This window comes from Vombatus ursinus, unplaced genomic scaffold (assembly GCF_900497805.2).
Source record: "Vombatus ursinus unplaced genomic scaffold, bare-nosed wombat genome assembly UNPS02014870.1, whole genome shotgun sequence".
NCBI lineage: Eukaryota > Metazoa > Chordata > Mammalia > Diprotodontia > Vombatidae > Vombatus > Vombatus ursinus.
In genome coordinates, this window is record NW_020954648.1 from 307130 (window position 1) to 379218 (window position 72089).

The 72089-nt window shown below is 37.0% G+C and overlaps 1 long non-coding RNA gene across 2 annotated transcripts; it reads right to left on the bottom strand.

Annotated features, from left to right (window-relative positions):
• Positions 1 to 25527: 25527 nt before the first annotated feature.
• On the bottom strand, positions 25528 to 52382 carry LOC114028060. Of its 2 annotated transcripts, none has more exons than XR_003567325.1 (3): positions 52311 to 52382; positions 48559 to 48611; positions 25528 to 25750 (listed from the first exon to the last, which is right to left on the bottom strand). It is a non-coding gene; the product is annotated as an uncharacterized LOC114028060 (long non-coding RNA). The 2 variants fall into 2 exon arrangements; XR_003567324.1 differs by lacking the exon at positions 52311 to 52382 and adding an exon at positions 49623 to 49759.
• Positions 52383 to 72089: the final 19707 nt, after the last annotated feature.

Here is a 72089-nt window from a genome sequence, read left to right on the forward strand (position 1 = left end):
ACGCAACCATGGAGGGGAGTGGGTACGTAAAAGGGATACTTCAGAAGTTTTTGGTTTGTTTGTTTTGTTTGGGTTTATGATTTTATTGTGTGATTGCTGTGAAAGCTCAGTCCACTGATGCAGATCCAGAATTTGTCTGTAATCATGTCTAGGCAGCTAGGTGGTGCAGTGGAGAGAGCGCTGGGCCTGGCATCAGGAAAACCTGAGTTCAAATATGACCTCAGAAACTTACTAGCTCTGTGACTCTGGGCAAGTCACTTAACTCTATTTGCCTCAGCTTACTCATCTGTAAAATAAGATGGAGAAGGAAATGGCAAACCATTCCAGTATCCTTGCCAAGAAAACCCCAAATGGGGTTAAGAAAAGTCAGACACAAATCAAAGAACAGCTGAACAACAACATACGTCTCACTGTAAACCACTCAATCCCCTGTGTGACCCTAAACATCTATGTTTTAAGTCACTTCACCTTTTTTTGGACCTAACCTTCAAAGTCTCTCCTAGCTCCAAAATTTCATCCACACTTTTCCAAATTAGAAGGTAATTGTCAACTTTTAGATAAAGCAAAGCTGCTCTCAGAATATGAACTGTCATGTTAACTTAGTTTCTAAACTGAACTTTTCTTAATTAGGAGAAGGGAAATATTACAATGTGGTGACTTTTTTCTTCCCAAATAATGCACAGGAAATAGATGATCAAATGCTCATTTAGAAAACAGTTCCCTTAAATTTTCTGCTACATGTGTTACAGTTTTCAGAGCACATTCAAATACATTTGATCCTCAACCTGGGTGCTGCTGGTTTTTGTACACCTTCGGTAAGGTAGAGAAATTACTTCTGGTGTGTGACTGCTTCACCACAGGCTCTGAACCATCATGGTAACTTAACACATAACTTAACAAACAACTTAACACAAAATTATGTAAGTGTCATGGAAAGAATTTTCTGGCATTAAAATCTACATTTGTAAAAATTAATTTTTATGTAAATTGGTATGACCTAATAACATGGAGGGCTGATTTAGGGGAAGTTCTTCTGACATGTATTTGCTATGGGCAGATAACGTAGCAGGGTGCATGGGAAGAATGCCCAATTTTGAGTCAGAGGCTCTGGGTTCAAATCCTGGCTCTGCTGTTTACTCCCTGTGTAGTCTTGGGCACTTCATTTAACCTCAGTGAGGCCTAAAGGAGTTATACCCGATGGCCATTCCACATCTAATTCTGTGCTTCTAAATTATTTAACCTTTTAGGGCCCTAGGCTACTTTTTAAGACTAGATTTGTTGTTGTTCAGTTGTTTTAGTCATGTATGACTCTTTGTGGACACCCTCCACCATTTGAAGATGAGTCTTCCTGACTTCAGTGCTGGTACTCCATCCACTACGGCATCTAGCCTGGGATAGTTTACACTTCTCTTGCCATAATTTTTTTCTTTTTTGCTTTTAGTTAGTTGAAAGGGGAACATGAGGTATTAAAATGCACTCTCTTCATTCCATTTCCCCTGTCACAAAAAGCTAAATATTTCTATTAGAATAAAAATTTAAGAGTTATAATTCTCTTCAATGACTCCAACTTAGATACACCTAATGTAAAAAATACTGTATTTTCTAATCTTCTTTATCCTTCTGAAATTGTTTTTAGTTTCTATGCTGCTTAATGGTAGCTCTCACTCAAACATGTACAACTTGGCTAAACAAACAGTTGGAAAAAGTATTCTCTCAATAGGTATTTTCACATAGATCACAGGGAACAGATATTGGGCTGTAAGGGATCTTAGAGGCAAATTAGTTTAATCCTCTTATTTTACAGATGAAGAAACTGAGGCTGAAAGAGGAACGTCATTTACCCTAAAGGCTAAAATTACCAGAATTATAACTAAAAATGGCTTTTCCTAACATAAGACTAATTGGCATCATGAATGTTGTGGCAAGAGTCTGGCCATAATCCTAATTAAAACACAGTATGTAAGACATTTGAAAATTTGTGTGTATTAAATTTATAAGCAGAAAAAAATGGCATCTTCCTTTAGCAGTTAAAAAAAAGTTTTGGCTTGAAACAAGACTTTCTGTCTTTGAATCATAAAATCAAATCATTCATAGACTTCCTGTCATAAAACTTGAACCTGGTTGTAATACTAAAATATGCATATATATACATATATATATACACATATATAAAAATATTTAGGAAGTGACTATATTGTTATTTCAACATCCTATTCCTTCAAAAGGTCACTAAGTACACAATCTTAGAAAGGGATACAGACTACTCTTTGAGGAAAAAGCCTGGAGCTTTATCATATTGGGTGATTAATTCTACCTGGGGCAGAGAAAGAAATTTCAGTGCAAAAATGGTCTTCTTTTATCATCAGAATCACAAACTTTCTAGAAGGCTCTCACAGTCCCCAGGTTCACCTTGTGTTCATCTCAAGTGTTTAAAAACCTTGAGAATATCAAGGTCCAAAGGAGGCATATTTTTTTGTGTGTTCATACACATTACCAAAAAGTTATTTTCTCTGGTGTCTGTCAATTAAAAGCCACTGAATTTCTAATTTTCATGTGTACTGGTGGGTGGGTGTAGGTTGGGGAGGGCGAGAGTGAAGTAGAAGAACAAAATGGAATCCATATAGACCCATAATGATAGAAGAAGGAATGTATGAACAGATTTGTTTACAAAACAGGACCTAGTGAAATCTGTCTCTGAGCACGGTTGATCTAGAAAAAAAAATAAACACGCAAACATGGTAGAAAATGCATGCACAAGACCCTAGCTGTTTTTTTAAGCAATGAAGGTGTAGCAATCTGTGGATTACAACATAAAGACTTGAAAAGTACTACTTCTGTGGGGCTTAGCCATGAAGCAGCTTTAGAAACTTCAGCTCACAAGCAATTATTCTGCCTGTTTTTATTACTTCAATAACCATTTTCTGACTCTTAACTCTACATGTGCCTCTAGCCCTGACCTTTTCACCAGCTTTCAGTTTTCTAAATCTACCAGACTGATGCAGAATCCTGCATAGATGCCCAATGCTCTTCTCACACACAGGATCCAAAGGCTGAGAGTTGTAAGAGACCTCCAAGGTTACCTAGTACAACTCATATCTGACCAGTCCAGTACTGCTAACAAGTGGCCATCTAACATACCTGAAAACTCCGAGTGAGAAAGAACCCATTGCCTTATGAAGTTATCACCTTTATGCCACCACTAATTGTTAATTGTTCAAAAGTTAAAATATGTTTCACCAAGTTAAATCATGTTTCTCTGCAACTCTGGGGTCTTTCTGGACACCTGGTCACATTCCTTCTGAGGCCATCACAGCCATTCTCTTAACCTCCAGGACATTCATTTTTTATGAGAGGCCTCATATTTTCTTATATATCTCTTATATATACTTTGTTTTAATATTTCCTGCTTTCTCATAGTCATTAACTTCTGTTTGGTCCAGAGTCATGGCCCTTTGGAGTGCTAAAATGAATCAGTTATCTACAGAACTTGAGGAGACAATTCAGGAAGAAGTCCAAGCTGTGACATATGGCTTGGCAGTCCTAGAGGAAAATGCCAATTTAAAACAGAGATATGGAGACTTTGAAAACAGAGCTAGAGTCCCACATGGTGGAACTACAACAGCTGAGAAAAGCATTGGTACAATGTCATAGTAACCATAAATCATAAATGGGCCACATTTGATGGAGAGAAGAATGCCTGGAAATAGCTTCCAAGGAGACAAAGCTGACAGAAAGAACTGCTTGACATAAACACATGAGATTCCTTGTGACTAATACATCTGCAGAAAATGACTGCTTTTCTTCCATAATCCAGGAGGCTGAGAAAGGTGTGCGTCTCATTTCCCTAGGTGTAAGGATGCCACTCCAAAGCCGTATGGTAGATAACTTGGATAATTCCAATATATTTTTATTGAGAAATCCCATTGCAAAGCACCTTGCTTGCTTAATCAACAACCTTCAGCCACACAGATCATAGCTAGGAAAAGGAAGGAAAGCGCAGAATGGTCTAAGTATAACCAAAACAGATGTCACGGGCCATTCTCTAAAACATATACACTTTATTCAGAAAAGAGGCCTTCATGGAAAATCCAGCAATGGTAATTTTTAAAATTCTAATAATTTTATAATGGCAGATACCGACAGCTGACAAGGTAGAAAAAAGACACAGGAACAACAACAAAAAAGGTCTTTGAATATATTTCTGTAACACAGCTGGGACAACAATTGGTGCTTACAAAGAAAAGGCATCACGGTGTGGGTGAGAGAACAGTGGTCTTAAAGCTGTGTGTGCTCCGCCACTTGCTAGCTATGTGACTCTGGGCAAGTCATTTAAGTTTCTCTACCTCACTTCCCTAATTTGTTAAATAAGGGTAAGAATACTTCTTCACTGAAGTGGCTTGAAGAAAGTTCTTAGAGATTTAGCAAATCTCTGTTTTTATTGTTCTAATAAATCTCTGTATTTATTGTTCTAAAAAAAAAAGTGATCCGGAAAACAGATCAATGAGAAATCTTAAGAATTAGACCACCTGAAAGCCTGAATATCCTATTTCAAAAAATTATGAAAGGAAATGGCCTAGATACATTAGGACAAGAGGACAAAGTGAAACAGAAAGACTCCACTTATCACGTCCTGACAGAAGCCCCAGAATAAAAACTTTCAGAAATATCATTGCCAAAATTCTAAGCTTCCATGTCAAGGAAAAAATACCGAAAAGAAGCCAGAAAGAGAAAGACCAAAGAGAGCACAGGATCACATAAGATTTAGTGGATACCACTATAAATGAGTGGAGAAAGGATGGAATACTATATTCTAAAAGGCAAACATATAAACTTACAACTAAGAATAACTCACTCAAAAAACAGTATAATCTTATAGGGGAAAAGGGGCCTTTAATGAAATAAAGGACTTACAAGAATCCTTAACAAAACAAAAAAAAAAGAGATGAGTATAAACTTTGAAATACAAACACAAGAGTCAAGAAAAACAAAAAGATAAAGACAAGCGAGGAATAAGAAGAGATTTTATAAAGATTAAGTGTTTACATTCTAATGGGAGTGGGGTACAAGTGTCTTCTCAGAACTCAAATGTTATTGAAGTCATGGGCAGTTAACTAAAATACAATAAATAAATATAAAAATAAAATAAAATACCTGAGAGTGGTTTGGAGATATTTTGATTATTTTAAATAAATGAAAAGGGTATAATGGGGAGTAAAATGAAAGGAAGCATAGAGAATTCATTTCACATAACTGAGCTGGGCAAATAGAAATCTATACTAATGAGGAAGGGATAGAGAGAGCGGGCATCACTTGAACCTTACGCTCATGCAAAGTGGTTGAAGGTCTAACACATTCACACACACATACAAAGAATTTGACGTACAAATGCATTCAACTAAACAGGAAAACAGGAGAGAAAGGAAAGAGTAATAAGAGGGAGGAGAGTAGATTATGAAAACAATTTAGTCATAAGCAAAATAAACTCTAAACTCAGAAGGGGAAATCATGAAGAAGGGTCTAAAAGGAAAGAAAGAAAGGGTAAGAACCTGTGACTGAGGTCTGAGTGAGGGAAAGAAAAGAGGAGCAAGGGAGTGAAAACTCACTGAATCAAGCAAGGAGCACAGGTGCTGAGCACCTGCTTCTCCCACAAACCTCTTCTTATTTGTAAAGAGAGAGTAAGGAGCACAGAAAGGGATAAGTATACGAGAAAATTATGGAGGGAAATATGCAAATAATGATTTTAACTGTGAGTGTAACTGTGATGAGCCCAACCCTAAAATGGGACAGCATAGCAGAATGGATTAGAAGGCAGAATCCAACATTATCTTATTTATTAAAAAAAAAATTTTGAAGCATAAAGACTTATACAAAGTTAAAATAGGAGGCTGGAACAAAATCTTTGATGCTTCAGATGAACTAAAAGGAAAAAAAGATAGCAATCAATGTCTCAGACAAGGGAACTGCAAAAATAGGTCTGATTATAAAAGAGATAAATGGGCAAACTATATTTTGCTGTAAGGCATGAAAGACAATTAATTAAAGGCATATAGGCCCAAAATGGCAGGGCATACAAATATTTAAAGAAAAAGCTAAATGAGTTACAGTGAAAAAGAGAGAACAAAAGTGCAGTAGTAGGGGACCTCAATGTACTCCTTTCAGAGCTAGACAAATTTAACCAAAAAGGAACAAAAACAAAATTAAATACCTGAATGAAACTGTAATAAGTTAGAGATGATAGATCTCTGGTGATTATTAAATGATTATAGAAAAGTGTATACATATTTCTTAGCTATGCATGACACCTTAAAAAAACTTATCGATCATGCATTGAGGTATAAAAATCTTAAAGACTAATGAAGAAAACCAGAGATATGTCACCATTTCCTTTACACAATAAAAATTATACTCAGTAAAGGACCACTGAAGAAAGGATTAATAATTGAATTTAGTTAACCCTAAAGAATTGATGGATCAAAGAACAAATCAAAGAAATAATAAATGATTTACTTACAGTTTATGACAACATACTGAAATTTTTAGGATATAATCAAAGTCCCTGCAGGAAAAACTATATCTCAAAATACTTTAATCAACAAAAAAGAAAAAAAAAACATCAATAAAATGGGCATGCAATTAAAAATGAGAAATCCAACAAATTAAGAAACAGCAATGCAACATCAAAATAGATATTCTGAAATTTAAAGAGATTAATGAAGTTGAAAGTAAAAAAAAGTTGAATAAACAAAAGTAATTGTTTTCATAAAGAAAACAATAGATTAAACTAGATTTGATTTAAAAATAAAAAAATTAAATTATCAGTATTGAAAATGAAAAGAGAATTCACAACCAATCAAGAAGAAATAAAAGAGATTATTATAGACGATTCTGCCTAGTTACATGCCAATAAAACTGGTAACTGAAATGAAATGGATGAATATTTCCAAAAATATAAAATATTCAGATTAATAAAACAAGAAATAGGTAATTTAAATAACTTAGTCTTTGAAAAAGAAACAGAACAAGGCAAAAAACGAACTCCCAAAGAAAAATCTTTGGGACCAGGTGATTTATAAAAGAATTATACCAAAATTCAAAGAAAAATTAATTTCAATATACAAAAATCTTTGCAAATCTAGGAAAAAGGGATCCTATCAAATTCCTTCTTTCATTGAAATACGGTCTTGATACTTAAGCCAGGAAGAGTTAAAACAGTAAAAGAAAACTATAGACCAATATCTCTAATGAACATTTCAACATTTAAAATAAAATATTAGCAAAGAGGCTATAACAATATAACAAAAAGATCACACACTCCAATAAGGCTGGATTTATATCAGAAATGCAGGGCTAGCTCCATGTTAGGAAAATCATAAACATATTTGACTACTGATAACAACAACAAAAATCATATGATTTAAAAAAAAATCTTCAGATTATAACAATAGATGCAACAAAAGCTTTGGACAAAACACAACATTTCTTTGTTAAATACACTAGAAAACATGATAAACAAACCTTTTTTTCAATACAGTAAATACTAACATGCAGAACTATACACAATGGGGATACGTGAGAGGCCTTTCCAATAATGATCAGTGAAGTTAAAGCAAGTAAAAGTACACTGTCACCATTACTCCTTGATATAGTATAGTGCTAGAAATGCTAACTGTAGCAAAAAGACAAGAACAATCAACTAAGAGAATTAGCATAGGCAAAGTGGAAACAAAATTACTGCATTTTGAGGTTGATGTGATGCTTTATTGAGAGAACACTAGTAAATCAACCAAAATTAATTTAAGCAGTAATTTCAGAAAATTTGCAGCATATAAAAGAAATCCACATAAATCATCAGTATTTCTGTGGATTACCAACAAAATCCAGCAGGAAGAGATAGAGAAGGAAATTCCATTTCAAGTAATTATTGAATGTCTAAAATAATTGTGTTTGCCTACCAACACCAACAGGAAATATATGAAACCAACTAAAAGGTATTCTTTACAGTAATAAAAACAGAACTAAATAATTGGATAGAGATTAATTAATAGTTCATGCGAATGTCAAGCCAATATAATAAAAATGATAATACTATACTAATTTACTTATTTAGTTCTAAAACAATCAAACTACCCAAGAATTACTTTATAGAGCTAGAAAAATAATGATATTCATCTGGAGAAACAAAAAGCCAAGGAAAATAATGAAAAAAAAATGAGAAGAAAGGGACCTAGTAATATCAGGTCTAAAACTACACTACAATATAGTAATAATTGAAACTATTTTGTATGGGTTAAAAGTAAAAAGTAAAAAGTTCCACTGTGGAACAAATTAGACTTAGAAGCAAATGAACACAATAACACAGTGCTCAATAAATCCAAAGAGCTCAGATATTTGGGTAAGAATTTACTGACTTAAAAAAAAAAACTGCTAGGAAAACTTGGCAGTAGGTTGGCAGAAATGAAGTTTAGACTAATACCTTATACCATATACCAAGATAAAATGCAAACAGATGATTTGGATAAAAATAGTTACCTCATAAGCACATTAGATAAACAAAGAATAAATTACCTTTTTAGACACAGCAAAGAATTCACATGTGAATGAAGAAAAGACAGAAGCACAGAAGATAAATGGGTAATTTTGATTACATAAAATTTTTTTAAATGTTCTGCACAAACTAAAACAATGCAGCTAAGATTAGAAGGGAAACAACTGGAAAAATATCTGTGCAAGTTGTTCTAATAGAGGTTTCATTGGTAAGATATATAAGGAACTGATTCAAACTTATAAGAATAAGTGTCATTCTCCTTTTCATAAATGGTTAAAGAATAATTCTTTCTTTTTTTAAAATTCATTTTTTATTTTGAGTTCTGAATTCTCTCCCTCCTTCAAGACCCTCTCCCAACCAATAAGAAGACAAGTAATATGATACCTATTATACGTGTGAAGTCATGCAAAATATAGTTCTATACTAACCATGTTATAAAAGAAAAACAAAGTGAAAAAAAATTATTCTTCAATCTGCACTCAGAGTTCATCAGAGAGCTCAGGGTTCTCCCTCTGGAGGTAGATAGCATTTTTCATCCTAAGTCCTTCAGAACTGTCTTTGATCACTGTATCAATTGAAATCTTCACAGACCAGAAGTCTTCCACAACTGATCACTGTTACAATGTTGCTTTTACTATGTACAACGTTCTCCCAGTTATGCTCACTTCACTCTGCATCAGTTGATAGGTCTTCCCAGGTTTTTCTGAAACCACCCTCGTCCTTCTTATAGCACGACAGTATTCCATCACAATCATATAACACAACTTGTTTAGTCATTCCCCAACCAATGAGCATCTCCTTAATTTCCAATTCTTTGCCACCACAAAAAGAATATATATGTGTTTTATATATATATATGTGTATATGTGTGTGTGTGTGTGCACGCGCACATGCGTACATGTGTAACTATCACTGATCTAGCCATTCTGGAAAGCAATTTGGAACTCTGCCGCCAGAGTTACTAGCTGAGCACACCCTCTGACCCAGTGATGTCACTATTAGGCCTAAGAATTCAAAGAAATAGGAAAAATACATATATTCCATAAATATATTCCTAACAGCTATTTTTTTGTGATGGCAAAGAATTAGAGACTAAAGAGGTGTACATCAGTTGGAGAATAACTGAACAAGTTATGGTAGATGAATGTAATGGGATACTATTCTGCCATAAGAAATAGATGGTTTCAGAGAAACTGGAGAAGACTTGCATGACTTAATACATATTTCAGTGAACAGAATTAAGAGAACAATTTATATTAGACCAATAATACTATAAAAATAAACAATTTTTAAAGTCTTAAGAACTCTGATTAATGTAAATGATGCAATAAAATGAAATGATCAACTATGATTCCCGTAGACTGCTGGTGAAGAATGCTATCCCCTTTTTGACAAAGGTGATGGATTAAATAAATATGCACAATGAGACACACATCTTTGTCAATATGAGAATTTGTTTTGCTTGCTGATATGTATTTGGTACAAATACTTTGTTTTTGCTTATTCTGAGGTAGAGGTAGGAATGAGAAGAAATAAATTTCTGTTAAGTGATAAAATAAATTTTAATTAAAATAATCCAATTGTACAGATGTATCAGAACCACCCCACAACACGAAAATAAGAGTGTACTAGTTACCTTCTGAAAGAAATCCCAAATTGACAACACTCAGATATCGCATAATCAAAACCAACACCTGCAAGTAGTCACCATATCAAGGAAATCACAGCTGGGATCACCCAAGACAATGTAGCAAATATCTAAAGGAGAGAAAATCTTGGAACCCTATATCCTGAAAGGCAACAGAACAAGACTTCAACCACAAATAACTTACTACGCTGAATAGATAAACATAAAGCACTTATTAAACATTCACTATATACTGCTGAGGGAAAATAGATCTTTAATAGAATAGAGACCTTTCAAGCATGCATTCCTGATGAAAAGAGAACTAGACCTTTGAAATGTAAACAGGGAAGACAAAAGAAGCCTAGAAAGGTAAATTCAAGTGAGCAACTGAAATGGTCCAAATGATAATTAATTTCTTAATTTCAAGAGAAGTAGAAGAGACAAAGGTTATTTCAGCATCCCATTGTTTTCAAGGGTCAGAAAGAGAATAAGGAAAGAGAAACACAAGGTCTGAGAGTAGTTTTGTTCAATCTTATCAGTTTTAAGATAGGAAAGAAAAAGAATACATTAGGGAAGAAATGATGAAAGGGAAGAAACTCCTCATTTCTCAAATTACAGTAAGAAGAATATACATAGAGGAAGGGAGGCAAAGAGTGGGTATCTCATGAAATTCATCCTTACCTGAACCACATAAATGTGTACCAAATATACACATGAAGTTTAGGGTAGAAACAAATCAAATTCAATAAGGACGTAGATGGGAACAGAGAAAAAGGAGACGGAATTTAAAGAGTGTACAGCCAGGGAAGGAATAGACAAAAGCAAAACAAACTTCCATTCTGAAAGCTAAGATTAGCTTTATTTGAATTATGCTATTTGAATATGCATTATTTAAAGTTATAATTATATGCAAAATATGGCATTTGGTTCCAGCCCCATGGAAATACGCAATGGAGTTTTTAAAAATGAGTTTTAATCTGTTTATTAATATAATACAACAGCAAAAGATAAGAAAACAGATTTCAAATTCAAAAGAGTAGTTACAGAAAAAAAAACAATTTTAAATATTAATGAATAAATCTAAAAATAATCCCAAAAATGTAATAAGATGCTATTATTTTCATTTAAAATACTTTATCAGTATATTTTGAACTTTCTTCTCTTTTTAAAATCTTTGTACATACGCTGTTAAGTGCTAAGAATTTTACCTGTATCTCAGCAAATTTGCATGTTCACATTTCTCACACAATAACCCAGTATAATTGGATGACCTGGTGCATTATCTAAAATCAACAACACTTTAAATGAAAACTGCAATATTTTTCAACAGCTGGGCTAAAATAACTTGAAAACCAGTCTTTGAAAATAGCTTTAGTCCCTTCTGCTTTCTTGTCTGACATCTAGAGAGTTGGATGCAATTGATGGCTATTACCTCTCATAGAATAAGGATTTTGAGATTTATAAATGAGCATTGGTTTTAATTTGAAATTCTCTCCTGCATTATCATCCAATAAAAGTGTTAGGCTATCCTTAGATACTTTATTCAAGTTAAGTTTTTTTCTATCTTAGAAATGTTAAGTGCAGCTAGGCAATGCAGGGGATAGAGCACTGGGTCTAAAGCCAGGAAGACCCGAGTTCAAATCTATTCTCAGACACAAGACATTTAGCGGCTGTGCTCTCATGTGCACAAACCACTTCTCCAGTAATTTTAATAGTATGCAAGTGAACTAGATTTTTTAAAGAAACTGAAATCAGTCAATTCTTGCAGTAAAAGTTTCATCACTATATACTTCATTTCCATTTTCTTTCACTGCCCTAAATAGACCCGAAGCCTCTGAATGGTTCTGTTAAGGGGAATGCATTTCTGATCACAATCTTCAACCCACACATTGAAAAGATGCTCCACTTCTACTACTGTAATACTTCTTTTCCTTATAGCTGTTTGCAAAACCCCAAAAGGGAATACAACTTTGCCTCTGGCATTTCCATATATGAAGAACAGAAGAAAATTGGACATGTACAGCTTACAAATATCTGTTATGCACAGCTTCCATTTCTTTTAAAATATAGAATAAATTCAACATTTAACTTTAAAAACTGCTTGTCTGTGATTTTTCCTGACTTTCCTTCTATTTCTTTTTGCAAATTAAAAAAAATTTTAAGCTACTATATTATCCCTAGACTTCCTTTTCTTCCCCCTCCAAATAAAAAACAAGAAAGAAAAACAAAGCATGTATAACAAATTCATAAAATCAAACAAAACAGATTCTAACATTGGCTAATTTTAAAAATATATCTCTCATACTGCATCTTAAGTTCATCACCTCTGTCTTAGGAGATGAGCAGCTTGCTTTATTACCAATCCTCTGGAATTGTGATTGGTCACTGCACTGATCAAAGTTCTTAAATCTTTCAAATCTGTCTTTACAATATATTGTTGTATAAACTGTTCTTCTGGTTCTGATCACTTTACTATGTATCTATTCATACAGGTATTCCCAGGTTTCTTTGAAATCACCACTTTCATAATTTTTATAGCAAAATACTATTCCATTGTATTCATATGCCAAAATTTGTTTTGCCATTCCCTAATAGATGGGCACTCAATTTGTTTCCAGTGAATTGATACTATTAAAAGAGCTGCTATAAATATTTCTGTTCAAATTGGTTATTTTCCTTTTTTCTTTGATCTCTCTGGGGGAGTACCAAAGTAGTATTTTTTTCAGTTGAGTAAAAAGGCATAGGCATAATTTCATGTCTTTGAGGAAATGATTCTAAATTACTTTCCAGATGGCTGAAAAACATTTCAGCTCCATCAAGCACTGATATATCTGTTTTTTTCCCCACAGCCCCTCCAACAATGTTATTTTCTCCTTTTTTATTATCTTCATCAATCTGATGTTTGTGAAGTGTACCCTTAGAGTTGTTTTAATTTGCATTTCTAGACTTATTAGTGATTATGCATTTTTATATGGTTGTTGATAGCCTTGATATTCTCCTTTGAAAATGGCTTGTTTATATCCTTTGACCATTTATTTGTGGCTTCCATTCATTTTTTTTTAAAGAATGCCCAGATTTTACCTCAGGAGATTATTTAACTACAATTCTGCAGAGTTTTCTCTCTTTTTTTAAAATTAGCAATTACTCTAAAAATTATGTGAGTGTAGATGTTAGTTAAACTTTATTTCTCTCTCTAAAACCCAAATGAAAGTTGCAAAAACAAGATGGTAATTCCACTTCTATAGCATTACCAACAGAAATTATTTTAAGATAATGATGATAGTGACATTAAGCAGCAAGAGGTATAGCAGAAACAGCAGCAAGACTTGTAAATTCCTTGCTTGAGAACGATTAAGGTGGAAAGACTGTTTTGGACAGAATCAGGCGAACAGTATTGGGTTTCTTGTATTCAATCAGGTCACCCAGGCATGCAAAGCACAGTTCTGCTGGACACGGAACGTTTTGGAAGTTTGGAAAACAACAGTCTGACTGCTAGATTACTCTACTGATGTGAATAAAAGCAATTGTTCCCTTTCTCTCTTCTGTGAATGGCATCTTTGCTGTCATAATGGCCAGAAGCCATTTTGACGGACCCAAAAACCCCAACCCCAAGGTTTTTCTGATGCAAGAACAGGTTAAATTCAATCTACGTTCAGCATCTACTACAGTTACAGAGGGTTGGTATTGACAGAGGTGAAAGGAGGAAAATGACTGAGTAGCCTCTGAGCTGACAACATTCTCTATTCTGAAGTTATCATAAATCAGTATAAAATACTTTGGTTAAACTTCCTTCAAATGTAACAGAGCAAAATGGAGAAAGCTAAAGAAAATATTATGGATGGCTTAGGCATTCACACTTTATGCATTTACATTCAGAGAAGCAGACATGTTCAGACAAGTGATGTCACATTGCCTACATGTAAGCCACCTCTGAATTGCTGGGAAGCTCATGAAAGCTGGAAAGACCTTCTCTGCTGGAGAGCAGTTTTATTTTCAGGGACAAATGGTACTCTCTTAAAACCTTAAGTCTTTTACTTTGTAACTCATTTATATATGAGCTTTGAGTACCCAGTAGCCAGTGTTTGAATAATGGACAACAATGTTTAGATTCTGGCATGCATAGCTCACCATTACCTGTTTTTCAAATTGAATTATATGAACAAGGTCCTGTGATAGTTTAAAAAGTAAATATACCTAAGTCCTCACCTTCTGACCAAGAGATCCCAAAACTATGTATATACACTACAGAGGTCAAAGATAGAAAGGTCTCATATACACCACTATATTTATAGTAACACTTTCACTTTTATTGTAGCAAACTAGAAACGATGTATATATGTTCATTGATTGAGGAATGGTTAGACTAATTGTGGCACACGAATATAATGGAATATTACCACATTATAACAATGAATATAAAGAATTCTAATACTCATAGAAGAATTACATGAACTGATGCATAATGAAGTTAACAGAACCAGGAAAAGAATAAAATGATGACTTTCATTGCTGTTCAGTAGTTTAAGATTTGCCCAACTCTTTGTGACCCCATTTGGGGTTTTCTTGGCAAAGATACTGGAGTGGTTTACCATTTCCTGCTCCACCTCATTTTCCAGGTGAGGAAACAGACAAACAGAATTAAGTAACTTGCCCAGGGTCACACAGCTAGTAAGTGTCCGAGATTGGATTTGAATTTACAGAGATGAGTCTTCTTGACTCCAGGTCCAGCACTCTATCCATCGTGCCACCTAGCTACCCATATGACAATTAAAGCAATGGAAATGGAAAGACAAAAAAGAGGAGGGGATGACTGAATGTTGTATAATTATAATTATCAAGTTGGTGCCCAAAAGAGATGAGAAAATATATTTTTTCCCTTCATCAGACAGATGGGGTACAATAAACGCAGAATATCATATATACCATTAGAGTTGGCTGATATGTTGATCAATTTTTTTGGAAAGGCTTTTTTTCTTTACTTTTTATTTTTATTTATTATTTTTTTTTACGAGAAATGACTTGTGGGTAGGGAGTGGGGAGAAGGGATATATTTGGAAATGAAGTTGATATGAAAACAAAAAATATCAATAAAAATAAAGTTTAGAAATGTAGAAGACAGGGGCAGCTAGGTGGCACAGTGGATAGAGCACCAGCCCTGGAGTCAGGAGGACCTGAATTCAAATACGGCCTCAGACACATAACACTCACTAGCTGTGTGACTCTGGGCAAGTCACTTAACCCCAATTGCCTCACTAAAAAAAAAAGAAAAGAAAAGAAAAGAAATGAAGAAGACAAAAAATAGCATCCGCGACAACCAAATACCAAAATCAGCACTGCACTTGGCAAGAAAAATATTCTATAATACATTTAATGTGCTGAATCACTATTTCAGTGTGGACAATTTATAGGCAGGTTTTCTTATCAGTACCTGTCACTAATAGAGGATAGTATTATGCTGCCACCACAAATAATCTCCATTATTTTACTATGTTTACTATTAAGCATAACAGCTTATAATAAACTTGATTGTCTACTGAACCTTGCTTGACAGTTGAAATCATGAAATCAAATGTTAAAACTACCTGCGATATGTAAAAGACTTTTCTTTCAGGTAAAGTGGGGTAGAAGGAATGAGTGCAAAACAGAGGAAAATATAACATGGGAAGTCAGTGCTAAGAGAAATGTTACCCTCATGAATCCTTATCATATAAAACATGTAGGGGTTTTCTAACCTGAACTTTCTTACCCATGTTCTCATATCTTTAATTAAATGAAGAGACCTCTAAGGATTCGTTCCCTTTGCTGTCATCATAATAAACAGTGGCAAAAATTTATTCACATTCAAGGATAAAGACAAAAAGAACGCAAAATTCTGGCCCAAACCATTCACTCACAATACCAGTTAAAGAATTCATTTTTCTGTTCTCAGATAAAAATAAAGAAAATATTCTGTGCAGGTATCTGAGTGCTGAATCTAGTTTTTAGACTTACTTGATCTTACTACCTTAGGCAAATAATAAGATGTTATACGCAGTTCCCTATTATTAAAAATAAGTTTGTATCTAACTTCTCTTGGTGATTAAGCAAGAATAAGATAAGCTGAGAATTTAATCATTTTTTGGGAGATGATTTCACTTTAATGGGCTCAAGCTTATCTGTCACCCTAGTTTTGATTTTATAGGAGGGATGCTTTTATGATTGCAAATACTATTTAATTTCTCTTGACTCAGTATTAAACTTGAATTTTCTAAGTAGAGAATGATGAGATTTCTCTGGCTTTTTGTTGCTACCACAAAGAGAATACATTTTTATTATTCTTATTTAACAATGGAAAGGAGATGGATGGAGAAAAGTGAAAGGAAAGAAATTTTTGTTAAGGGCTTAAGGTTTTTCAGTTGGGTATGCCATTAAAAGAGATCAGTCCATTAAAGCAGCGATTTTTGAGAAGCCTATAGTACAAGGTGAAAATCCATAAAACAATTTAATTCAAACCCTACAGTCTTCACTTGACGGCAAATGGTGTAGCCATCTGGTTATTTAGAAGAAGCCAAAAAATATCAGATGAGATCTAGATTTAACACATGTCAAGAAGTATCACATTTAATTTGTTCACATAAGACCTAGAACTTCAGGGCAATGACAGCAGTCATGATGTTGATATGTTAAGTAATTATTTATCCAGCATCAAGGATTCAGCTCATAATATTTGCAACATCATTCACAATGTTCTATCCTCAATCAGAATTATTATAAAGATACCTGTCAGTCTTTTCAGACTTATTTATTCAGACTCAACTTCCACTTGAAGCCTACTCTTTTGGTTAAGGTACTTTATGAATTTTAAAGCTTCCTGAGTTTCCCACTGATTCTCTTTCCAATACTGTTATTCCTTTTGAGTCAAACACTGAGAAGGTTTTTAGGAATCTTTAAAAACTCTCCAGCTTTAATAAATCTTGGTTGCTACTAACTTGAAGGGCTAGAGAAGATGGGAGCAGCACTGAGGGGGCTTTGCAGGGAGTGGAATCTTCTAGCTTTAGGTTTTCATACATTGCTTAGACCCACTCGATCTTTCCCACTTTTCTCAGCAAAAAGCCTCCAGAAGACTACCCTCACCAGAAGCTTATTGGAAAATAACATACAAATAGGCCAAATGACAGAAGAGGACTCTCAATTACCTCCAACAGTCCTAGGAAACAGATGGGATGGGGGGAAAGGAAGAGGGTGGTTTTGAGAAAGGCCCAGGACAGCATCAAGGAAGCAAACCTCTTAGGGCCCTATAAGAGAACTGTTATAGATATGATTAACAGTATCTGTCTGGGGCCTGTCAGCCTTACAGCAATGGATAGAGCCAACTCCAGATCTGGAACTGTGCAAGCAGAGAGAAAAGAACAAAGACCTGAGTCAAAATACCAGAGGACTGAGCCCAAATGCAGGTATTCATGCAGAAGGTGGGGACTAGCCTTGAACTGCAAGGCCAGGACAAAAAGTATGCCCTGCTCTTCCATCTAAAAGTATGGGAGAGCATGCAAGACCAGAGCCCAAAGCTCCAATCCAAAAAATCAAGGTTAACTGCACAACAAGTCCAAGAACAACCTCAGAGAAGAGACTGTCCTGGCACTCCATGAGTACCTGGAACAAATGGAACTAGAATGACAAAATTTAACAGTAAAGGAAAGAACAGTTGTGGGGGAAAAGAATGGCAAGCAGAATTAATAGCTTAGAAATGAAACCCATGAAAATGAAGATGGGGCAAAACAAAAAGAAATAACTTCCTGAAACCACAAGGAATATTAAAACAAAATCAAAGATTTTTTAAAAAAATGTAAGACATGTATTTAAAAAAAACTGAACCAGAAAATGGGTTAAGGAGAGAGAACGCATCACGGATTTGTGACCATGCACAGCAATGGGGGCTTCCAGGAATGAGCAATAGCCATAGCAGGACTGTTTGCAGCTAGGACCTGCCTAGAACAGGAGTCCATGAAATATCCTGCCCATTGAAAAGCTGGCGAAAAGCAACCACACCAGCAAAAGGAGTAAGTGGGGCCTGAGACAAGGGAAACCTGGAGAAAGAGTGAATGGGAATCACAAATCGGCTGCACGTTAGATAAGCGAAGATGGTAGCATGGAAAAATCTAGAGACAGATGGCACTTTTCACTGAGGTCTGCAGCCCAAGGCCCATCCTAGAGTACATGCAGGCTGCACAGACTTTGTTCACTTCTTCCCTTTTAGAGCCATGCGTTCTGGTGGGCTCTGAGTTCCAAACTACTCTAGAGGGAAAGGAAATGGCACCACACTTACGCAGAAATGTGACCAAGATTATTCCCTGTTATTTTTATTATTTATTTGTTTCAATTAAATGTTTTACGGTTTTAATGCTACTCTCTCTCTGGGTCTGTTAGCATGATGAGCACCTACTGTGGGGAGGGCAAAAGCGAGTCATAGAAATAAGATATACAAATGGCATGCCATCTTGAGGAGGAGGAGAAAATTTAAACTCAAAATCTTATAGAAGTGAATGTTGAAAACTAAAAACAAATAAAGAAAGAAAATTAAAAAAGAAAGAAAAGAAAAGGTGTAAGATATTATTGAAAAATGCCACAATTTGAACTCAAGTCCAAGAAGTCAGAGTTGTTAGGACTGTGGGCTATCTCTGCTACATATGTCTATTACAGAACATCAGCATGTTAGGAAATAAGGCTGGAACTTGTCTGAATCAATGAATTTAATAGAACAATGAGATTTCTAACAACCCCATTTAAAAGGACATTCTTCAGACTAAGCACGTTTGGGATGTCAAAACCTCAAACATTTTAAAAACCATGTTTTACGAAGGGACAGATAGTTGGTTTTTCATTCTCTGGTCAATGACAATTTTAGTTTTAGCAAATGAGCCAATCTCTTCTAAGTTAAAACTGTACACATGAATGTCTATTGTGGTTGCTACAAAAACACAACATCCTTGGTCAAAGAACACCTCACAATTAACATAATTTATTGATCAAGATAACAGATGTCATCAAGAGCAAAGTACAACAACAGAACTGACAGCCAGGCAGACTGGCTGCATTGTAGAAACAGATAATACAAGTCCTTCATTGTCTGGATTCATGTAGAAATGAATGTGACTTAGACAGTGGCCTGTATTAAAAATCATATAAAAGGCCCCAAAATGTTACAAAATCAAAGAGCTGTAAAAAACCTTAGAGATCATCTAGTCCAATCACCTCTCATTTTAGGGATGGTGAATCGGAGTCTCATAGAAGGAAAGTGACTTGTTAAAGGTCAGAATGATCTTTAGTGGCAGAATGAGGACTCTATCTCTTGGCCTTTGGCTTCCAACCCAGTGTTCTTTCCACTTGCTTTACTTTTCCAAATTATAAAAATTTAAAAATGCTCCAGAGAGGTAAAATGCGAAGAACAACGGGCTTTTTTAATGGGGAAAAATCTAAACAAATGATCATAGAGAGTATATGGTCTGAGAATGATTATTAACAGGAGAAGAAATGAAACGACTTGAAATGCTGAGCACATTGAATTTCTAAGACTGGTTTAATTTTGCCTGAATTTCTTGGATCTATGTAAGCATTGGGTCAATCTAGGTTCCTATTAGAGCACAGAAGGAATGAAGAATACTCCTATCCTCTGATGCCCTAAAGGCTATGGACCAAACCCAAAGACACTAAAGAGACAAGGCTGGAATGGTCTGAGTTTGGGGTTTGGACCCACGTTTTGCAGTCTGGGTACATGTCTCTGAGAGGAGTGCCAGGATGACTCGTAGACTTGCTGAATCGTGCTGATATCTTTAAAAAGGCACAAAACGAATACTCTGGCATAAAAATTGTAGATTTTCTGGATTGTCTGGGAGCAACTTCTCTCCACCCTAATTCCTGAGCTTTGGCTCTGATGAACATTCGCATGTGGGTGTGCACTTATGGCCTGGAAGAGCACTTGACCAATTTCATGAATGCTCTTAGCCTGCTATAGCCGCGCTATTCAGAGAGAGTTTCTATAGATGTTCCTCAACCAATTAACCAGTTAATATTTGTCAAGTTCTATCTAACATTGTGCTAAGTACCAAATATAGGACATAGTCCCTCTCCACAAAAAATTTACAATCGAGAGTTTTCCAATCTCTTCTTCTAGAGTTCTTCTATTTCACTGATTTACGTCCTTTTAGAAAATTGGGAGATGGTGAGGAGGATTTCCACAACTATGTAAGCACACTGTATTAGCACTGGCCATGTCAGGCAGGCAAATACCATTTCTAATGGCTATGTTAATGTGTCCTGACCTATTGCACCTATACTCCCACCCTGGCTAAGAATTGGATCCACCGCCTTCTAAGGACTAACAATTCATTTCAATCTTCAATGCACAAAGAGCTCCATAACAGTGCTAAAATCTTGCGGTCAGCGACAAAAAGTTGGTATCTTCAGCCCATAAAGATGTACAAGGGAGAGAAGGGCTCAGTAGCTGTGACCCCCGCCAGGATATACTCCCAATTTCACAAAGCCCTCAAGTGAGTCATTTTTCTCTTTTTTGCACTTTGATTTGCTTGCTTATAGAAAAGAATTTTGATCATTGTTGCAGTAAAATTGAGCACATAAAACTGCTGCCAGCTTCCCTGATGAAATATGCTTTATTAACACAAAGCAAATGTGACATTTGGGAGGCAGTGAAAAAATTACTCAAGGAGGGGTCGGGAAATCTGGGTTCTAGTCTCCAATCCACATATGACTTACTGAGTCATTCAATAAATGACTTGAGATAATTTAATCTTGCTATAGAATTGAACAACCACCCTGCCATAGTCAAATAAACACAGTTCCCCTGGCAAGTGATGGGGTGAGTAGATGGGTGGGGAGTGTCCTGTGGGTCTAGAGGGACCATTCTCAGCACTGTATAAAAGGTTCAGTTAAACTAAAAAGTCTTTAGTCTGTGAAGCCTAAAGACAGAGATCCCTCTAAGTTCTTGGCACAGTTCCCCTGAAAAAAGCCCTGGGAGGGTCACCTGGACCCAGCTTCCTCAAAAAATTAACATGACTCAAATGACCCACAGGACTAGAGCTTGGTCATGTCACCCCTGACTTGCTCATGGCAAGTTTCTATTAGGTTGGACTGCCTCATGGAATAGTTGGGTGATATGCTGGAATAACTGGGCATGCAACAAGAAGTGTTTTTTTTCAATCACTTTCAGTACTCACAGCACTCAGATTATTTCCTTGGTAGTGAGAGTACTGGCAACTAGATAGTGCAGTGGATAGAGCACTGGGCTTGCATCTTCCTGAGCTCAAATCCAGCCTCAGACACTTACTAGCTGTGTGACCCTGGGCAAGTCACTTTACCATGTTTATCTCAGTTTCATCATCTGTAAAATGAACTACAGAAGGAAATGGCAAACCACTCCAGTATCTTTGCCAAGAAAACCCTGAATGGGGTCATGGAGATTTGGATATGACGGAACGAACAACAGCAACAACAATAAAGCCACTCTTGCTATCTCTCTAGTATGGCAGAGAGGAGAACTCCATGGCTGGGTGGCTTTCAGTAAGGACTACAAGGTGACCACGAAACCAATACTGGTCCATAAAGGGAGGAATTTTCCTGGCTTTTGTAAATCTAACTTATACTCAAGACTGAAGAGCGTTCCTTGGGATCCTTCCAGATGGAGGGGACTGGGAGAGAATACTCTTCTAGACTTTGAGGGATGTTCTGGGTCAAGAAAAGAGTCTTTGTCACATTCCGCCTGAACACTCTTTCACCCTTGCCTCATAGGCCACACAAGTGTACTGCTTTCTTGGTCTGTTTTCATAGTCCAATGGTTTCCTATAGGTCCTGGTAATGCAACTAAAAGATTCACCTCAGAGCAGTACTATATTTAATAATCATCAGAAATTACAACTACATATATATATATATATATATATATATATAACAACTATATATAATAATATCCATATTCTATCAGGGTGTGCATATATATCTATAGGATATATAGGGTAATATATCACATGATGATATAATCTCCTCATTTTATATAGGAGGACACTGAATCCACGATGTACGGAAGGAGATGCTGTGTAGTTACCATTACCATTTTCCCCCTTATGCTGTTGGAAGGGGTAATGACAGATATTGGAGGACTGAATTCATTGGTTTTCCTTCTTTAATCTTATAACCTACAACTGAGGTTCTCCCTCCTGGCTCCCAAACCCCAGTAGACCTAAAGGTTGTTTGTGTTCATGGTGCTCAGGTTGTGGTAGCTAAAAATGATATTGGCCATGGAAGAGATAAACTAGATGAAATAAGAATCGCTTCACCCAATTTCTAGTGACAGTGATAATAGGGGAGGGCAGAAGAAGACAACTTTAGGGTTGAGGGAATGGAAAATAAACATTTTAAAGCCAATACATTTTTCAGTGAGGATTCCTTCGCACATCCATGAGATAATGTACACAAAACACCATATAAACCTCAGCTACTATCAATATATAATAAAGGGTCATAAATATACCAGCGCTTACCTTTCAAGAGAAGTGTGAGATATTAAATGTGTTAATTCATTTACTAATTTAACAAATGGGCAGCTAGATGGCACAGTAGATAGAGTGCCAGGCCCGGAGTCAGGAAGACTCCTCTTCCCAAGTTCAAATATGACCTCAGACACTTACTAGCTGTGTGACCCTGAGTAAGTCACTTAACCCTGTTTGCCTCAGTTTCCTCATCTGTAAAATGAGCTGCAGAAAGTAATGGCAAACAACTCTAGTATCTCTGCCCAAAAAAAACACCAAATGGGGTCACAAAGGGTCAGACGTGACTGGAAATAACAAGAAGTTCTCTTATGGCTTTAACACGCTATAATTTTATGAAATATGCAGAGAAACAGTAAAATACCCCAAAATATAAAACATATATATGTGTACACACATGCTCACACAGACGTACACGTAGACATGGCCCACAATCATAACTGCAGACTCACTTGGGCTTTGTTTAGTCTTAGAGTTTCAATAAGTAACACTGAGGTTTGTCCTTGTGTCTGGGTTTTCCCTCAGAAGTAGAGATCTTCTCCTGAGGAGGGGGCTACATATGGATGAACAGACGTCTCTTCAGGGAATTCAGTCCATTCTGGCTTGGAGCCTCCACTTACGATGCTCTGTTCCAAATCTCCTCCCTGTATCTGGGTTATGTTCACCGCTTTACTGTTTCTTCTCTAGAAAGGTGTTCTCTCCTCTTTTACTCCCCACCCCCACCCCCACCTCTGTACCTTCTGCCTAGGGGGCACAGGATCTGCTTCTGTCCCTCAGCCTCTTTCACCGGGGAAGACTTCAAGTATTCCTATATATTATATATCATACAGGGACTACTTGCATAAGGTGTCATGTGTGTATGTATACATACATAGATATCTGTGTGTGTGTATATATATATATATATATACACACACACACATACACACACACACACACATATACAATATATACACACAATAATTTTGGAGTACTTGAATAATGTTTTATACATATATACAGATAGATATATGGATGTATGGATATATGTATACACATATATGTATATAGATATCTCTGTATACATATATGTGCAAATACGTACACATATCTAGTATACAACATTTTTCAAGTATTCCACCAAAACTACTGTGAGAGGCAGCACGCAGAGTTGATATAGAGTTGGTCTTAGACTCAGAAGACCTAGGTTCAAGTCCCACTTCTGAATCATACTAGAAGTATAACCCTGGGCTAATCACTTCCAAAAAAGTTTTTTTTTTTTTTAATGACTGTAAGCTGTATAACAGTGACCCATAGAAGAGAGTATTTCTTCATCTGGAGTGCTGCACAACCAATAAAATCATGGTCCGGGTTGAAAAAAATTTCAATTAAATTACTAGGTGTAAATTGTAACAGATATCATCATTAAACATCATTGAAAGACGTGTGAATATATGTGATTGGGATACCTGGGTTCAAATTTTGACTCCAGATACTTGTGTTGACCTGGACAAGTCATTTGATCCTTTTTTCAGTCTCAATTTCCGTATCTGTAAAATGCATTATCTACTTTACAGAGTTGTGGGAAAAGTTCTTTGTAAGATTTAAAGCACCACCTAAATGTGAGTTATTATCATCTGTGCTTCAAGTAAAATTCACTTTACAGCTTGGTGAGTTTAAGTTACATGGATTTACATACATACTACAGTTTTACATATATGCATATATTGCATGTATATATACATGCATGTGATCTGACATCACATATGTAATTTACACACCCATGTAAGCTGTTTCACTTACATGGCATTTTATTTCATATTTACCTGGTAGGTCAGCCATTGGCCATTAATTCTACTATGATATTTTATGTTTAAATATACTTTTCTGAAGTAAGTTTATCAAATCTTGGTTACAGATCCCTATTCCCCAACTTCCCACAGACTTCATGGTGTTAGTTAAACAATTTTAAGCTATGTGTTCTTTTGCAGGACTGTATATTGTTTACTTCCATGTCTATATTCACTTTAGCAAAGTACTATGGGTTAGTATCATCAACAGAAACATGGAAATAATTTCTAAGATGTTGAGTTATAGACAAGATGGTGATATGCATTGGCAGATCCAGTTTCTACAATGGGAGTTCCTCATAAAATCACAAATATGGACCCAACAAACAATCAACCCCCCTAAATTAGACATTATAACTGCATTCACTGAAATGAAAGTCTATTTGTTTTTATAAAAGAAATGGAAACACCACTCTATAAAAACTAATTTTTTCTTTAAGCAGAAGGTAGCAAACTTCAAAGGGCAGCTAGGTGGCGGAGTGGTTAAAGTGCCAGGAATAGAGTCAGTAAGTCTTAGGTTCAAATTCGGCCTCCAGACACTTAGTAGCTGTGAGGCCCTGCGTCACTTTACCCTGTTTGCCTCGGTTTCCTCACCTGTAAAATGAGCTGGAGAAGGAAATGCAAACCACTCTAGTATCTTTGCCAAGAAAACCCCAAATGGGGTAACAGAGTCGGACATGATTGAAATGACTTAACAAAAACAGCACACTTCAAAAGAATAAAGGAAGAAATGACCTATCTCTTTGAAAATATGAGAGATCTAATTTAGAGTATCAAAGTGAGCTCCAGATGTAGTCACTTAATAAACCAAGGAAAAATTGTCAGTTCAGGCAATTTTCTGCCTCTTCTATTGAGCAGAAAAAACATTCATTTACCTTTTTTCTTCCCCGTTTGCTAAACAATTGGTAAAGATAAAAACAAAACAAGTGAATCAAAACTGTTGAGTATCTACAAGTGGCCACCTCCTCTTGTCCTCATCAGGTCTCAGGATGTGGAGAGTAGGATCAAATCATGAGGTGAGAGAGAGTCAGCCAAAGAAATGTACATTCATGTTAAGAGTGAATGTGTAGGTGTTGCTTATATATCCAAAGTCAAAAACTGTAGAGTTATTTTTTTTGCCTTACCTGTCAATGTGTATTATTCACATCGCTTCTCTTAGTTGATTCTAGCTGGGTTCCAGTGACTGTTTTCTTCTTTCCAGAATTTCTTCCACCACCTGTGAAGTTACAATGTTTAACCTAAATATTAAACCTTTCGGTGCAAGAGGTCTAAATTCAACTCAAAAGTTTGGTAGGAATATCATCTTACCCATTATTCATGTTTCAACACAGACAAGAAACACCCCTTAAAATGATTGTGTATTTTCTGCCTCTTCTATATGAGTGCTGGATTGAAATGAATGGCTAGGAAGTAAATACTAAGACAGTGAGAATCTTGGTCGGTTGACTCAGATTTGGCAAAAGCCGAGGGGAATAGACGGTTTTGCATTTAGTTTGGAATGTTGTGGCAACTTGGAAAGAATTGGGTCTCTAAGGAAGAAGTCGCCACATGTTAGAACAGAAGTCATTGGGTTTGGCAGAGAACGGAATGAGGGGATAACAATAAGCAGCACCACTTTCTGTCATGACTGAGACACGCTGGCCAGCAAACACTGTGTGGGATCTCTTTCTCTTCCAAAATTGATCTAATCAAGAGTTGTGCTTTCAAGTCAGTTTTCAAAATATTCCAAAGAATTCTCCCTGCCCAATGGCTCCTCCTCATCTGCCCACAGAGATCCCTAGCTATTCTCCAAAATTTTAAAAAAGACTTTTTTTTTTACCCTTCTGCCCCAGTGGACTCCCTCCTCCTCTGTCCTACCCTTCACTACTGAACTTCGCGAGCAGTCTTCCTCAGAGGAGGCTTCCTTTTTTCACCACTGCATCGTCTCAAGTCTCTGAAACCGAGACTGCCTCTGCGGCTCTATTGAAGCTTCTCACTCTAAGGCAGGCCTTCTTCACTTGGGCCTGTGAACTTAGAAAAAAAAATCCTAACTATTTCCACCTAACTACTTTCCTTTGTAATCCTAAGGATTTTATTTGATGTATTTTAATTCCTACCATGCCTTCACAAAGCCTAACTCCAATACCATTTCCTCCATGAAGACTTTCCTAATGTGCAGAGAGACCTTTTTCCCCTTGAAACCCAGCAAGCACTTTAAATTTTGCCGCTCTGTTGACTTATGATACATTATTCTACATGAGGGTTGTTTGCTTCATATTCATTCCTCTACCATGAGGTATGGATCATGTGTTACTTACATTTTGTATCTAGTCTTACCAACACCTATTATATTACTCTACATACTGTAGTTACTTAATAGACATTTGTTGAAGTTGCTGACATATAAAGTACTAAAGTTAATTTTCACTTTTAATTCAATTTCAAAACCAAATTTTCTTTCTGTTCTTCCAAAACAAACTAACTTTCTAGATAATTATAGGGGTGGAAAGAGGGGTGGAATTTACCTCAAGCTTCCATTTTGAGTTCATGAAGATCAAGGACAAATCATAGGATTATGATCTGCTGATGGAAAGGACCCCAGAGGCCATCTCACCTAACCCCCTCACTTAAGAAACTGAGGCCCTGAGATATGACTTGCCCAGGGCTAGATCTTGGCTTTGAGACTTATTAGTTACATAAGTCCTGATTTCACTTCTCTCTCAGCCTCAGTTTTCTTGTCTGTAAAACGCAGTAAATACCTCAGAGAAATGATGTCAAGAAATAGATATAACTACAATTGCTAGTGTGAGAAAAAGACCACTAAATGTCTGCGGTGGGATATGAACACAAGTCTTCCTAATTCTGGGCAGCTGGGTGGTACAGTAGATAGAGTACTGAACCTGGAATCAGGAAGACTCATCTTCCTGAGTTCAAATTCAGCCTCAGATCCTTCTAGCTGTGTGACCCTAGGTAAGTCACTTAACCCTGTGTGCCATCAGATTTAGAAATTTCTCAAGATTAGGACAAGACTGAACAACACCACCTTCCTGATTCCAAGTCCAGCATACAATCCACCATACAAAGGCATAGATTTTCAGCTGTTCAAATCACAGCTTTATTTAAAGCTTTTATTACAAACTTAATAACTTAATAAAATAAATAATAAACATATGAAATTAAGATTAAGATCTTAAGAAAACTTCAATAAGTTACAATCTCATCAATCAATAAGCATTCATTATAAGCCACTATGTGCCAGGCACTGTGCTTAGTGCTAAGAATATGGAGACAAAAAAGATGAAACAATCCCTGCTGTGAAGGAACTCACATTCTATAGGGTTAGACAACCTGTACATATGTGTGCATATATACATATATGTGCATACCTATTCAGGCCTAAACATCCTTTTATTTGTCTATATATATAAATCTAGATGAACATAAGATGGTTAAACAGATGGCAGGTAGGGAAGATGGACATTTAGCAGCTGGGCGAGGGGCCGTGTATTTTCCAGTACGACCTAAAGAGCAGAGTCTTAAGTCAGAGGACCTATGTTTGCATCCTCTTGGACACATCCACCTTGTGACTTTGGTCAATTACTAAAGTTCTCAGAACCTCAGTTTTCTCACCAGTAAAATGTAGGGGTTACATTAGATCACTTCAAAGGTCCCTTCCAGCTTAATTCCTATGAGATAACAAGCCAGGAAAGTGTTTTCTTCTGTGCCCTCTCTACGGTTGTCTCTGAAGTTCTGCCTGGCTTACCAGCCTGCCTGCTCACCTACCTGTTCGCCTGCATTCCTGTATCTGTAGTCAGTGCAACATAGTTTTATAATGGGAGCTGGAAGAAGGCAAATACTATGTGTTCTTTTCTAATATATGTTCCCTATGTTGTAATACTATCAAGTAGATATAATTTAAAGGGACTATGATGAAAAAGAGAATTCCTTTCTTCCTTGTCCCCACTTGTTTGATAACCTGAATGGTCGTTCCCAATAATGACCTGTGCTCTACCTGGCTTACTTTCCAAAGCCAACAGGAAGATCTGCTCATTGCCGTGCATTTGGTTAGAATTTAAATTCTCTGACTTGCTTAGAAGGCAGTTATAGAATTGTTAATTACAGAATGAAATCTTTCAAAATCTCTGACATTAAAAAAAAGGTAAAACAAGGGCTGTATTTGACTTTGCAATTTTTATCATACATAGATAATATACTCTTTATATGGTCTATCTAGCTGTCAGCAATCTGCTCTCTGCCCTAGGCCACATAGAGAACATTCACACTGTGTGTTCTTGGTTTGCCAGGAACCATCATCATCCTCCTTGACCAATTAATTACAAGACTGCTTTATTATGCCAGAGACACAATCTAAATGAATTCTGCAAGCTTTTCTACTTTCAGTCTGACTAATCAAAATTTATTATTAAGTACGGATGCTCAATGGACTGCACTCAAAATGGTTACTTAAGAAGTAAAGTGACCGGATTTAATGATGATCTAACAGACAAAAAAGATTTTTGTTTTTGACTATAGGAAACAAAGAAGGTGGTGTGAGAAAATAAATAAAAAATAGATCCAGAACCAGGGGTAACCTAGGGTTTTAATGCCATTTTGATTCAATGGAAGAGGCAAAGAACCTTAGGAAGTCAGAAAGAAGTACAATTTGGTAATTATGTAAGGAGTTAATCGAGACGTTGTTCTCTGATCACCTTGAAGATCCAAACCAAGTGTGAAAGCTTTGTTTAGAACTTTTGATTAGAGGGAATGGATACTTCCCTTGGTGTCAGTCAGCCTTCTGGAGGGTAGGCTTCAGTGACTAAGGCTACTCCCAAGATGAAATAAAGGTTAGGTCAGACTCTTGAGAATACAGACATGTGGAGTATTCCTTTACTCTGGTCTAAAAAGGAATCTTCCTCTGGGACTCAAGGTTCTATCCCATCCCATTTCCTTCTCTCCTGCTATTTTCCATTTGCTTTTCTTCGAGAGAGAGCTCCTGAAAGTAAAGCCAAGTGTGGTGGGGGGATTATTATACCCCAAACAGAAGCCATTTATGTCAGTGTGGGAGGGAGGTGGCAGCAGGAGGCGTAGCTCACTTATTTGACCTAGAGGAGAGCCCTGGGCTCTGGCCCACTAGGCAGAAATAGGGACTTATTCAGAGAGTGTGATCCTGGAATTTCTCCTTCTAGCTAGAGAAGGGTAATTTCCTGAGCAGAATGCCTTTTGGAAAAAGAGGATCTTCACATAGACTCTAGAAGCTACAGAAGCAGCAAGGAATTAAAGACATAATATGGAGGAACACATGACCTAGACTTTGCACTTCTCCATTAGAGTAAGCTATTTGCACAATGCAGGTCTTACAGGAAGGATATTACCTGTCCTGTACCTACAAAGTCTGTTTTCCTTCCAAGAGGAGTTCAAACCACAGCACTACAAGAGGGTGTGGGGGGTGGGGTATGAGCATGTGGAGGAATCTGTGAAAAGACAGGACCCAGTGGAGAGGAAGGAGAACTGTGCTGACTGTCTACAGGTTCCTGTAAAGTCCTTTAGTGTTGCTTCTGCATTTGTTTATGGATTTCTGTGAGTTCTGTGTGTAATCTGCATTTTCTATGGGGTAAAATAAAGACTATCTCGTATTCAATAATTGCATTAATTACCTTAAGCTTGAATGGGAGCTAGGGATCTCTTTGACCCACATTTGTGGAAACCTGGATATAGGTCCTATTGGTAGATTTTATCAGGGCAAACTCTGAGTAGTAGCAATACCACCCCAAAAGAGTTATCTTTTAGGGCCACTCCTAAGATTAGACCTGTTCTGTGTGAGTCTGGATGTTGGCTAAGATTTGGGGAGGGGGACGAGAGGTTACTACTTTAAAAGCCCTGCACTTAACCTCCCCAGTCCATTTGCAGTGAACATTACCTAAAGTGCTCTGTCCAGAAAGCTGCTAATGGCAGGTGTGTACATGATTACACCTGGAGTTTTTTTGCGTTACTGACAGGAGACATGCAATTCAACATGTAAGCTCATGCAGATCCATTCTCATCTCATCAGAAGCAGGAATGCAGGGATACCCTTGTACTATAAAGAAGGATGAAGAAAAAGCCAAGTTGGAGACACATCAGTCGTGGTTTCATTTCGACCTTGTCCTTCTATTCTCTCTTTCTCCTGCCACATAACAACTTGGGAAGGATCCTGGAAAACCGAGGGAGCCGATCCAACGATTTTAGCTGGAGAGGGAAGACGTGAACACAAGGAAGTTGGCTATCCAAATAGCTGTTCCCCCAAATGACAGGGATACATAAAAGCTATAGTTTGACAGAGGAAGCAGTTGCCCAAATCATTGCTTGATCACACTACAGTATTATCTTATACAAATACTGATAATGACTTGCGTCACTGCCGCTGTACAGGAAAGTCAAGTCTCTAAAAATATAACCCAGCAGGTGATCCCACACACTGCTGCTGAAACAGGAATGATTTTTGTTTTTCACAGAGGCAACATGCAAATATAACTGGGTGGGCAGCCTCTCAAAAATCACCTTATTTAAAATAGGTCCCACCAAATTAATTTAAACCAAGTCCTCCAAAGGAACAAGTTCAAGAGTCTCATTCAGAATATCCTTTTAATGCCACCTCCGGCTTCATTACTATCCTTGCCAAGAGCTCTTGGGGACAGTCAAGTCAGGCCGTAACTACATGGTACAACAACACAGTGATATAGAGAGGACAGAGACAGAGACTGAGATTTGGGATCTAATGCTGGCTCTTCAGTTTTCTCCTGTTGTTATTTAGACATTTGTAAAGTAAAATGTCTAAATCTACCATTCCAGTCCCCTAGCCAAGAACGCTCATAAGTGCCTAGGTAGGACAGCTATTCATAGCTGACTACCTTAGTAGAGAGACACTTTCCAGATAATTATCTTCCTAGTTTTCTGAAGGCCATGAGTTATTCACTATTCTTTGGCCAAGGTAGTGTATACTATAGCTTCTCTTCCTGAGATGAAAACTTATACCTAGCAACCAGAAATACAGGTGACAATGACATTATTTTACTGATGAATTCTGAGTTTCTTTAAAAAAAAAAAGGAAATGGAAGCAGTCTGGAAGGTAGTTGAGGCTGATCTTTTTAACATATGGATCCTTAAGTATGGAATGTATACTGCTTCGGTTAACAACACGCTAGAAGGATATGGGGGGAGGGGAATAAGCTTTTGGACTAATGGTGTCACTGGATACTACAAAAAAGTAGTATCAGTTGCACAGTTTCAAGCTATTCAATCACGGTGTATTCCAGGGTCTATTTTTTGTAGCTAACCAGCACAAACTTTGATTCACAAGCAGCATAAAGTGCTGACTAGAATATAATAATTCTATACTTAAAAGCCCTTGCAACCTAGAAAGAACAAAGGGAAACTTGAGGTTTCATTTTTTTTTTTACAAGTACACACACACAGACACACATACAATGAGACTGATTTGTAAACAAACATGGAAGAATGCGTGTGTATGTGCATGTACATGCATACATGCTGTATTCATCTTGGGAGACCATAATTTATTCTAACAATATTGCCATTGCTCAAAACATTTTTGGAACTCTTTGAAATTGCCATTTTTTCTATTTTCTGTCCGAAATGGAATATAGTTGAGTTGCAAATGCATAAGACTAGTTTTCTTATGTGGCTCCAACTGATGAAGTTTTTTGAGGGGGAAAGGGTTTTTCTGATCTAATACATGAATATGTATGAGTCAACAGATAAAAAAAATGAGGCCCAAAGAGGACAATATAAAAATCACATAAAACCCTTTTGAGCTTCCTCAGGCCTAAAATGACTGGATTAGATTAAATGACTGTCCCTTCTAATTCTAAGAGCCAAGTCATTTTGAGGTTATCACCTCCTTATATCCCAAACAGAATATAAATACATGAACAAAGAAGGGAAAGTCATAGAAACAACTTTTTATGCTTCTGGTACCCTCAGAGACAGAAAGTAAAGAAAGGCAGATGATACTCTTAGATGTGATTTGCAACAAGGTTAAATGATGGTTAGGTAAACTTTTTGAGACTCAGTTCCCCAACTGGTAAAATGAGTAAGTTGGGTTAAACGATTTCTAACATCTGTCCAATTTCTGAAATTATGTGATAAGAAAAATTTCATTCATTTATAGTAATTCCGTATTTGCTTCACAGAAAAGAATATCACCCTACTTTCATAATATTTTACTCACTTGACTTAGCCTTGAATGTCTTAACTGTTTCCAAAAATCAAATAAACTTTTTTCAGGGAATTAACTCTGAAGGGAATTCCAAAGGAAGAGCTGAAAGAATGTTTTTATTTTTTAAATGAGTATCTTTCCTCCATGCTTAAAGAAGGCAGCATTCATCTGGATGTCAAGATTCTGGTATGCTTGTTAAAAATTCTGTCATGTTACTTTATGGTCAGATATGGATAAATGCGTCTCACTTTATATATTAAACCTCTAAAAATGAATGCTGCATAACTAAAAAGGACAACTAGCCAGCTACCTAGCTGAATGTCCACCTATGTAACCTGAGAAATAATAAAGTAGCCCAAGGTATATGAATATCTACTACTTTTCACTCTCTAGTAACTAAAGTGGGCTCAGACTGTGTAAGTTGCATAGCAGAGCTCTCCTTCCCAAAATTCATGTACTGTTGGTTTTTTGAGGATCACAACAATTTAAGACCATTTATATCTTAAAGGTGAAATGAACTTGAGAAAACCATAAAAAGTAAAATGCAGTTAGAAATCAACATCACTCCCACATCAGGAGTCGCTCACATGTATGCTCAACTTTAAGCAATGTGGAACTTCTAAGAGATAACAAGCACTCTAAAATTAACCAGTATGCTCTAAAAAAGCAAATCTCCTTGCATAAGGCCTGAAATATATTTATATAAGTACTAGTGGTTTTTCTGATGCCCTTAGAAAATAGGAATTACTATATGTATTCAGAAATTTTTGGTTTAAATTAAGAATATGTAGACCCTTCTTATCTAACCTAATCACCAAAGTTTGGGGGGGGAATTGAAATATTCACACACTACACAAACTCTTTAAATCTTCTAAAACTAGTACTGACCAGACATTTAAAGGGGAAACTGAGGCAAGAAAGTACAAATCAGTACTAAGTTCAAGAACAGTAGCCCATACCCTACATTTCTTAAGAAATTAGGCCATGACCCGAAAGAAGCTAATTGTTCTTGTAACCTGCTTTCATGGGAAAGGAACTGAAAGGCTCATTGTTTAACTAAGAGATGAACAATGTGAATCATTTCAATGATTTGTCCAAGAGGCCTCAGCAAACCACAGAATGACTTGGACACCACCAGCTAAATGCCCTGGTTCACTTTTTTCCCCCTGAGATGCCAAAAATTCATGTTATAATTAACAGGTGTCCTTGTGCTTAATAAGAACAACATTCCTATACATCCCGACTGTGTGGCCACATGCTCCCATCTCATGATTATGCCCCAAAGGAATGTAAAAACATGTATGCAGAAGTGTGTTTTCATGTCTACAGTCCTCCTCAGAGACAAAAGGGGCAGAAACGATGATGGGAACAACTGCTGGAGGGATTACAATCCCCTCAGATAACCATTCATACCTAGTACAAACTGGAAAAATGCTTGCTGTAAATTTTTCCCCCTAGTGCCAGGCAGGCTTGTGTTACCATCCATTTGGAGGGAGACCATCAATAATCTTCTGGGTCAGTGACTAGGGAAAAAGCTGGCTATAAAAAGGAGAGGAAGAAAGAGGGGATGCTTCCTTCCACTCAGAACCCCTGCTGAATGGAATGAAAGGAGGCAGATGGCTGCCACCTTCACCTTTAATTAGAAAGGGTAGCTCAGAGATGGCATTGTTCTAGTTCACAACACTCCACCACAAGGAAGAGTCTGTAAATACTGAATTAAGTCATTCTTGGTTTAAATTGTTCTTTCATCAAAATCTCCATAAATTTAATTGTGGAAAAATTAAAGGACACAACAAAGCGCTACTCAATGAACAGGCGTTTCACCTGATTTGCTAAATGAGCCTAAAACTAGCTTTGATTCACAGATTATTCACGTGGGAGGAGACCAGTCCTTTAATATGTGTGTACACACACACACACACACACACCCCCAACTCTTTAATCAATCTTCATTCTACTATTTTGAGATCAGAAAGTAGACAAATTCTAATATTCCTGTCGTTCAGGCAAGCTAACTGAGGTTCACAATAGTCTCTGCACAGGGTCTAATGGTGAATTTGGATTAGAACTAGAAACAGAAGCAATGACTTCTGTTCTCCAGTCTACCAACTGACGATCTACCACTTCCCTCAAAGTCACAACTTTATTGTTCAAATTCAAATCCGGGGGAAAATCCTCTAGTTCCAACAGCTGACTTTCTATGTGAGGACCCCAAAATTACCTGACTTTTCTATTTGGCTTTGCATTCTCAGAAGTATTTGTCATCATGAATCATACGTCACACAATCTCCATGAAACAGGCACATTGTATAAAAGGAAAAAACAGAATCTGAAGGAAGCAAAGTAATTTGTTCTTTGGTCAAGACAGGCACTTGGTGCCACAAACCAAAGGGTAACCTCAGCCTTTTGTACCCTCAATGGTCTCTTGTATGCTTTCTTATTCTTTCTTTTAATTTTTGCAGTAATCAAACATAGTTTCTCCAAGTCCCTAAGGGTATATAAACTTCAAATGTGAATGAAAAAAAAAACCCTCAATTTTTGGTAGCAAAATGGGTCCTCTCTATATTTGACACCATTACAGATACTCAATCTGACTTTCGTCAGCAGCATAACACAACTTATGCCTTTCGTCCCATCCACTGACCTGTGGCTTTATGACTGCCCACAGCCCGCTGTTCCCGGTTCCTATCTCTTTCCCCCACCTTGTCCCCATAAAGGTTCTCTGCATTCGTACCTGTTTCACACACATGCGCAACTTCAATTTCCAAAGGTAAACACAGGTGGTAAACTAAGTCACTGAGGTTGGATGCTTGCATTTCAACAGTTCAGCAAAATATTTTTTCCTGACGTCAATAACTGAAAAGCTTCTGCCTGTACCACTGGTTGCTTCACAAGGCTGTCAACACTTCCTCCCCACTCCCCCAACCCCCTGGCCAAAAAAAACTTCAAATATTTATTGAAATCTACTGGGTGTTGGAAAGCCAGAGATGGAATGGGCACAAGAAATGACTGGCTTTTTAACAAGGTCCATGCTCCCCAGAAGGGTTTTTATTATCTACTTTCCAATGAAGGAACAAAATTGGTATCTACAGGGGATATTAAATATCTAACTGAGTCAGCAGGGTCAAATAAAAAACATGCAGGAAGAATGGTGAGAGAAGAAGAAAAAAAACTTAGCTGAAAAAAGCCAAACTTACTTGAGGTCTCACGGTACAATGAGTCAGTCTGAAATGAGATGAGGGAAATGCCTTCCTCGAGGGTTCTGTTTTCAGATGAAAATCTATGGAGGGACCATTTTCCTGTCCTCAGTTTGCTGTGTGACTCCCTCAATCAAGTGAGCTCGTAAGGTTGCCAAGCTCCCTCTCCGCCCGGGAAGCTCTTGAGGACCTGTGCTCTACCTCTGAGAACAACATCATGACCTCTGTGGGTGCCACGTGGCACTGCTGCTATTGTTACTACAAACACACTCAACTGAGCGTACCAACTTATTACCTCATACGCACCACACCACGGTTTGTAGGAAATGCGACGACAGCTCAGACTCACGGCCACAAAGCTGGTCTCCGGCATTCTTACAGCCCAGGTTTTTTAAAAAAAGATCATGATGGACTAACTCTAAGTGACAGTGGTAACTTTTGTGAGATGTTTGGACAGATCTGAAGTAAAGGTTCCCTTTCAGGAGGGAGGGAAGGGAACAGGTTCTGGATCTATGACTTTATTGGTCTATGCAGCTTCCGGAATGGAAACTCTTTCCATCCCCAGAGATGGGTAACAACTCTGGAAGTCAAAGTCTTAGAAAGGTGCCTGGAATACTAGGAGACTTACCTAAGGTCCCACAGTTAAAATGCATCAGAGGCTGGCCTTACACCCACATCTTCCTAACTTAAAGAGCAGTGGTCTAGCTACAATGCCACACTGCCTCTCAAGGTTCAAAATCATCAAGAAAATTAAGTGGAGGTGGTACAAAGGATTTGCTTTGGTATATAAGGAGAAGCACTAGTCTTTAAAAATCTGAGTGAGAATTCCAGGGCAGAAGAATTTTCATTTCCCTTGAGGTAACAGTGGAAGGTCAAGTACAGGCAGGAGGGCAACGTTTTAAAAATAACAAGTGGCTAAAAGCAAAACTAAATTCTCCTTAAGAATGATTAGCTTTCCTGGGTTTTATTTGGCTAATCAGCAGCGCATTTTTTTTAAAAGGCACAAATTCAAAGTTTGTTTGCTTTGATAAATTACTTCACTCGTGTACAGGCCCTGCTTCCCAGCTCACAAAACAAACCTCGCGGCACAAAGGGACACTCTGACCTTGTTTACTGCAGGCTTTTGAAACCCCTCTCTCGTAACTCCTGACATCACTGAACGTGCATTTGCACCTCCAATGCTCTTGGCTGCACACGCTGAAACCCTGTCTCCCACAGACAGTTTGGTTGTTGACTAAACACTCCAGAGCACATGGAGAACAAACAACTCTTCCAAACCCAACTGGTGTTAGTGCTAAACCTACCAAATTCACATGACGCTTTCTCGCAGGTTTCACCTTTCCTTGACTCCTCTTACAGGAACATTCAGGACTGTGAAAGCCCTGGCACCCAGAAATAATCCTGCATTACAGTTTGCTTCCCTGGCTTTCTCCAAGAACAGGGCTCCCCTCTGACACCAATAAGCATCTGGGCATTCTACCCGCTTCAGAGTTCTCAGATTCCTCCCCAGTTTTCCTCTTAAGAAACTACCACCACCACAAAACCAAACCAAAACAAACTCCTTCTGCCCTAAGAAAGCACTTATTTGTAAATACTTCAGTGGCTTTTCAAGGGACCCCTTAACATTCCTTAACATCAATGAAGCTTGCTTCATTTTATTTCTCAAGGAAAAATTCTGCTACTCCACACTGGAAACAAGCAAATCACCTTCCTCTTACGCTTAAAAGTTGCTCAGAGTTGGAAAAGTCTCAAGCCAAAATAAAATACATTTTGAGATATTACAGCTGGCGCCATCTCTAACAGGGAAAACCAGGGCTCAGAGTGTCCTGTAAGACTTCCTTCCTAAGAGACAATTTGGGTTAAGTGCCAAAGAAAAGGATGGTATCAGTCAACTATCCCTCCTCCCAAATATAACATCGAAAGAACAAGGTATATGAACAATATTACTAGCACCAGTTTCAGATACTAACCAAACTCCATTTTCCTTCTGGAAAATAAATTCTGACTCTAAATATAATAGAACCAAAGTAATGAGCCCCGAGTATGAAAACCCCCAATGTACCTCTCTAAATTAAATCTAGCAAGTCTTACAGGAGCAATGGATTTTTACAACTGATTAATAAGAACACTGTCACCAAAGTTTACCTATCTGAAATTGCTTGATCATAATCTTTTCCCTACAGTGAAACCACTTATAGAAACCTCAATTCCTTGTACTGAAGTCTCTCAGAAGACAAAAAAAACCAAAAACCAACCAACCAAAAAAAAAAACCCCAAAGAAATATTTGTGCATTGGTTGTCCTCGTTTCTTACAGTGAGTAGAAAAACATCCTATAGAATTCATCAAAGTAAATCTGCTCTAGCTAAAGAACTATAAAGAAAGGGAGAAACCTTCTTATGGTTACCATAACAACTATGTGATCACAGTGGAAAAGTGCAAGAGAATTTAAGACGCAGGAGAAAACAAGTGTCATCCTGTCTGTAGAAAACTTATCATTTCTATCAGGAAGCGACAAAGTGATGGCCATTTATATTTCTGAAACATCAAATCATTAACTTCTGAGAGTCGTTGTACTCTTCAAGCCACTCATGAAAAAGAGTAACAAGGAAGAAAGACCTCTCTGTGATCAGAACCATTTTGATTTCAACCCTGGAACATTACCACCACTCTCACAGTCCATTTGGTACATACTTTTTATAATGAAAGCAAAGTTTTAGTCAATCTAAAGAGGAGGGGACTAAAAAGCCAGAACACTCTTGTAGAAACCAAATAAAAAACATGTTCCTCTCTCTCTTTTTCTCTCTAGTCATGGGAGAAAGGGGGAAGATTAAACAGAAAAGGAATATTTCTCTAAAATTCTCACTCACTAGCATGCATATCAGTTTCATTTTCTGTAGGGTGGACAGCACAATCAAGAAGTGAGAGTATTAAATGAATCTTTAGTGAGGGAAGAATCATGCGATCTGCCACAAGCAAATTATGCAGGGGCCAGAACTAAGGAAAATCAACTTAAGAGAAATCTGAGTCCACTATCTTTGGGTTATACAGTCACAAGTACATCATCTAGTATGAGAAGTGAAGACATGTATGGAATTCTCTGACACAACCTTTCCAATTAAGAAAAAAAAAGTTAAAGGATTAAAGCAATGTGTAGGGAGGAAGGAAAGTTTAATTATTAAAGCAACTGCTTCTCTAAAGGTCACATCTATTCAAGGTTTATTTTAAAGTTTGTTTTTATTATTTAAAGATCAGGCAGGGAGCAAAGTAACCAAACAAAACACCAGCTGCAGCTCCAACTGAATGAGAGAGTTTTCTCTAATCTAATACATACTGTAGTGTGGTTTCTGTAGTGCCTAGAGGAGAAACACTAAAAATCACCAAAAGGTTCCACTGTGTGTTTGCATGTATCCCTGAATTTCATTTTTGCAAAGCTGGAGACGTATGGGAAAATTAATGCAATAGGGTCATGCATTGCTGTTTCCTAAGTCCTTCTATTTCACCATTAAAACCATGTTTAAATATGATTTTATTATAAAGATAATGTGTTAATGTGTTACACAGAAATGCTAGGAATCAAATCAAAGGACAAAGGATGATACAGTATCAATGTATAGTATAATATATTATGAAAGCACAGAACAAGACAGACAAAATGGAATATTTTTCTCAAACAGGAAAGGGGTTCTCGCTAATGCTGATGTAGATTTAAAAAATAACAAGGTTTTGATTGCTTTTTGGTTTTGTAATGTTACTGATTCTCAATGAATTTTTTTTAAGACTTTGAACCTAGGAGAGGGGTATCTAAGTTAACAGAAGAGATTCCCAAGAAAAGGAGGCAATTGGTACAGTGGAAAGAGCACCAGCAAACTCTGGAGCCAGAGGGGCTGTGTTCAAATCCTTCTGTGGCATCCTTGGGCCTAAGCTTCCTCATTTATAAAAGAGGGGCCTGGACTACTGAGGCTTCTTCCATCTCAAGAACTATGATGAGTTGATTGAGATGATTGAGAAATGGTTAGAAGAAGCAAGAAAAAAAGGTGAGGGGTTTGGGGAAGGTGGTGAGGAAGTTGGTGGTTCAGTGGTTAGAGTGCTGGGCCTGGAGTCAGGTAGATCTGAATTCAAGTCCAGCCTCAGGCACTTACTAATTGTGTGACTTGGGCAAGTCTTTTCAACTCTTTTTGCCTCAGTTTCCTTGTCTATAAAATGGGGATAATACTTCCCCATTCCCCTACTTCCCAGGGATGTTGTGAGGATCAAATGAGATAATATCTGTAAAAAGTGCTTAGCATAGTGCCTGGTACATAGTAGCTATAATATAAATATTTACTCTCTTCCCTTCCCTAATAAGAATGGCAACAAATAAGGTACATTTTCTTCTCAAGCATGAAGGTGGAATTATTTTCTTCTGGGCATTTCTGCCTAGACCTTGCTCCCAATGATCTTTTGTTATTGGGTCATTTCAGTTGTGTCTGATTCTTTGCTACCCCATTTGGGGTTTTCTCAGGTTTCTTTGTTTGTTTTTGGTGAGGCAATAGGGGTTAAGTGACTTGCCCAGGGTCACACAGCTAGTAAGTGTCAAGTGTCTGAGATCACATTTGAACTCAGGTCCTCCTGACTCCAGGGCTGGTGCTCTATTCATTGCACCACCTAGCTGCCCTGCATTTGGGGTTTTCTAGGCAAATATAATACTGGCATGGTTTGCTATTTCCTTCTCCAGTTCATTTTACAGATGAGGAACAGGCAAACAGGGTAAGTGACTTGCTGGGGGTCATACAGCTAGTAAGTGTCTGAGGCTGGATTTGAACTCAGGTCCTCCTGACTCTAGGCCCTGGACTCTATCTTTTGCAACACTAGCTGCCTGTACTCTCAGTTACCCAGGCTTATTTACTCTTCCATTTCTTCACCCCCATAACCAATTAGTCACTAAGTCTTATCACTTCTACCCTAGCAACATCACTCATGTATCTGAGATTCCTAATGCCATCACCCTCGTTCAGACCCCCATTCAGGCCCTTGTCTACAGTACTGCAGGATTATAAATGCAAACAACCCTAACAGGATCGAAGCGGCCATGGGAAGAGGGTAAAAGTCAATGAAAGTACGGTACCTGGAGGGAAAGAAAAAAAAATCACCAAGGAACAAGAATAATTATTGAAGGGAATTTTTTGGTTCAACATAGAAGTAAAACAATCAAAACCTAATGGCAAAACCAAAACTGACTTCTTAGCATCAGCCACCGTGCAGGTCAGCACAATAACCTCAGAAGATTAAGAATGAAAATGAAAGTGAAAAAAAAAATGCCCTATTTGAAGAATACACTAGACTTCTGTGATTTTTTTAAAGAGAACTTTTTATTAGAACTTGTTTAAAAAATCCCCAGTGACCCAGGAAAGAACCTATGATTCCATGAAATAAGATACTACTTTCTCATCCATCAGACCAACTTTAGGGACTAGGTCAGAATAATAGTAAATTATGAAAGAAAATTCGAGAGCCCTGGAACTGTAAACTCCATATTCATTTTACATGATCTTTTCCTAGAATCTGCTCCTCTTTCCAACTGTTTTTTTTTTAACTGATGGTATCTTCTTGTTATCCAGCATCAGTCAGGCATCATCTGTGGGGGTTTGGCTGGAATCAAGTCTGGTGGTTTGGGGCCCCCACGTACTATTCCCAAAGCAGCCTGAGAGAATGGGGCACTTTGGCTGGTGATCTGATGTGCCAGGCACATGCTGCCTCCTGTCCCCCCCTGGGGGTGCCCTGGTGCTGCCAGGGTCCTGGACCGAGAGCTGGAACAGGCCACTTGACTCCCCTTTTCGAAACTGTAGTAGCACTTATCCTTTTTTTTAAAGTATGCATATCATATAAAGATTCAAGGTTTCATATTATAATCCTCTTTTTGTGTTTTTCAAGGTAGAAATTTTGTTTTTTCGGTGTTTTAGTTCAAAATAAAATAAAATAATATGGTCACATGATTTTGTATGCATATAAAATTATAAGTGCTATATGCAAAATGAGTATTCATGCACATCTATGATTGTTAAAACAAAAAAAACCCCAAATGACTAAATTTCGGGAGGCCAACCTTATCTGCCTCATTTCCAACTACAGTAATATCTTCCAAATCACTTAAAATAAAACTTGTCAGGTTTCTTCTGATCAGCCCATCATCATCAAAAGTAAAGTTTCTCCAAACATTAGCTTTTTTAAAAACTAAAGTTAACCTAATTTATTCTAAAAGGAGAACATTTTTTAAACAAAGTCAAATCCTGTTTCCACAGAACAGGATGGTTGCATGTCCCTTACTAATAAATACCTTAAATATTAATTGTTTTGAATAGAATTATTTTATTAAGTGTTCATTGCATGCAAAAAACTGTCCTAGGATTTAGGAAAAAAAGAAACGTTTAGGTATGTTCAGGGGAGGGGGTACGCTGGTAAATATTGCTCTCTAGGGGGAAAGTACTATACTACACTTAAGTTTAATCTGCATAATTAATATTTTTCCCTATTACTTTCTGAAGAAGTAGCTCTAGCATATTCCTGGGTATATATGTTTCCTCCCTTCATGGAGCTTACACTAACACCAGTTTTCATTCCATAGATTCTATCCAACCTATTATTACCTGGCATAGTACACATAAAGAGTTGGCCTTCAAGGCAGAAAGACCAGATGGTTCAAGTCCGATACACATTAGCTGTGTTGCTCTAGGCACAAGATATGACATTCTCTCTGTGCTCTAGCCAACTTGTTAAGACTTAAGTTGGCGAACAGGTGTCCTCTGCATCAGTGAAGGGAGTTCCCTGTATCAATGAAATAACAGGTTCACTACCTACCCCAAGGATACCTATACCATCCCTAGAGGGAACAGTAGACACAGCGCTGGACCTGGAGTTAGGAAATCTCATCTTCCTTAGTTCAAATCTGGCCTCAGAAACATACCAGCTGTGTGATCCTGGGCAAGTCACTTAACCCTGTTTGCCTCAGTTTAAAATGAGCTGGAGAAGGAAAAGGCAAACCACGCTAGTATCTTTGCCAAGAAAAGCCCAAATGGGGTCACAAAAGAGTCGGATCTGATGGAACAACATCTACAATACTTATCCCTATTATTAGTTTAACATAAAATAATATTTTAAAAAATCTTACGTATTTGACTTGGATAGATCTCTTAGACTGTGGGGACAATCACTACAATTGAAAGTAATAAAGCTGGAGTTTTCAAAAATTCTATAATTAAGATATCCCTTTAATTCAGACAAGCTATCTATGATAACTATTTAAGTCTGCTGTAATACCTGCTCAGAAATATCGTGAGTCAGTAGTTATATATAGATACATTAACATAGGTTTGTGTTCACCCATTTATGTAACTAGAAGAATGATGGACTCTGAATCAGGAAAGACTTGGGTTAAAATCTCAGTTCTAAAACTTACTAGCTTTAAAACTTAAGCCTCTTTCATAAAAATGAGAATAATACCTATACCACATACTGTTTGTCTTCAGAAAAAAGCATGCTACAAATCTTAAGACAGTGCAAATGTGTTTCTGTGTCTATTTGTGAAAACAGATCAATTTCAGAAGCATAGGGATCTTCAGGGGAGCAGCTTCCTCTACTCATGCAAAAAGTGGCACCTTCTCTGCAGCTTAGAGAACAGCACCCCCTCTGGGCTACTAATCTAAAATGCATTCACACTTGAAGGTTGGGTTCCTGGAGAATTGCTGCTACTCTATGCTCTGTGGGTAAGCCGTGAGTCTGCACTCCTAATTAAAAAAAAGTCGGAACCTCATAAGCCCCTACCAGTGTGCTTCTCATTAATAGTCATGCCAGTAGATACAATTACTTAGCTATTAGCAAAGGCATTTACTAAGATGGTATATGATAAGAACAGAGTTGCTACAAAATATGCCTCCCAGAAACCTGGAGTACACTCTCCCACAAACATATAAAACCACTGTGGAAAGAGTGAGCACACATTTAAATTACAGTGGTAGTGAGGATATATGTGTAACCAAGGCAACTCACAACTAGTATTGCAGTGCCTAGAAATTATTTCTTTCTTTGTATAGTCCTCTCAAAAATTTCCCTTGGGTCTACAGTTACTAGTTGGTGGGATGCTCAGCTGGGCTTCCAGGGTCTGCTGATCTCTTGAGTCTACTGCTGGCCTTCTTCTCTGCTGCCAGAAATCATAATCCTTGAAGCTGTTTCCTCCCTTGGAGAAATTATCTCACTGTATCTTTATCTGTCTGTAATGTGTATGTCTATTCCCTGCAACATGCAGTATCTCTTTACTGGTCTAATTCAAAGCAACATGGACTAAGGAGGGTGCGGTTCAGAGAGAAATTCTCCCTTCTCTGCAATGGTTTCATCCATACATAGGTCTTCCTTGCAATCTCTCCTATTATTTAATTCTGGATGGGATGTCTCCTAGTCTACTACAAGATGCCATGACCCATGGTGGGGGAAGAACACAGAAATTACTTCCGCAGGGTGTTACTCCACAACTGTTCTAATCTCTGTTTGCTCATACTCTTCAGAGCTCACTTTTTAAAAATCCCAGAGGTATGGCCAATTTGTTTCATTAACTAATTGGCTGTTACCTTTTTGACATAATCTATCATAAAATGATCATCTTTAAAGGTATTTCAGCATCTCATTGGTGAGTACATTAAAGGTTTCCTGTGATTACCTGCAACGTAGGTTGAGAACCGTATTATCCATCCAGGAGAGTGAGATTCTTGGGGTCACTTAGAAGTTAAATGACTTGCCTAGAGTCATGACATCAGTCCATGTCAGAGGCAGGGCTTGAACCAAGATCATCCTGACTCTGACATGGGCCAGCTCTCTATCAAATATAGCATGCTAGCTTTTATTGTATTATATGCACACATATACAAACTACCATTATTGCTCTCCAGCTATGAGTGGAGAAATGAGGTCTGTGAGGGCCACTTCTCCCAGAAAAAACAAACCTTTGCTTGTACTTAATTGCCACCAGCTTATACTGCCTGGGGTATTTTAAGACTGCTACAGGAGGTACAGGGAGCTAGGAGCAAAGCAGGGCTGTGTGAAGCTATGGTGGGTGGTGCTTCAAGGTAGTAGCCTTTCATGGATGGAGTGGGAATAAAAAGAGGAAAAAAAAGCTGTGGGCTGCTGCAAGTGGCTCTCCTACAAACCTCCTGTGGGGGTACAAATAATTTCGATAAGTACTCATAAGCACTCTTTATATTAAAAATGTACATATTTTCAAGGAGTTTAAATGTACAGATTTTAAAAAAACCTTTCAATTCTCATGTCTTTGAAGAAGAAAGGGTATTATCACAAAACCTCACTAAATAATTGAAAGACTGAATTAGTGAGAGTTCTTAATTACAGAATTTTTTCAAAAAAGAAATGGAGTTTTATTGCTTTCAAAGACAAACTAATTGTAAATGTTAACAAAGTCTTTCCAAGCACAGGTCTTGCTTTAATGAATAGAAAGGAATGATTTATAATAAGCAGAACTATTTGAATACAATGTATTAAAGTCTCAAAACAGTCTGTTCTGTTAAGTGGGTTAAATATAGACCCTATGATCTTGTTTATACTATTAATTTTCTCTCTAGAGAGTAAAAGTAAACCAGCTTAATGTGCATTTAACCATCACAAATTCTAACTCCATGGAGTCTGAATTAATGAAGTGTCATTTTACAAATGACATTTACATCATGAACTATAGAGATTAAAAGCAGATCTAAGATCTAGGATACCACAACAAGTCAATGACGGCTCAAAACATAGCACGGTGTGGTACAGCGGAAAGGAAGGTGGATTTTGCCTACCGATAACTCGATGTGTGACCTTACCTAAATCACAGTCTATCTGGACCTCAATTTCCTCATTTATCAAATGAATGGGATAGACTAGATGTTCCTCTATAGCCTCTTTGTCCTCTCACATTCTGTGACTCTCTGACCTTTTGTCTTTTGTGCCTATGTTAACAAGAATTCTACTAGAAATGGGGTTTCCTCTGGATTACAAAACTAAAGTGTTTCTGAGCCTTCTAAAAGCACTGCACTTGCCCCTGGGACACAGAATGAAGGATCACTACCACTAGGTATCTCCCTTGGCCAAATACTGAAATCATTAAGATTCAACAGTGCCACTGAATATGAACTAAGGACTTTCCCCAGCCAATTAAGTCTAATTAAGAGAGGTTTCTATGAACTGTCATTTCCTAGACTCAACTATAAGCTACATATAGGAAGTAAGCTTATAGCTTGTAAGTAGAACATACAGCCTATTAAAGGGCAAAGTCGGAGACATTAGACCTCCTTAAACAATCAATTGGTTAAAGAAATATTTCATAATAAACACACACTTGAACAATGATACTGATTGTGTCATGGGTTAGTATGCTTTCATTTTGTTTTAAATGATTCTGGATGTTCAGAGGGGTGAGAAAGAGAGGGAACTTAATAGATAATTGGCATTATTGCTTCTTCAGGGTGTTGGCAATATTTTTGGCTGTGGCTATGCCCCGCTTGTAGGCTACAGTTATATGGCAGAGAAAGTGGGGATGGGTCACAGATTACATTTACACAGGGCTTTAAGCTTTACAGCAATTTACCTCACAATAACGCTTAGGTATTGTCTCCATTTTCTAGAGCAAGAAACTGAGGTTCATTGAGATTTAGTGACTTGTCCAGAATCATAGAAACAGTAAATATTAAAGCAAGGAATTGAACCTTGAATTGAACCTTCTCTTGACTCAGATTATCATAGAATAGGTCTAAAGCTGGAAGAAATGACAGCAATTATCTAGTAGAATCCTAGCTAACCCATGAAACCCATCTGTGGCATTCTTAACAAGTAGTCAAAAAGTCTCCTTAGGAAGAACTTAGTGACAGGGAACTGACTTGTCCCAAAGTGACCCTCTGTTCATGGCTGATTGGATGGTTATGAAGTTTTCCCTTATGCTGAGCTTTATCTAGTTGTAACTACAGCCAAGTCAAACAAGTGTAATTCCTCTTTCATATGATAACCAATCAAGAGTCAGTCAACGAGGACCTCCTCCCAAGAAGGCTGCCTGAATGGGGGTCAAATCGCCCAGCTCCAACATACTGATTCTATCAAAACCATGAAGTTAGAAATAATGATCAAGAAATCCAGTAAGAAACTGGCTTGACTTCTTCTACTCCAGAACCACAAAAGGAATCAGTCAGAAGCCAGTACAACCAAAGGGAATCTTAACAGTCTGCAACAATATGTGTTTGGAAGCAGCAAGAGAGAGGGTTCTCTAGAGAAAGCCCCAAGGGGTACCTTGGAAGTCCTTGGGAGCTGAAACTGGCAATGACCAGCACAGTGCAGACCACAGGTATAGCTGGTTGAGCTGGGGCATTATTTAAAACTAGTAATATTTTAAATATGATGTTGTTGTCCCCATAATATTTAACAGCTGGGCTAAAATAACTTGAAAACCAGCTTTAGTCACCTATGCTTTCTTATTTGACCACCAAAGAACTGAAAGCGATCAATGGCTGTAGTCTCTCAGAACGTGATGATTTTGAGATGCATAAACAAAGCATTGGTTTTAATTTTAATTTCAAAATCTCCTTCTACATTGTTGTTGTTTAGGTGTTTCAGTTGTATCTGACTCTCTGTGACCCCATTTTGGGTCTTCTTGGCAAAGATACTGGAGTGGTTTGCCATTTCCTTCTCCAGCTCATTTTTACAGATGAGGAAACTGAGGCTAACAAGATTAAGTAATTTGCCCAGGACCACAAAGCTAGCAAGCGTCTGAGGCCAGATCTGAACTCAGGTCCTCCTGATTCCAGGGCTGGCACTCTATCACTGCATCACCTAGCTGCCCCATGCATGGCTTAACTTTACAGTAATTTATTTCTCTTTGTTTGTCCTTCACTCCTTCTTATCCCTTACTTACGACATCTTCTTATCCTACTCTTCCTTCCTAGCATCCCTATTGCTCATTGCTGATTCCAAACCCTATGTTTCTCTAATTCTGAGACCAAGAGTTGATTAGAAATGTTGTTCTGCCCTAGCCTGCAAGTTCATGAGTCAATTATGACATTAGAGAAGGAAAGCAAAGATTCATTTCTTTATGTTGGTTTGGTTTTAGATAGATGTCTAGATGTTCAAGAGTTTAATCATAGGATAATTCTACTACCACCATAAAGAGAAAGAAAAAGAGAAAAGATCAAGGGAAAAGGGAAACTATTTTAGGCAAGAAAGTGGTATAGTTTACTGACCTAATTGTAGGCTGGAACAGGAAGAGGAAGGAGGATTTTACACTGCTAACTGAAGTCATGGGACTAAACCTGTATGAGTTGTTTGTTGTCCTTCACCCACTTTTGAAAGGGTGGGGTTTCCCCCAAAAGTTAAGGGGAAAGGCCGTGGTCCTAAAGAATTGTGTGATAGCATCCCTGGTGTAATGGAGATAAGGCTATGGAGCTCATGAATTACACGACAGCACCACTGGCTAATCATAAATGACTATTCTGACAGAAGACAGGAAAAAAACCATGAGGTAGAGCACAAAGAGTCTTGGAGAAAAATGAGTATATTGTTCATGAGACAAAAATCAGTCGATGCTTTTCAAGAGGGTCCCACAAAGACAAAATTAGAAACTTCTCTACCTTTAGGTGCATGTATCTGTTATTTGGCACTATTTCCACAGAAGGCTCTTAACCTGTGGGAAAGAAATTATTTTGTTTAATAATAACAATAGTAGCATTCACAGTGCTTTAAGGCTTATGATGGTCTATAAAAATATTTCCTCATTCTATTCTCACAACAGTGCTGGGAGATATGTGCTATTATTGTTCCCATTTTAGAGATAAGGAAACTGAGGAAGACAGGGGTTAAGTGACTTGCTCAGAGTCACAGAGCTACTGAGTATCTGAGTCTACATATGAACTCCGGTCTTCCTGGCTCCAAAGACCTGGTCACTTCCTGAACTGTCACAGCAATCAGTATTTGAAGGTCAGTATAATTTACTGACCTAATCACCAGGCTGACTGGCTGACAGGAAGAAGAGCAAACAGGGAGTGGGGCTTAGAGGGGACTTGACAATTTTAACTGAAGTCATAGGAAGGACAAACATACATGACTAGTTTCTTATCCTTCACTTGCTTTTGAAAGGATGTTTTGTTTGGTTGTTTTTATTTTCCTTAAAAGTTAATGGGAAAGACCACAGAACATGAATTAAATGGCATCTAATTTATACGGAAAATCCTAGGTGAGGAGTCCAGGAAAGCAGCATTGGCACTGAAGTTGTGCTGAGGTTTTTTTAAACTACTCCAAGTTACCTAATGAAGAACTATAACTAGCACTATGAAAATAGGGCTTCACTCAGGGTGAGAGCATTCAACTGGGGCAGGCTTCCTCCCACGTGGAAGGTACACTTCCTTCCAAAGAGAAACTCTACCAGTGATGACGGCCTGTGCTCCTTTCCTCTCTTCTCCCCACCCACCAGGTCCTCCCGCCTTCCCCTGTCTGGGAGTGGTGGTGGCGATATTGGGGTGAGGTCCATCCGCATTCTCTCTCACTCAAATATTCTGGCCCGGGGTAAAAATATTCCTTGTAAATCATCTCCTTCCTACATAGTGTCAGAGCACTTACAGATTTGCTCCCTTTATTCCTCCCTTGTTTTCATCAGTGATGAATATGCTTAGGAGGTGACTGAGAATCTGTCATTTACCTCAACAGCATCCGAGGGAGTTCTCTCATGGTCTGGGTACAGGGCTTTATTTTCCTATGCTCTGAGACATGGTATGGAAACGACACTCAAACACAGTCTGGAAAGGGTAGGAGGGAGACAAAGGACCCTTGTCCCTCTCCAGCTGCTGATGAGGAAGCTGATATTTTTGGCCAACACAGCATCTGAGGGTGGCTGGTGAGACTGGAGGTGAGGAAGCAGCAGAGAAAAGGGTCACATCAGAAACAGAAACCACCATTTCTGTGAGCTGAAATATGTCAAGTCCTTCCAATCATGACAAGATTGAGGTCAGGGAGTTCTGGGCTGAGAGGGGCTGCCAAGGATCCTCTTGTGGCCCAGAGGCCCCTAAGAAAACTGGCCTGGATAAATGGCAACTTCCTGCCTTCTCAGGGATTGGCAACTCTCCCAGCAGCTTGGCCCAAACGTGAAATGAACCAGTGGACCTGGGGGCTTCTCAGCTGGTCTCCCCACACCCTTCTAGTCTTTATCAAAATTTAAAGGGTTTACTTAATTTTATCACTCAAAACTCAAGCAGCAAGAGCACTTCATGTCTGGTAACCAATGCAGCTCCTTTATCCCTAACTCTCTGGACCACCAATGTGAGTGGCCACAATCCCCATGCTGTGGTTTGGCCATGATCTCATTCAAGAGAGCTGTTAGGACAGGAAGAAAGTTTGGCCCCACCTCTTCCCACTTAGCTCCAGTGTGAGGATGGCTCCATGGCTACCTATCAGGGAAATAGTGGAAAGAAGACTGGCTTTGGAATCAGAGGACCTGGATTTGTTGATTACTGGCTTAGCAAACCATTGAGCCTGCCTTTCCTCATCTCTAAAATGACAGGGTGAGACCAGATGATTTTGTACGGTGTCTCCCCCTCTCCAATCCATCCTGCACACAAGTGCTTCCTTAAAGCACAGGTCTGACCACGTCACCTTCCTATACAATAAAGTCCAGTGGCTCCTACTGACTCAAGGATCAAATACTCTTATCTTCATCATTCAAAATTTCTATTTTATGTTTCATATAAGGTACAAAAGTATTAGCATAATAATACATACATAATGTGTAAGTAAATAAATATACACATTTTGGGGATGCCTTCACAAATATTTTTTTATTAATAGGGACGCCCAATCAAAAAAATTTGGAAGCCACTGAGCTGAGCAAAAATGCTTATAATTACTAGTGCTTTTGGCCTGAGAGACACAACATGCTCTCATGAACAAAATTTAATCCAAAAGTCTGGGGAGCTTGGTGTGGCTTTAGCTCTTGTTGCTGATAACCTATGAATTTCATTCACTTTTAGGACTCAGTTTCCTTCATCTTTAAAAAAAAACATTGTTTAGCTAAAGGAGATAACATTTTAAAAACTTTTTGAGGGTCATAAAGGTTTGTAGAAAAGTGATAGTGTTCAATGAGGCTTTTAAGATGCTACAAGATGTTACTTAGATGACTTTCAACTGTCCCTTTCTTATATCATTACTAATGAGCAGAAGAAAAAAACTGATCACCTCTACATATTCCTTCCTAACCTTCAGACAGTGTGATGATAATATCAAATCCTCATATTATCTCCAAAAGAAGTGCAAACATCACTTCTACAACCTTTCGTCAGGATGGCCAGTGGTTTACAAAGAACTTGAAATAAAGGAATTTATCTCATTTTAGACATGACCATGATGACACTAACTCTAAGACACAAAATGGGCTACATTTATGGCATTTGTTTTTACTTTGCCAATAGTGATTCTGACTAGAGTACTTTTAGCATTCAAATATGGCTGATTAATGATAAACAGAGAGTTTTGCACAGAGCTGTACAAATCTCATTTCCTCAAAATGAGAACTCATGCATTCCTTCACAGGCAGTCATTACAGGAAAGAGGGGAAAAGGCATTTACTGTAAATGCTGATCTGATGTAACTTTCCCACCTCCTTCAAAGACAGAATTCATCCAAGATGCCTTAGTCATTCTCTGAGCAGAATACCACTTTCCTGAATGTACACATTCAAAACCTCATGCCTGAGTCTGAGAGAGGCTGAATTGGTGATCCCAAGAGAAAACAGACTTGGGGAGGAAAAGGGAAGCAGAGCTTTCATGCTTCCTTATCTCAGTGTTTGGAGTATATACAGGAAGCAGGAAAGCTTCTGAATCTTATACTTTAAAAAGGCAAAAAGGGAAAGTTTGGTAACATAAAACAATCGACATTTCAGAAATCACCACTTTATTTGCCTACTTTATTCACTATTTCTTTCTTCATGTTCTTTAAAAAACATGACTATAGTTCTGAATTAGAACTTGCATAACCAATGTCTAAGAAATGCTGGTTATATCATTTTAAACCACAGGAACAAAAAAAAATTCTGTAAGTAAAAGAATGAAAATTAACTCCAAAGAGTATAAATCAAACAACACAATAGCTTCCTTAAATGTAAAAGGGGGAGATTAGATGAGGTGATTTCCAAGGGCCACTTCACCTCTAGATCTGTCACCCAACGGGGCAACTGATAAAAGATCAGCACTAAAAATTCTATGTAGAGGCAAATCCTTTATCACGCAGAAATAACTGAAATAATCAAACATTAAGTGCCTACTACGTACAAAGCATTGTGCTAGACTACAAACTACATCAAACTCAAAGAAACAATGGAATGTAAACTTTCCCTTACCTGTAAGACCACTGAACTTTCTTATCAGCTAGATGCACCTTCAGCACAGTCTCTGCAAAGCCTGAACTGCCCCTGAGTCAACGAAATCTAAAAGCAATTTCTGGTGAAGTCTGAAATCCCCTTATGAATGAATCTGCATGTCCTCAGCAAGCTATTGGCTATGTGAAGGCAATGCGTGTGAAAGTTTCATTTGCTACATACACTTAGAGATGCCTTTTACATTCTACGTCAGCGGCAAGACTAAACCTCAACTGAATCAGAGCTAAAGAGGGTCAGTTTTTAGGGATTCTTCTCATAATGGCAGTTGCTGTTAAGGGGAACAAGCACAACCGTACTTTAAGTGATTCTAGATGAGGTTCTAAGTAAAAATGATGATGACAATGGTAATAATGAAAAAATTTTAAGTATCACATTGCTCCTAAAGTCTCACCATATTAATCTAAGAATTTTTTAAAAGGTCAAACCACTACTTTGAGACTCCCTCAGGGTGTGTTCAATTACCGCAGCAAACAGAGTATACTTTAATGGGAAAAAAAGGAAAAGGGTCAGTTTGCCACCTATTTACTACCCACTTTTCCTCTCAGTTCTCTCACACAGCGGTTAAGCATTATGATTGCATTTTTTCTACATTAAGAAATAAAAGGCCTGAACAGAGACCACAGGAAAATTTTGTGGTATAACTAACTGTCAGACTTGAGTATTTAATAATTAGAAGCAACTTCAAAATTATAATTTTGGAACTTTTATGCAAACATTTAATTAAAAGGTAACAGACTCCAAAATATAGATGCTATGCATTGTTTTAAAAAACTGTTATTACATTAGATGAAGCAGAAAGAAAATACATTTATCAAAAAATATATTTAACTGACCCCAAAATGTCTTTCACATTGGTGTATACATACTATAAGCTGCTCAAAAAGTTATATCTAATCTGAAACTGAGGCTACATTATTAGAGAATTTTCTAAAGAAGTGTTCAAGGTGTCAATAGAAAGGTATATATCACCTATTTTACCCTTATCTGATGTAAGACTTGTATTTAAACATATACAAGCATGATAGTGGGTACACAGGTAAGCTTTCCTCCTCTCCTTCATGGGGATACTCCTGAGGCACATGAACACAAAGGAATCTGCTTCTGGATGTAACAGGGCCCAGTAAGATGGAAGAGCAACCACAGAACTGCATAGAGAACCTGGAGAAAGGCCCACACGTTCATGAGGTCCCTAGAGGAATCATGTGCACCAAGGATGCCGAAAAAGATGCTTTAATGGTGAGGAATGGAACAAGGGGAAGCAAACCTAGGCACCATGTCTCTGCTACCAACAGGAAGACAAGCAAAGAAGGGTCTTCACAGAAGGAAGGGAGTTTTCCCAACAGTCAAGGGAGGTGTGGCATGAGCCTATTTCCCATTTTTGTCTGATAAAGGAAGAACTGTTTTATGATCGATGTATTGGTAGCCCAAGTGCCCGAAGCAAAATAAGCCAGGGTTGCCCTAAATGGAGACATAAACCTGAGAAATGCTGTGAAAGGCTCCTCAAAATGACCCTTAGGCCTGTCACATCAGAGTTCCAGGTCCAGATGGCTGATGGTTAATACCTTTACACACACACACACACACACACACACACACACACACACACACACACGTGCATATCTACTAGATTCCAGGGCAAAGAGCGTCCCCTGATCTCTTGGACTTCAGGAGCGTCCTGGCAAAGCATTGAAGGGCTTGGTGTTCTATCAAGCAAGAAACCACGGGCGGTCCTTTGCCTCTCCTCCTCCCACCTGCTAAAGATAGTGGTGAGGAGGGGGAAAGTTCTGCCTAGGTGTCAAAGACAGCTTCCACTCTCCCTTTCTTCTTCCACTCTTCTGAACATGTAGTTTGTAATGCCTTCTCCCCCAGACTCCCATTGAGAGGTAAGGGAGGGGTACCTTCTTTGATCCTGTCAGAAATGACAACTACTCATGCCTAATGCTGCATCATCCAGATCAGCCTGAGTGAGGAACTCAAGGCCCCTGCCCCTTCCAGTCTGTGTTTCTGTGCCTGAGTACAAGTGACCAAATGATGTTTCAGAGATGGAAAGCCCTAGAGGCAACCTCATGAGTTTGAAAGATTAGGAGCTGAGGCAGAGCTAAAAGTGGTTCAGGGACCTGCAGATCATAAGGGTTCACTTCTTTGCCTCATATAAAGACATACACATATATGTTTAGGCAGGGCCTGGAGTTAGGAAGACGAGTTCAAATTTGGCCTCAAACACTTACTAAACTGTGTGACCCAGGGCAAGTCACTTAACTTCTATTTGCCTCAGTTTCCTCATTTGTAAAATGGGGAGAATAATAGTGCCTGTGCCTACTTCACATGGCCATTGTAAGGTTCAAATATTTGTATGAGGCTTTGTGATAATGTCTGTAAAGGGCTTAGTACAGTGCTTGGCATATAGTAGGTGCTTAATAAATGCTTATTCTCTTATCTTTCCTCCCACATATATAGGAAAAATCAAAGGGAAATAGGGAAATATAAACATATAAAATATGAAATGGGCAGTTAAGAGTATGACCATAAAAATACCATACAGCTCTGTATAAATGTCACAATGAGATGTCTTCGATTCTTTTTTTTTTAAAAATTTACCAAGAAGGACTAGGGCCACTGCCTGGTGTGGAGGAGATGGCAACGATGGGCAGCAGAGAAAAGGTGGAGCCACTCAGTTTTTATTTTGCTTCTGCTTTGCCTGCTAAGAAGAATGACCTCTGCCTGGGAAATAAAACAGTAACTGCTAATAGGAACGTGGTGTAATACGATTAAAATTAATAAAGGGTATTGGTAAATCTTTCTGAGATTATCTCTCAAGTTGAAAAAAAGGCATTAATCTAGTTTTTATGTTTGACAGCTCTATTGCATTTGAAACTTACCCTGCCTTCATTAAAAATATTTTCAAAGATTCCTACCAGCTTAGTCAATAGTAAAATGTTTTCTTAATGAGGTATGTATGAAGTGCTTGGAACTTCTGTTAATAGTAGTCATTAGGGAAGAGATTAGGTCAACTAACATCTTCTGCAGGCTCTTCTAATGAGTTCCTTTCAGTCCTAATGACAGTGTACCTATGATGCCTACTAAAGCTACTTTAACACTGTGAGGAAGAAGTGTAATTAACTGTGCACTATGTATTTTCATATGCACTGACTTAAAATGAATGCACAATGGTCATAGGGACTGACTGTCCACTTGACTACCTTCCTATAATGTTACATAGGCAAATTCACCTCAGACTACTATGTACGCACATAAAAAAAAAAGAATGTCAGTGTGATTTTTTTTTATCAGATTTAGGGACCAGCTTTGTGTTTTTATTTCTCTCTGAGAAAAAAATCATCTCAAATGTTAATGGAAATTAATTGGATTGTTGTTATTTGGTTGTTTCAGTCATGTTTGACTTTGTGACCCCATTTTGGGGTTTTCTTGGCAAAGATACTAGAATGGTATGCCATTTCCTTCTCTAGCTCATTTTATAGATGAGCAAACTGAGGCAGCATTGTGTTAAGTGACTTACCCCGAGTCACACATCTAGTAAGTGTCTGGGCCCAGAATCAAACTCAGGAAGGGTCTTCCTGACTCCAGACCCAGCATTCTATCCACTGTACTACCTAGTGGCGCCTCAAATTCTATTCTATTCTATTCTATTCATTAACGGGACAAAAGCATATAATTCACAGTGATAAGCATTACATATCTTTTCAAGAAAAGAAAGCAAGATCAAACCATATTTGAAACCACAGGATTTGAGAGCTGGAAGGGACCTTGAAAAATCATATGGTCCCATCCCTCACCTTACAGATGAGGAATTTTAAAGATAGCACTGCATTTAATCTAGGAATCTTGTGCCATATTGGACTCATGGAGACACTATCCTAAGCATCATTATTTCTACCAATCAGATTAAATTTCTTTGGTAACTTCCATATCATCTATATTTTCAAACTCAAGACACATACAGGAATAATGGTTGCATTAACTGTAGGAGATAGTTTCAACCACTGGGAAGACATTAGATATGATTTCAACTAACTCTAATGGAGACTGAGTTAATGCTAAGAGTTAAAATTCAGTTTAATGAGTATTTAAACTTGATACCATGTATTTAAATTTACTAGGAAAAATTGTCCCTCAGACAAAACAGAATATTATTTTAAACTGTTACCTGGTATCTAACCCCTGAATCAAATCATTCAAAATAATCATTACTGGAAAAACAACCCTTATATTAGGTAAGTATAGATAACAAAGATACATTTTATTGCCTTCAAGAAGGGCTGACCCTCCAGCATGTGGACTTTCACTTTTCAAACTCTAAAATCCCTGCTGACAGCACCTGGCTTTTTAACATTTTTCTGAGCACTGTTTTCCAGGATCTTTAAAAAGTAAATGTATGTCATTAAGCAAGGCCATTACATGCACAAGTAGGAGAAAATGACTACAGAGAATATTTCTAGTTGGCTGGAACAAGAAAAGAAAAGATACCAATGTTTTGCAACAATGTTTACTTAGAATGAAGGGACATCAGTCTTATTTTAAGCTGGGAACATTTTCTTAAGAATGTAAAAAATGCAAGGTGATCAACTTCCTTTTTCTTTTTTTGTTCTTTCCATTTCCCTTGATGCAATCATTGCATATACTTTTTTCTTGGCTCAACTTGTTTCATCCAGAATAAATTTATGTAAAATTTCCATGCTTTTCTGAATTCTTCATATTAACGGTTTCTTATGGAACAATAATATTCCATCATTCCATATATTCATGTATGGACTATGTGGATTTATTCTATCCAATTCTTTGCTACTATGAAAACTGTTGTCCTATTTGGGTTATATCCCAAGCAATGGGATCTCTGGGACAAAGGGTATGTGTTTGTTAAAAGTTTACTGCTATCTTTTGTTTTTACATTACCGTATTTCTAAACATATCCTTTCCCCCTTTCTTCTTCTAAAAGCCATCCCTTGTAGCACAAGCATAATAAAAAAAAAAAAAAAAGAGGGGGAGAAAGGCAGTTCAGCAAAACTAATCAACATATCAAATGAGTCTGACAGTACATACAATGTTCTGCACCCGTATTTCTCCAACTCTATAAACAAGAATGGAAGTGCTTTCTTCTCCTTTTGTGCCATGTTTGTTCAAAATAATCAAGTAGCATTTAGCACGGCTTCAGTGTGCCTGTCTTTCCATTTACATTATAATCACTGTGGATATTATTTTCTTGGTTCTGCTACTTCACATTTTGCATCAATTCATGTACATCTTTCCACACTTTTCTGTACTGTTCACAACAATAATTTCTTTTAACATAGTAATATTCCACTCCAATAATGTACCATAATTTAACCATTTCCCCAAAAGATATACATCTACTTGTTTTCATTTCTTTGCTACTATGAAAAAGTGACACAATAAGTATTTTTGTGTATATGAGGCATTTCTATCTTTAATCTCCTTGAGGATATATGACTAGCAGTACAATCTCTGGGTCAAAAGGTGCAAATATTTTAATTACTTTCCCCCATGTAATCTAAATTGTTTTCCAGAATGTTTCACAGATCAATAAATAGCATATTAGCGTGTCTATCATTCCATAGGCCCTCCAGAATGAACTATTTCCATTTTCAGGTAATCTTTGCAAATCTGCTGTGTACAAGGGTGAAATTTAACAAATCTTAAGATTTACATTTGATTTTGAATAATCTGTCACATGGCTGTTAATAGTTTGTAATTCTTCTTTTGAGAACTGCTTGTTCATATCCTTTGATTACCTTTAGGGAATGGTTCTTAGTCTTGCATATTTTTTTAACTTTGTCTATTGGGTTGAGTGTGTGTGTGTGTGTGTGTGTGTGTGTGTGTGTGTGTGTGTGTATCTGTACACATATATATTCATTATCAGAGATATTTGATGAGAAAATTTTTTTCCCTGTGACAATTTCCCTTATCTTAGATGCAATGACTTTTGTTCATGCAAAAGCTTTTAATTTCATATAATCAAATTATCTATTTTACCTTTTGTGATGTCCTCTACTCTTGTATGGTCAAGAATCCCTCCTCTAGAAAAAGCTGTGAAAAGCACCTGATATTGCTCTTCTCTAATTTTTTTTAGTGTGAGTTCTGGCCATCTCCAATTTGAGCTTGTTGTGGCGTAAGGTATGATAAGTTTTTCTAAACTTAATCTCTGCAAACCTGCTTTCCAGTTTTCCCAAAAGTACTTGCCAAATAGGGAGTTCTTCTCCCTCTTAATTTACATTTTAGGGTTTATTAAACACTAGGTAAACGGGTTAAATTATTTCTGATTCTTCTTTATCTATTCTGTTCCACTGACCTACTCTCCTATTTTTTACACAATACCAAATAATTTTGGTTCATTGCTTCCTAGCAGAATTTTAATTCTGTGGGCACTATTTTCCTTTCATTCTCACTTTTAAAAATTCTTATCTTTGAAATTCTAGATAGTGTTCCTCCAAATGAATTAATTTTCAAAATAAGTTTTTATTGATATTTTCTATTTCTTATATCATTATTGTTATCCCAAGTATACACTCCACTTCCCTGTTCCCAGAAAGCCATTCCATATCACAAATGCTATTTTTTGGAGAGGAGAAAAATAGCAGCACAACTAATCAATACGTTGAAAACGTCCAAAAACATGAGCAATGCGTAACACCTATGGACCTCCTACTCCATAAAGGGATGGTTTGGGGGTGTCTTCTCTTATCTCTTTACTTGAGTCCTGCTTGATCTTTATAATTGTTACATTTATTTTTGATTTTTTGTTATAGTTACTGTGTAGATTGCTTTCTTGCTTTGCTTACTTCACCCTGCATCAGTTCATATAGATCTTTTCATGCTTCTCTGTGTTTATCACATATCATTTCTTACAGCATAGTAATATTCCATTACATTCATGTTCCACAACTGTGTGGCCACTCCCTAGTTGATGGGCATCTACTTTGTTCCCAATTTTTAGCTATCACAAAGAGTACTGCTATGAAAATTTTGGAGTAAACAGGGACTTTCTTCCTTGGGGGCCCAGTAATCCTCCAAATAATTTTTTAAATTATTTTATCTAGCTCTCTTATGTACCTCCTTGACAGTTTGGTTGTTATAATGCTAAATCCATAAATTAATTTAGGTACTATTGTAATTTTTATTATAACCTCATAGCCCTAATCATGAGTTAACAAATTACCCAACTATTTGTGATTATTTTTTAAGGAACATTTTGTAAATAGTATTTACATAAATAGTTATTTATTTAAGAGTATCTATATTGTATAGTATCTTCTGTGTGTCTTGGTAGACTGACTCCCAAATCTTTTGTGCTTTTTTTAGTTTAAAAAAAAAAGTTATTTCCCTATTTATTATTTCCTCTTGGATTTAGCTATTGCTATATAGAAAAACTAATGATTCTATTGATTAGTTTTTTTCTATTTTGTTACTGAAGTTACTAATTTTTTCAATTATTTTTTACTAATTCTCATATATTGTTAACTTTGAATAACTATTACTTAGTTGCATTCAGTAGGCACTTAATCAACAGCTGTTGAGAAAAAACATAATGACATCACAAAATGCCAGTTAGATCACCAGATTTTTCTGTAAAAAAAAAAAAACCAAACAAACAGAAATGTCCAAAGTTTGGATTAGAATAAGAGATTTTTTAACTATAATTCAGAATTATATTACTATCAAATTTAACATACTGATTGAAAGTTAGAAAAATTTAACAGTCAAAAGATTTCAAAGAAAAGTTCATAAATCAAAAATATTTTCCCCAAACAAGCCAAAAGGAAGAACTGGAGATAGAAGTAGTGAATACCTAAACAGAACCCTAGGTACATCATAGATGTAAAAAGGAAAGGGTAACAAAAAGCAGATAGAGAAAAAGGAAAGCGGACTTAGCTATCTCAAATCAAAACTACCTTTAACAAAGGGGAGAGAGTTGATATCAAGTACTAGGAAATTTACAGATTTAACAATATAAAATTTGCAGTTTTGTCTAGTTATGCTGTTTGTCTTAGCTACACAGACACAGTAAAATAAGAAAGATTATGTTCTCTTCTAAAATATAAAGTCAATATAGCCACAAAATATGGTAGGAAATAAGTCAGATCTAAATACCATAAGAATATATGTGAGTAAAATGAATTCCTTTATAAATAAAAAAAATTTTTTGTTGGTTTGTTTTTGGCTAGGCAATGGGGTTAAGTGACTTGTCCAAGGTCACACAGCTAGTGAGTGTTATGTGTCTGAGGCCGGATTTGAACTCAGGTCCTCCTGACTCCAGGGCTGGTGCTCTATCCACTGTGCTACCTAGCTGCCCCTATAAATGAAAATTTTTAAAAGGGTTATACATATATGATTTAAAAAATGTATCTACTGGCAATCCATCTAATGAAAGAAGTTTTCAAAGATTTTAACTGAATTGCTGGTCTAAAATATATCATGCAATGGTCATTAACTTCTTCAATACTCCTTCACTATTTCAAGAATCTGTGATTTTGTCAGATTTTTTTCAGTTCTGCGTCAACGCAGGCTATTACCCTTTTAACAAATTAACCAAAATTTATGTAGGTGAAAATTCCATCACTCTGTGGCCAACCTGGGCATGAGACCGTTCCTCAAATGACAACGTGGGTCGGTCACTTGGGCCATACACAAGCCTTTGTCTTTGACAAGATTTGCCTTCATGAAGCCCTCCTTGAGAATCATCCACGGGCATGATCACCTCCCATTAGGATGCAGGCTCAAAGAGGACAAGGGCTGTCTTTTTTGCCTTTCCTCATCCCTAGGACTTCAGCACAATTCTTCGCACAAAGCAGACAATTAATAAATATTTACTGAATTCAACTGTTAAAAGTTAAGGATTTCTTTATGATCATATAGACAATAAGTGGAAAATCCATAATTTAAATCTAGGTCTTCTGACATCATATCCAGGGCTCTTTTCACTAAATACATAGATTCTCATGACTAGATGAAATCTAGAGTACTTTCTTAACCACATTTGGAGGAAAAAAACTCTAAATTAAAAGGTATTCTGGCAAAACCTAATCAAAAGTCTTTCAATCCTTTTAAATGAATGTAATGAATAAAATATTTACATAAATACAGTAAAGTAGAAAATATCTGAATAATTCAGACTTTTCCCCTCCCCCCCAACGAAAGATCCAGATAACTAAGACAAAATATGCTTTATGTCAGTTTAAATTATCCAGATAATTGTTTCAGTTCACTTTATTTTGCTTATCTAGAAAAAGTATCCTTTAAAAAATAAGAATGTGGTTTAACAATCAGTTTTGAAATCTGTATGTAAGGTACAGTGCTGTTAAACTAAGAGTTTCTAGTTGAGTAAAACAATCTACAAGCCAATGTCAAAATGTGCCAGTTAAACTGTTCATACTCAGAGTTAAACTACGCTAGACTAGTGAGAAACTAAAAAATTCTTTACAATTATTTTAGTCAAGGGCAGCTAGATGACACAGTGAATAGAGCACCAGGCCTGCAGTTAGGAAGACTTATCTACACGAGTTCAAATCTGGTCTCAGACACTTACTAGCTGCGTGATCCTTGGCAAGTCACTTAACCGTTTGTCTCAGTTTTCTCATCTGTAAAATGACCTGGAGAAGGAAATGGCAAATCACTGCAGTATTTTTGTCAAGGAAATTGCAAATGGAATTGCGAAGAGTCAGACACAACTGAAAACAACTGAACAATTTTATTCAATTGATAAAAGTTTATTTAAATGTCTACTATATTCAACATGAAAAAGACAAAGACAAGAACAAAAACAACACAGCCCCTGCCCTCAGGAGCTGACATCCCAGTGGAAGAATATAATGTGTATCCAGGTAAGGACATACAAAATAATACAAAGTTCTTTCAAGAGAAAGAAAAGACTAACAACTGGGGATTAGAAGAAAAGCCTTCTGTAACACAGGGTAGTGTGCTTTGAAGCAAACTAAGGATTGTCCTGGAGGCAAAGGCAAGGAGAGGATGCATGCCAGATATGAGAAAACAGGTCAAATGCATTTTCCTTTCCGGTAACAGAATGAACTTCCATTTGTTTCTTATGTTAGTAAACACTAATCATCTCAATATCCCTATCTAGGTTAAGTCTTCTGGGCTCTTTTAAAAATTAATTCTTTCTGTGGAGAGAAGAGTTAATGCCTTACAAATATCAATCTAGTGACTCATCCCTAAGGAAGACGTCACTGTTGACCTCACTAATTTTTAAATTTTATATGATTTTTCATAGTCGTAATGGATTTGTGCTCATCTATCTATATTCCCTCACCAGATTCCTCTTGTGATACAAATCTATCTGTAAGAAGGAAAAGGCAAACCACTCCAGTATCTTTACCAAGAAAACTCCATGGACAGTACTGGTGTGCTAGAGCTCAGAGGGCCACAAAGAGCTGGACACAACTGAATGACTGAACAACAATAAATCTGTACTTCCTCACCAGATTCTTCTTGTGATACAAAGTCACTTGTAAGATAGACGGCCAAGCTAGAGATAGAATCCCTTTCTGTTGAACCAAGTTCTTAGTGACCCATTACGGGCATTAAACCTGCAACAACTCCTTCCCATCAAGCACTGTCTTCCAGGCAACTCAACTCAATGGACTGGACAAAAGCTGTACAGAAAGTCGAATGAGGAATATGTAAAGGTAAACAACAATATAACCAAGGGTTTCTAAATAGTTTCCACTTTTTTCCCATCAAGAAGGTCACTAATTGATTTAAATATCCGTTAAGCTCCTACATTGTATAAATCATCTTGATAGCATTAGGCTGAGTTGTCCCAAGGGAATGAGATTAATAGAACAGAAAATAGAATATTTAAATAATCTTATTTTAGGAAAAGAAATTGAATAAGGCAAAATAAATTCCTGAAAGAAAAAAAAACAAGACCATATGAATTTATAAGTGAATTCTGCTAAATATTTAAAGAACAATTCATTCCAATACTACATAAACTGAAAAAAAAACACAGGTAAAGAAGGTATCCTTCCAAATTCCTTCTATGACAAATATGGTCTGTAGTTTTTCACTGTTTGGCCTAGTGCTAATGTAAGCTTTTTGCTGAAGTAGGTGTGTGTGATATATTAATGGGTATGATACCTCTATAAAGAGGAATTTTCAAGAGGTAAAAAAGGACAGAAAGGGATAAAGATGTAAGTGGAACATAAAGACACTGGAAAAGTGAAAGTGGAATAGCAGAAATACTGTGGACCAAATTCCCCTATGGGAGGGATGGGGATAGCTTCAGAAAAATCTGTGAAGACTTGTATGAAGACTTCACCTATATAGCTTGCTATAGGATGTGCACACAAGGGTAGCAGAAGTGATGGACACAAAGCAATGGGGGTATGGGAGGAGGCCCTAATGAAGATGACTCTCACTGGAAAATCATTCCGTGCTTTACATGATTATGTGAGTAAGAAATGGGCTTCATTTGAGAGGAGTTCAAGCACTGGTAGTTCACCTTCTCTGAAAGTCTCCTGTGCCTGCATGGGGAGCATTTTGTCCCAGGAGAAAGATGTTTTAGCTCTTGGGGTAGCTTACATCCAGAATGACAGTAGGGGGGACATGGGCCAAAAGAAGAAATGACAGTCTTTGGGAAGGAAAACTATAATGGGGAAATAAAGGAAAGTAGTGGACTACACATCTGAGACAAAGTCCAAGTTCTATAATACAACACTGCTTCTATCGAACATTACTTCCTTCCACAAACAGATATTTCTAAAAAGCATGGCAATAAAAAAATGGGGCAAGATCTACAAAGGCAACATGAAAACTGGTTAGAAGAGTGAGTTTAAATCTGATACTTTACACCTCAGCAAAGGGATTCCCAAATAAAAACTCCAAGGAACATTATAGACAAATTGCAGAACTATCAGGTCAAGAAAAAATATTGTAAATGGCCAGAAAGCCACAATTCAAATATTGGGGAGTCACAATCAGGATTACAAAGGTCTTAGCAGCTGTAACATCAAAAGATCAGAGGTCATGGAACATGATATTCTGGAAGGCAAAGGAGCTACAACTACAACCAAGAATCACCAACCTGGAGAAATTAAGCATAACATTCCAAGGGAAAAAAAATTGTTATTCAATGAAATAGGAGTTCAATAAGGAGATTTCATAAGGAGAAGATCAGAACTGAACAAAAAAATTTGATTTCCAACATCAAGACCTAAGAGAAGCCTAAAAAGGGAAAAAGGGAAAAAAGAGATTCAATGAAGCAGAACTGTTTATATCCCTACATGGAAAAATGATACTTGTAATTCTCAAAAACTGTACCACTAATAGTATAAGCTGCAAGGAATACACACAGACAAAAGGTATAGGTTAAGAGAGATTAATATGCACAACAAGTTGAATACAGAAATCTGTCTCACCCGATAGGAAAGTAGGAGGGGAAAAGATTAAGTAAAGGCAGGGTTGGAGGGGAGAGATTGAGAAAAGGGAGGATAGACTGCGGGAGGCGATAGACAGAAGCCAAACACTGTCAAGGAGGGAAAAGGTGAAAGGAGAGAGAGGACAAATAGGAGGAAAAACAGGATGGATGGAAATACATAGTGAGTAATCATAACTGTGAATGTGAATGGGATGAAATCTCCCTTAAAAAAGAAATGGATAGCAGAGTAGATAAAAAACCAGAATTTTACAATATGTTGTTCGTAAGAAACACACTCGAAGCAAAGACACACACAAAATAAAGGTTAAGGGGCTGAAGCGGAATCTATTATGCGTCAGCTGAAGTAAAAAAAAAAAAGTGCAGGGGTAGCAATCCTGATCTCAGACAAAGCAAAAGCAAAAATAGATCTAATTAAAAGAGATGAGGGAAGAAACTACATCTTGCTAAAAGATATGATAGGCAATGAAATAATATCAATACTAAACATATATGCACCAAATGATATAGCATCCATATTCTTAAAGAAGTTGAGTTACACGCTCCTGACCAAACAAGAGATAGAGAGCATTATGAAATATAAAATGGGTAATTTTGATTATATTAAATTAAAAGGCGTTTGCACAAACAAAACCAATGCAACCAAGATTAGAAGGAAAGCAGAAAATTAGGAAACAATCTTTACAACAAGTTATCTCTGATAAAGGTCTCATTTCTCAAATATGTAGAGAACTGAGTCAAATTTATAAGAATACAAGACATTCCTCAATTGATAAATGGTCAAAAGATATGAACAGGCAACTTTCAGATGAAGAAATCGAAGCTATCTATAGACATATGAAAAGTGATCTAAATTATTTTTGATTAGAGAAATGCAAATAAAAAACTCTGAGATACCACCTCACACCTATTATATTGGCTAATGTGCCAAAAAAGGAAAATGATAAATGTTGTAGAGGATATGGGAAAGTTGGGCCACTAATGCACTATTGGTACATTTACGAACTGATCCAACCATTCTGGAAAGCAATCTGGAACTATGCCCAAAGGGCAACTAAACTCTGCGTGCCCTTTGATCCAACAATACCACTACTAGGTCTGTATCCCAAAGAGATCATGAAAAGGGGAAAGGACCCACATGTGCAAAAATATATTAATAGCAGCCCTTTTTGTGCTGGCAAAATATTAGAAAGTGAAGGGATACCTAGCAATTGGGGAACGGCTGAACAAGCTGTGGCATATAAATATAATGGAATACTATTGTGCAGTAAGAAATGATGAACAGGCAGACTTCAGAAAAACCTGGAAAGACTTGTATGAACTGATGCAAAGTGAAATGAACAGAACCAAGAAAACACTGCACACAGTACCAGCAACACTGTGTGATGATCAACTATGAAATGACTCAGCTCTTCTCAGAAACACAATGATCCAAGACAAGTACAAAGAACTCACGAAGGAAAATGTTATTCATGTTCAGATAAAGAATTGATAGACTCTGAATACAGATGAAAGCATACTTTTTTCACTTAACTTTATTCTTTTTTGGGTTTTTTCCTTTTGATCTGTTTCTCCTTTCACCAACTATGACTAATATGGAAATGCGCTTTACATGATAGTACATGCATAAACTATATCAAACTACCTACCATTTTAGAAGGAGGGAAGGGGGGGAAGGGAGAAAAATCTGGAACTCAAAATCTTGTAAAAATGAATGCTAAAAATTGTCTTGACAAGTAATTGGGGGGAAAACTAAAAACTATTAAAAAGAAAAGAAAAAAGAAGAGAAAATAGAATATTTAAATAAGCCCATCTTAGAAAAAGAAATTGAACAAACTATTAATGAGATACCAAAGAAAAAATTCCCAGGACCAGAGGGATTTATAAGTGAACTCTACCAAATGTTTAAGCAACAATTAATCCCAATGTTATATAGACTATTTGAAAAAATAAATGAGTCCTACCAAATTACTTTGATGACAAATATGGTCCTGATACTTAAACCAGGAAAAGCAAAAACAGAGAAAGAAAACTAGGCAATTTCCCTAATGACAATTCTACCTAAATTCACTTACTTATTCAATGCCATGCCAAACTATTAAGTAATTTTTGTAGAGCTAGAAAAATAGTACAAAATTCATCTGAAAGAACAAAAGGTCAGGAATATCAAGGTAATCAATGAAAAAAATATGAAGGGAAGAGGTCTAGTAGTTCCAGATTTCAAACTATATTTTTTGTTGTTCAGTTGTTTCAGTCATGTTTGACTCTTCCTGACTCCATTTTGTGATTTTCTTGGCAGATGCTAGAGTGGTTTTCCATTTCCTTCTCTAGCTAATTTTATAGATTAGAGATTGAGGCAAATGTGGTTAAGTGATTATTGCTGCCCAGGGTTGCACAGCTAGATTTAAACTCAGACCAGTATTGATTAGAAAAACGTAAATTAAAACAACTCTGAGATACCACCTCACACCTATCATATTGGCTAACATGACAGAAAAGGAAAATGACAAATGCTGTAGGGGATATGGAAAATCTGGGACACTAAGGCACTCTTGGTAGAGTTGTGACTTAGTCCTACCATTTTGGAGACCAATTTATAACTATGCCCAAAGAGCTATAAAATTATCCATTGATCCAGGAATAAATACCACCACTAGGTCTATATCCCAAGGAAATCAAAGAAAAGGGAAAATGACCTATTTGTACAAAAAACATATAGCAGCTCTTTTTATAGGAGCAAAGAATTGGAATTCAAAAGGATGTCCACTGATTGCTGAAACGGATGAACAAGTTGTGGTATATGATTGTGATGGACTCTCTTATTGTGCTATGAGAAATGATGAGCAAGATGGTTTCAGGAAAACCTGAGAAGACTTAAATGAAGTGAGCAGAATCAGGAGAACATTGTACATGGTAACAGCAATAATCAACTGTAAAAGACTATGATACTATGATCAAGACAGTTCCAAAGTACCTATGATGAAAAATTCTATCCACTTCCAGAGGGATAACTAATGAACTCTGAATCCAGCTATAAGCATCCTTGTCCCTATTTATTTCATTGTTTTATTTTGTTTATGTTTTCATTTGTAACATGACTAATATGGAAATTTGTTTTGCATGACTTCACATGTATAATAACATCATATGGCTTGTCTTCTCAAGGAGGTGGGAGGTGCCATAGGGAGGGAGAGAAAACTTGGAACTTAACATTTTTAAAAGTAATTGTTAAAAAAATTTTACATGTAATTGGGAAATATTTAACAAAATAAATAAAAATAATTTTAAAAAGTAGGAAAAATCTGCTACTTTAGAATCTTTAACAGAGATCTTAAAGAAGTACGCATCTGAGAAAAAAAATTCAGAATACACTGAAAAAACATTAATGAACAAAACAAAGACAAATGTTCTAGTAAAAGGCACAGTGAAAAGAGTACTAACATAAGAAGTCCAAGGGGAGGAGAGTAAGGGAGATTTTCAACTACCTGCCCAAGTGAAAAGTGAAAGGGAAAGGGACAAAAGAGAAGAAACCTTTTTTTGAGGTTTAAAATCAATAAGTAAAGAAAAAGAAGGCAAATGGAAGGGACTAGGAGCATGTGGGGAAAAGAACCTGTACAGTTTCTGAGAGTTTCACCTAATAATCAGTTTGTACCTGACTTTCAATTTGTATTAATGCTGAACAAGGTACAGTATGTCAGAACAGGACTTTCCAATCCCTTTTCTAGGCAAGTGATGGTATATCAATTCTAAATGGATATATATGAGATTTGTACTATACTGGGCCTATTTAGCTGGAAGTCACTGTCATTTAATAAGACATAAAATTAAGGGTTTGTTCACAGGGCCTAATAAATATAAAATGAAAATTTCCAAATGATATTTGAGAATATAAAATAATCTAAATGAATGATTGTTCAATAAGTATTGGCAAATGTACTTCAGCATCTGCTAACTATACAATATATGAAACACTCACTAACACTTTGAAAATGCACATATTGCACATGAAGTGAACAAAAGAATGCTATAAGACACGAAAAACTATTGCAAAATTGTAAAATGACTCAGCAACTCATCAAAGAAACTTCATTTCAGCTTGTATGGAACTGACTTGTTTTGTACAACGATGCAGAGTAAGTATCATTATGAGAAACACATTCAAATTAAGATATTCAGATGGGTCATTGTTGGTTTGGTCTTGATAGAGTCAAATATTTAGGAACTTCTACGACCATCTAATGATCCTCTAGAAACAGAAAGCTGAAATATCATTTCTAACTAGCTGGTTGACAATAAGCCACTGTTAGTTCTTCAGTCATCTTGGAAAGACCCATACTGCTAATTATAATCTAGAAAAAGCATTTATGAATTGAGCAATCTTAGCAGTAAAGCCTTCTTTCCAACCTAACATAATAAAACTTGCTTTTGAAATCAATGAGAATTTTACCAGATGAGGGTTTGTAGAAGAGTGACTACATAATTTTAATTAGAAAATAGCTCAAGTTCTTGGATTGCAAAGTAGATGGGCACTTATAAATTGAATTTGACTTGTTCTGGTACTAGACAGACTATAACTGAATGAATGCTTCACACATATGCCTAAACCAAAGGCAACTACTAAACACTGAAATGACTCTGTGATTTCATTAATGTGGGATCACCTCCAGTTATAAAGATTGCAAACCACCAATGACTACCACTCCTGTATAACTCTTGCCTATGAACTCCTTAAAGTTTACCAAAGAGGATTCACCAAAGGTACTAAATGCCTTCATGGGATTGTTCTAACACTGTGAGGATATTAAGAGAACGCATGTACTATTCACTGGCTCTTCACTGCTCTTGCTAGCCTCCATATGCTTATTCACATGTACCTTTCTTTGATGACAATCTTTTATATTGCTCCTCCTTCATAATTTTCTCAGTTGTAATGAGCTTATTTTATTTTGCCCATCAGTCACCTCTCCTTTGGAGGCCACGGTGTTTCATAACCTGTAGCCATACAACTCCAATGGAAGAATGCTAGTATTAAAAATTTTGTTTCTTGTTTCAGAAACAATGTCAGGGCAAAGGGAATCTAGCCCATTCTCCTCATGTTCAATTCTAAACTTAACTCACTGTTGCCCAAGACTACATATGTATGCATTCATCCATCTGTCTGTCAGTCTAGCTATCTATTGATGGATAAGGAATGGTCCTTGAAAACAGGTATTATTTCATTTCTGTCTTTCTATCCCTAGCTTGCATCAGAACATAGACATAAAAAATGTCTAACTAAAGTAAATTGAACCACAGGCATTCTTCATTAATTTGGTTTCTCTTTGTAGATAATTAGGCCAAATTCTTTAGAATGATCTTCCTTAGGAGACTCTTGAACATTCTGGGGCTTAATGAAGTCAGCACAACATTATGAACAAAAAGGATATAAAGAATCCCTTCCTGATCTGGGTGCATTCTGCTCTGGAAATTCCACATGACATTGGCAAACACCTTTGAGCATATGGCCCTCTGTTTTATGTCTCATCTGATTTTATGGTCAAATAAAGTTATATCTCTTTTATTTTATCTTTCATAAAATTTTGGATAATTTTGACATGTACATAGGAGACATCTTGTTGGAAGACTATCTTTAAGAAAGTGTTTTGCTTTACCAAATTCAAACATTTTATAGACAATAAAACAGTAAGCACAGATGGGATCTTGTCTTTTCTTAATTTTTCACTCAATTACGTAATGGCAAAGATATGTTCTGTGGAATTATGTATATGAGAGCTTGTCTGTTTCCTTCAAATAATCTCATCAATACAGGATACCCTCAAGGCATATGCAGAATATTCTCATAAAATATTAATACAAATGACAAAAGTGGACATACAGGTCAGTACTTATAGACCCCTAGGTTACCTTTCTCAGTACGTATTAGGTTTAAGATTTTTCCTATTTCTTTGTTATCTTTCCCTCCATTAAGTATCTGGAGAACTGACCCCTTTATGACCCAAAAGTTGCTTTGCCTTCAGCATGGAGATCTTCTATGTACCCTTAATCTATGATGTGTGGTTTTTTTCTATCTTGGATTTCTTCAAGGCCATGTCAACTTCCTCCAGAGTGCATCCAGGGGCTGTGTTGTTAAGAGTCTAAATGTAGAGGCTCTTCCATCCTTGATGATGAAAAGAGTTTGGTAGGAATATATCTGAAGATTTTTTTGTATTTTTTTGTCTGTTGTTGTCTTTCTTCCTTTTTCATCTTTAAATGCCCTCAACAGGCCTTTGTTTAATTGGGTTTCTAACCAAGCTCTTTTAAAACTGTTTTTCCCCTCCATTACCTTTCCATGTTAAGGAACAACACTACTCATAATCTTCCAACATCCTTTTGCTTAAGATTTTTACCAACAAGCTTATATTCTAAACTGGTGCTGCCACTGACTATTTCCTTTCTTTTGACAAATGAATCAAGTATTTTCTGACTAATGCATTTGGGGGTTAACTTTTTATTTCATTTGGCAACTGATTTATGTTATTTAAAGTTCTTTTGAAATTGCTGAAATCTGTGTCTGTCTTTTCCTTCATTCATATGCCATCTTGGGCATCAAAACTCCTTTTGATAGATCAAGTTGAAGTTGTTTTAACTGCAAGTCATATCTTTCTATTATTCTTATTCTTTTTTACATGTCTGTATTAATTTCTCTCAGCTCTAACAAGGTGGTGCTTTGACTATATACAGACAGCTGATTAAAAAATGACTCACATCAGTAAGTCATGTCCTATCTTCTAAAATATAATCAATTTCAGTTTTAGTTACGTGTTGCAACGCTTGTTATATCTAATGTCTTCTGATTCCTTTCTCAAATATTCCTCATGAACAAGTATAAGTCTTTGGCATAGTCTAAACCTTAAGTCTCTCTTTCCTTACTCCTGAAACGAAACTGTATTTTCCAACTTTTTTTTTTTTTGCCAACTTTGACAATTTCCACTTTTGTATTAAAGTTATCAAGTATCGAAGTTGTATATTAATTTAACTTGGATGGTCTTAACCAAGTTTATGGAATTACTATATCTTTATGTTCTGCAACATAAGTTGTCACAAAAGTCACAATTATTTTCATGGTGATCTTTCTGTAAATATTTAACATGAGCACTGCAATACAAGGTGACCAAATCATCCCACGAAATGATGTTTCTTGTTGCCTTTTTGAGCATGATAAAACCAACTCCATTAACTCCTTTATTTGCCTAAGGAGAACCTGTCATCCATACTTTAATTTAGCTACAATTTTGTTCTGTCTTATTATTTTGTTTATAGCAAGAATTGCAAGA